This window comes from Leiobunum rupestre, chromosome 11 (genome assembly GCF_980474605.1).
Source record: "Leiobunum rupestre chromosome 11, qqLeiRupe1.1.hap1, whole genome shotgun sequence".
NCBI classification, from domain to species: domain Eukaryota; kingdom Metazoa; phylum Arthropoda; class Arachnida; order Opiliones; family Sclerosomatidae; genus Leiobunum; species Leiobunum rupestre.
In genome coordinates this window covers 24,751,165-24,823,253 of record NC_143394.1, presented here as the reverse complement: position 1 = coordinate 24,823,253, position 72,089 = coordinate 24,751,165, and the positions used below count along the sequence as shown (strand labels likewise).

The window sequence follows — 72,089 nt, the reverse complement described above, 5'->3', positions numbered from 1 at the left end:
ATTTCAAACTCAATTTAATCATTTCAATCTCGATTTAATCATTTCAATCTCGATTAAATCATTTCAATCTTGATTTAATCATTTCAATCTCGATTTAATCATTTCAATCTCGATTTAATCATTTCAATCTCAATTAAATTAACTTATTAATCTCGATTAAATTAACATTTCAATCTCAATTTAATCATTTCAATCTCAATTTAATCATTTCAAAATCAATTTAATCATTTCAATCTCAATTAAATCATTTCAATCTCGATTAAATCACTCATTTCAAGATCGATTTAATCATTTCAATCTCGATTAAATCACTCATTTCAAGATCGATTTAATCATTTCAATCTCGATTTAATCATTTCAATCTCGATTTAATCATTTTAATCTCGATATAATCATTTCAATCTCGATTTAATCATTTCAATATCGATTTAATTATTTCAATCTTGATTTTATCATTTCAATCTCGGTTAAAATAACATTTCAATCTCAATTTAATCATTTCTATCTCGATTTAGTTATTTCAATCTTGATTTTATCATTTCAATTTCGGTTAAAATAACATTTCAATCTCAATTTAATCATTTCTATCTCGATTTAATTATTTCAATCTTGATTTTATCATTTCAATTTCGGTTAAAATAACATTTCAATCTCAATTTAATCATTTCAATCTCGATTAAATCACCCATTTCAATCTCAATTTAATCATTTCAATCTCGATTTAATCATTTTAATCTCGATTTAATCATTTCAATCTCGATTTTACCATTTTAATCTCAAATTAATAATTTTAATCTCGAATTAATCATTTCAATCTCGATTTAATCATTTCCACCTCAGTTAAAATAACATTTCAATCTCAATTTAATCATTTTAATCTCGATTTTACCATTTTAATCTCAAATTAATCATTTCAATCTCGAATTAATCATTTCAATCTCGATTTAATCATTTCAATCTCGATTTAATCAGTTCAATCTCTATTTAATCATTTCAATCTCGATTTAATCATTTCAATCTCGATTTAATCATTTCAATCTCGATTTAATCATTTCAATCTCGATTTAATCATTTCAATCTCGATTTAATCATTTCAATCTCGATTTTACCATTTTAATCTCAAATTAATCATTTTAATCTCGAATTAATCATTTCAATCTCGATTTAATCATTTCCACCTCAGTTAAAATAACATTTCAATCTCAATTTAATCATTTCAATCTCGATTTAATCATTTCAATATCGATTTAATCATTTCAACCTCGGTTAAAATAACATTTCAATCTCAATTTTATCATTTCAATCTAGATTTAATCATTTCAATCTTGATTTAACATTTCAATCTCGATTTAATCATTTCAATCTCGATTTAATCATTTCAATCTCGATTTAATCATTTCAATCTCGATTTAATCAGTTCAATCTCTATTTAATCATTTCAATCTCGATTTAATCATTTCAATCTCGATTTAATCATTTCAATCTCGATTTAATCATTTCAATCTCGATTTAATCATTTCAATCTCGATTTAATCATTTCAATCTCGATTTTACCATTTTAATCTCAAATTAATCATTTTAATCTCGAATTAATCATTTCAATCTCGATTTAATCATTTCCACCTCAGTTAAAATAACATTTCAATCTCAATTTAATCATTTTAATCTCGATTTTACCATTTTAATCTCAAATTAATCATTTCAATCTCGAATTAATCATTTCAATCTCGATTTAATCATTTCAATATCGATTTAATCATTTCAACCTCGGTTAAAATAACATTTCAATCTCAATTTTATCATTTCAATCTCGATTTAATCATTTCAATCTCGATTTAATCATTTCAATCTCGATTTAATCAGTTCAATCTCTATTTAATCATTTCAATCTCGATTTAATCATTTCAATCTCGATTTAATCATTTCAATCTCGATTTAATCATTTCAATCTCGATTTAATCATTTCAATCTCGATTTAATCATTTCAATCTCGATTTAATCATTTCAATCTCGATTTAATCATTTCAATCTCGATTTAATCATTTCAATCTCAATTAAATTAACATTTCAATCTTGATTTAATAATTTCCATCTCCATTTAATCATTTCAATCTCAATTTAATCATTTCAACCTCGATTAAATCACTCGTTTTAATCTTGATTTAATGATTTCAATCTCGATTTAATCATTTCAATCTCGATTAAATTAACATTTCAATCTCGATTAAATTATCATTTCAATCTCGATTAAATTAACATTTCAATCTCGATTAAATTAACATTTCAATCTCAATTTAATCACTTCAATCTCGATTTAATCATTTCAATCTCGATTTAACCATTTTAATCTCGAATTAATCATTTCAATCTCGAATTAATCATTTCAATCTCGATTTAATCATTTCAATATCGATTTAATCATTTCAATCTCGGTTAAAATAACATTTCAATCTCAATTTAATCATTTCAATCTCGGTTAAAATAACATTTCAATCTCAATTTAATCATTTCAATCTCGATTTAATCACTAATTTCAAATTCGATTTAATCATTTCAATCTCAATTTTATCATTTCAATCTCAATTTAATCATTTCAATCTCAATTTAATCATTTCAATCTCAATTTAATCATTTCAATCTCAATTTAATCATTTAAATCTCGATTTAGTCCCTCATTTCAATATTGATTTTATCATTTCTATCTCGATTTAATAATGTCAATCTCGATTTAACCATTTTAATCTTGATTTAATCATTTCAATCTCAATTTAATCATTTCAATTTCAATTTAATCATTTCAATCTCAATTTAATCATTTCAATCTCAATTTAATAATTTAAATATCGATTTAGTCACTCATTTCAATATTGATTTTATCATTTCTATCTCGATTTAATCATTTCAATCTCTTTTTAATCATTTCAATCTCGATTTAAACATTTCAATCTCGATGTAATTAACATTTCAATCTCGATTTAATCATTTCAATCTCCATTTAATCATTTCAATCTCAATTTAATCATTTCAATCTCAATTTAATCATTTCAATCTCGATTAAATCTTTCATTTCAAACTCAATTTAATCATTTCAATCTCGATTTAATCATTTCAATCTTGATTTTATCATTTCAATCTCGATTTAATCATTTCAATCTCGATTTAATCATTTCAATCTCGATTTAATCATTTCAATCTCGATTTAATCATTTCAATCTCGATTTAATCATTTCAATCTCGATTTAATCGTTTCAATCTGGATTTCATCATTTCAATCTCGATTTAATCATTTCAATCTTGATTTAATCATTTCAATCTCGATTCAATCATTTCAATATCGATTTAATCATTTCAACCTCGGTTAAAATAACATTTCAATCTCAATTTAATTACTTCAATCTCGATTAAATCACTCATTTCAATCTCGATTTAATCATTTCAATCTCAATTTAAACATTTCAATCTCGATTTAACCATTTCAATCACGATTTTATTATTTCAAGCTCGATTTAATCATTTCAAGCTCGATTTAATCATTTCAATCTCGATTTAATCATTTCAATCTCGATTTAATCATTTCAATCTCGATTTCATCATTTCAATCTCAATTTTATCATTTCAATCTGGATTTCATCATTTCAATCTCGATTTAATCATTTCAATCTTGATTTAATCATTTCAATCTCGATTCAATCATTTCAATATCGATTTAATCATTTCAACCTCGGTTAAAATAACATTTCAATCTCAATTTAATTACTTCAATCTCGATTAAATCACTCATTTCAATCTCGATTTAATCATTTCAATCTCAATTTAAACATTTCAATCTCGATTTAACCATTTCAATCACGATTTTATTATTTCAAGCTCGATTTAATCATTTCAAGCTCGATTTAATCATTTCAATCTCGATTTAATCATTTTAATCTCAATTTAATCATTTTAATCTCAATTTAATCATTTCAATCTTGATTTAATCATTTCAATCTCGATTAAATCATTTCAATCTCGATTTAATCATTTCCACCTCGGTTAAAATAACATTTCAATCTCAATTTAATCATTTTAATCTCGATTTTACCATTTTAATCTCAAATTAATCATTTCAATCTCGAATTAATCATTTCAATCTCGATTTAATCATTTCAATATCGATTTAATCATTTCAACCTCGTTTAAAATAACATTTCAATCTCAATTTTATCATTTCAATCTCGATTTAATCATTTCAATCTCGATTTAATCATTTCAATCTCGATTTAATCAGTTCAATCTCTATTTAATCATTTCAATCTCGATTTAATCATTTCAATCTCGATTTAATCATTTCAATCTCGATTTAATCATTTCAATCTCGATTTAATCATTTCAATCTCGATTTAATCATTTCAATCTCGATTTAATCATTTCAATCTCGATTTAATCATTTCAATCTCGATTTAATCATTTCAATCTCAATTAAATTAACATTTCAATCTTGATTTAATCATTTCCATCAACATTTAATCATTTCAATCTCGATTTAATCATTTCAATCTCGATTTAATCATTTCAATCTCGATTTAATCATTTCAATCTCGATTTAATCATTTCAATCTCGATTTAATCATTTCAATCTCGATTTAATCATTTCAATCTCGATTTAATCATTTCAATCTCGATTTAATCATTTCAATCTCGATTTAATCATTTCAATCTCAATTAAATTAACATTTCAATCTCGATTTAATCATTTCAATCTCGATTTAATCATTTCAATCTCGATTTAATCATTTCAATCTCGATTTAATCATTTCAATCTCGATTTAATCATTTCAATCTAGATTTAATCATTTCAATCTCAATTAAATTAACATTTCAATCTTGATTTAATCATTTCCATCTCCATTTAATCATTTCAATCTCAATTTAATCATTTCAACCTCGATTAAATCACTCGTTTTAATCTTGATTTAATGATTTCAATCTCGATTTAATCATTTCAATCTCGATTAAATTAACATTTCAATCTCGATTAAATTATCATTTCAATCTCGATTAAATTAACATTTCAATCTCGATTAAATTAACATTTCAATCTCAATTTAATCACTTCAATCTCGATTTAATCATTTCAATCTCGATTTAACCATTTTAATCTCGAATTAATCATTTCAATCTCGAATTAATCATTTCAATCTCGATTTAATCATTTCAATATCGATTTAATCATTTCAATCTCGGTTAAAATAACATTTCAATCTCAATTTAATCATTTCAATCTCGGTTAAAATAACATTTCAATCTCAATTTAATCATTTCAATCTCGATTTAATCATTAATTTCAAATTCGATTTAATCATTTCAATGGCAATTTTATCATTTCAATCTCAATTTAATCATTTCAATCTCAATTTAATCATTTCAATCTCAATTTAATCATTTCAATCTCAATTTAATCATTTAAATCTCGATTTAGTCACTCATTTCAATATTGATTTTATCATTTCTATCTCGATTTAATAATGTCAATCTCGATTTAACCATTTTAATCTTGATTTAATCATTTCAATCTCAATTTAATCATTTCAATTTCAATTTAATCATTTCAATCTCAATTTAATCATTTCAATCTCAATTTAATAATTTAAATATCGATTAAGTCACTCATTTCAATATTGATTTTATCATTTCTATCTCGATTTAATCATTTCAATCTCTTTTTAATCATTTCAATCTCGATTTAAACATTTCAATCTCGATGTAATTAACATTTCAATCTCGATTTAATCATTTCAATCTCCATTTAATCATTTCAATCTCAATTTAATCATTTCAATCTCGATTAAATCTTTCATTTCAAACTCAATTTAATCATTTCAATCTCGATTAAATCACTCATTTCAATCTCGATTTAATCATTTCAATCTCAATTTAAACATTTCAATCTCGATTTAACCATTTCAATCACGATTTTATCATTTCAAGCTCGATTTAATCATTTCAAGCTCGATTTAATCATTTCAATCTCGATTTAATCATTTCAATCTCGATTTCATCATTTCAATCTCAATTTAATCATTTCAATCTCGATTTAATCATTTTAATCTCAATTTAATCATTTTAATCTCAATTTAATCATTTCAATCTCGATTTAATCATTTCAATCTCGATTTAATCATTTCAATCTCGATTTAATCATTTCAATCTCGATTAAATCTTTCATTTCAAACTCAATTTAATCATTTCAATCTCGATTTAATCATTTCAATCTCGATTAAATCATTTCAATCTTGATTTAATCATTTCAATCTCGATTTAATCATTTCAATCTCGATTTAATCATTTCAATCTCAATTAAATTAACTTATTAATCTCGATTAAATTAACATTTCAAGCTCAATTTAATCATTTCAATCTCAATTTAATCATTTCAAAATCAATTTAATCATTTCAGTCTCAATTAAATCATTTCAATCTCGATTAAATCACTCATTTCAAGATCGATTTAATCATTTCAATCTCGATTAAATCACTCATTTCAAGATCGATTTAATCATTTCAATCTCGATTAAATCACTCATTTCAAGATCGATTTAATCATTTCAATCTCGATTTAATCATTTCAATCTCGATTTAATCATTTCAATCTCGATATAATCATTTCAATCTCGATTTAATCATTTCAATATCGATTTAATTATTTCAATCTTGATTTTATCATTTCAATCTCTTTTTAATCATTTCAATATCGATTTAATCATTTCAACCTCGGTTTAAATAACATTTCAATCTCAATTTTATCATTTCAATCTAGATTTAATCATTTCAATCTTGATTTAACATTTCAATCTCGATTTAATCATTTCAATCTCGATTTAATCATTTCAATCTCGATTTAATCAGTTCAATCTCTATTTAATCATTTCAATCTCGATTTAATCATTTCAATCTCGATTTAATCTTTTCAATCTCGATTTAATCATTTCAATCTCGATTTAATCATTTCAATCTCGATTTAATCATTTCAATCTCGATTTAATCATTTCAATCTCGATTTAATCATTTCAATCTCAATTAAATTAACATTTCAATCTTGATTTAATCATTTCCATCTCCATTTAATCATTTCAATCTCAATTTAATCATTTCAACCTCGATTAAATCACTCGTTTTAATCTTGATTTAATGATTTCAATCTCGATTTAATCATTTCAATCTCGATTAAATTAACATTTCAATCTCGATTAAATTATCATTTCAATCTCGATTAAATTAACATTTCAATCTCGATTAAATTAACATTTCAATCTCAATTTAATCACTTCAATATCGATTTAATCATTTCAATCTCGATTTAACCATTTTAATCTCGAATTAATCATTTCAATCTCGAATTAATCATTTCAATCTCGATTTAATCATTTCAATATCGATTTAATCATTTCAATCTCGGTTAAAATAACATTTCAATCTCAATTTAATCATTTCAATCTCGGTTAAAATAACATTTCAATCTCAATTTAATCATTTCAATCTCGATTTAATCACTAATTTCAAATTCGATTTAATCATTTCAATCTCAATTTTATCATTTCAATCTCAATTTAATCATTTCAATCTCAATTTAATCATTTCAATCTCAATTTAATCATTTCAATCTCAATTTAATCATTTAAATCTCGATTTAGTCCCTCATTTCAATATTGATTTTATCATTTCTATCTCGATTTAATAATGTCAATCTCGATTTAACCATTTTAATCTTGATTTAATCATTTCAATCTCAATTTAATCATTTCAATTTCAATTTAATCATTTCAATCTCAATTTAATCATTTCAATCTCAATTTAATAATTTAAATATCGATTTAGTCACTCATTTCAATATTGATTTTATCATTTCTATCTCGATTTAATCATTTCAATCTCTTTTTAATCATTTCAATCTCGATTTAAACATTTCAATCTCGATGTAATTAACATTTCAATCTCGATTTAATCATTTCAATCTCCATTTAATCATTTCAATCTCAATTTAATCATTTCAATCTCAATTTAATCATTTCAATCTCGATTAAATCTTTCATTTCAAACTCAATTTAATCATTTCAATCTCGATTTAATCATTTCAATCTTGATTTTATCATTTCAATCTCGATTTAATCATTTCAATCTCGATTTAATCATTTCAATCTCGATTTAATCATTTCAATCTCGATTTAATCATTTCAATCTCGATTTAATCATTTCAATCTCGATTTAATCGTTTCAATCTGGATTTCATCATTTCAATCTCGATTTAATCATTTCAATCTTGATTTAATCATTTCAATCTCGATTCAATCATTTCAATATCGATTTAATCATTTCAACCTCGGTTAAAATAACATTTCAATCTCAATTTAATTACTTCAATCTCGATTAAATCACTCATTTCAATCTCGATTTAATCATTTCAATCTCAATTTAAACATTTCAATCTCGATTTAACCATTTCAATCACGATTTTATTATTTCAAGCTCGATTTAATCATTTCAAGCTCGATTTAATCATTTCAATCTCGATTTAATCATTTCAATCTCGATTTAATCATTTCAATCTCGATTTCATCATTTCAATCTCAATTTAATCATTTCAATCTCGATTTAATCATTTTAATCTCAATTTAATCATTTTAATCTCAATTTAATCATTTCAATCTTGATTTAATCATTTCAATCTCGATTAAATCATTTCAATCTCGATTTAATCATTTCCACCTCGGTTAAAATAACATTTCAATCTCAATTTAATCATTTTAATCTCGATTTTACCATTTTAATCTCAAATTAATCATTTCAATCTCGAATTAATCATTTCAATCTCGATTTAATCATTTCAATATCGATTTAATCATTTCAACCTCGTTTAAAATAACATTTCAATCTCAATTTTATCATTTCAATCTCGATTTAATCATTTCAATCTCGATTTAATCATTTCAATCTCGATTTAATCAGTTCAATCTCTATTTAATCATTTCAATCTCGATTTAATCATTTCAATCTCGATTTAATCATTTCAATCTCGATTTAATCATTTCAATCTCGATTTAATCATTTCAATCTCGATTTAATCATTTCAATCTCGATTTAATCATTTCAATCTCGATTTAATCATTTCAATCTCGATTTAATCATTTCAATCTCGATTTAATCATTTCAATCTCAATTAAATTAACATTTCAATCTTGATTTAATCATTTCCATCAACATTTAATCATTTCAATCTCGATTTAATCATTTCAATCTCGATTTAATCATTTCAATCTCGATTTAATCATTTCAATCTCGATTTAATCATTTCAATCTCGATTTAATCATTTCAATCTCGATTTAATCATTTCAATCTCGATTTAATCATTTCAATCTCGATTTAATCATTTCAATCTCAATTAAATTAACATTTCAATCTCGATTTAATCATTTCAATCTCGATTTAATCATTTCAATCTCGATTTAATCATTTCAATCTCGATTTAATCATTTCAATCTCGATTTAATCATTTCAATCTAGATTTAATCATTTCAATCTCAATTAAATTAACATTTCAATCTTGATTTAATCATTTCCATCTCCATTTAATCATTTCAATCTCAATTTAATCATTTCAACCTCGATTAAATCACTCGTTTTAATCTTGATTTAATGATTTCAATCTCGATTTAATCATTTCAATCTCGATTAAATTAACATTTCAATCTCGATTAAATTATCATTTCAATCTCGATTAAATTAACATTTCAATCTCGATTAAATTAACATTTCAATCTCAATTTAATCACTTCAATCTCGATTTAATCATTTCAATCTCGATTTAACCATTTTAATCTCGAATTAATCATTTCAATCTCGAATTAATCATTTCAATCTCGATTTAATCATTTCAATATCGATTTAATCATTTCAATCTCGGTTAAAATAACATTTCAATCTCAATTTAATCATTTCAATCTCGGTTAAAATAACATTTCAATCTCAATTTAATCATTTCAATCTCGATTTAATCATTAATTTCAAATTCGATTTAATCATTTCAATGGCAATTTTATCATTTCAATCTCAATTTAATCATTTCAATCTCAATTTAATCATTTCAATCTCAATTTAATCATTTCAATCTCAATTTAATCATTTAAATCTCGATTTAGTCACTCATTTCAATATTGATTTTATCATTTCTATCTCGATTTAATAATGTCAATCTCGATTTAACCATTTTAATCTTGATTTAATCATTTCAATCTCAATTTAATCATTTCAATTTCAATTTAATCATTTCAATCTCAATTTAATCATTTCAATCTCAATTTAATAATTTAAATATCGATTAAGTCACTCATTTCAATATTGATTTTATCATTTCTATCTCGATTTAATCATTTCAATCTCTTTTTAATCATTTCAATCTCGATTTAAACATTTCAATCTCGATGTAATTAACATTTCAATCTCGATTTAATCATTTCAATCTCCATTTAATCATTTCAATCTCAATTTAATCATTTCAATCTCGATTAAATCTTTCATTTCAAACTCAATTTAATCATTTCAATCTCGATTAAATCACTCATTTCAATCTCGATTTAATCATTTCAATCTCAATTTAAACATTTCAATCTCGATTTAACCATTTCAATCACGATTTTATCATTTCAAGCTCGATTTAATCATTTCAAGCTCGATTTAATCATTTCAATCTCGATTTAATCATTTCAATCTCGATTTCATCATTTCAATCTCAATTTAATCATTTCAATCTCGATTTAATCATTTTAATCTCAATTTAATCATTTTAATCTCAATTTAATCATTTCAATCTCGATTTAATCATTTCAATCTCGATTTAATCATTTCAATCTCGATTTAATCATTTCAATCTCGATTAAATCTTTCATTTCAAACTCAATTTAATCATTTCAATCTCGATTTAATCATTTCAATCTCGATTAAATCATTTCAATCTTGATTTAATCATTTCAATCTCGATTTAATCATTTCAATCTCGATTTAATCATTTCAATCTCAATTAAATTAACTTATTAATCTCGATTAAATTAACATTTCAAGCTCAATTTAATCATTTCAATCTCAATTTAATCATTTCAAAATCAATTTAATCATTTCAGTCTCAATTAAATCATTTCAATCTCGATTAAATCACTCATTTCAAGATCGATTTAATCATTTCAATCTCGATTAAATCACTCATTTCAAGATCGATTTAATCATTTCAATCTCGATTAAATCACTCATTTCAAGATCGATTTAATCATTTCAATCTCGATTTAATCATTTCAATCTCGATTTAATCATTTCAATCTCGATATAATCATTTCAATCTCGATTTAATCATTTCAATATCGATTTAATTATTTCAATCTTGATTTTATCATTTCAATCTCTTTTTAATCATTTCAATATCGATTTAATCATTTCAACCTCGGTTTAAATAACATTTCAATCTCAATTTTATCATTTCAATCTAGATTTAATCATTTCAATCTTGATTTAACATTTCAATCTCGATTTAATCATTTCAATCTCGATTTAATCATTTCAATCTCGATTTAATCAGTTCAATCTCTATTTAATCATTTCAATCTCGATTTAATCATTTCAATCTCGATTTAATCTTTTCAATCTCGATTTAATCATTTCAATCTCGATTTAATCATTTCAATCTCGATTTAATCATTTCAATCTCGATTTAATCATTTCAATCTCGATTTAATCATTTCAATCTCAATTAAATTAACATTTCAATCTTGATTTAATCATTTCCATCTCCATTTAATCATTTCAATCTCAATTTAATCATTTCAACCTCGATTAAATCACTCGTTTTAATCTTGATTTAATGATTTCAATCTCGATTTAATCATTTCAATCTCGATTAAATTAACATTTCAATCTCGATTAAATTATCATTTCAATCTCGATTAAATTAACATTTCAATCTCGATTAAATTAACATTTCAATCTCAATTTAATCACTTCAATATCGATTTAATCATTTCAATCTCGATTTAACCATTTTAATCTCGAATTAATCATTTCAATCTCGAATTAATCATTTCAATCTCGATTTAATCATTTCAATATCGATTTAATCATTTCAATCTCGGTTAAAATAACATTTCAATCTCAATTTAATCATTTCAATCTCGGTTAAAATAACATTTCAATCTCAATTTAATCATTTCAATCTCGATTTAATCACTAATTGCAAATTCGATTTAATCATTTCAATCTCAATTTTATCATTTCAATCTCAATTTAATCATTTCAATCTCAATTTAATCATTTCAATCTCAATTTAATCATTTCAATCTCAATTTAATCATTTAAATCTCTATTTAGTCACTCATTTCAATATTGATTTTATCATTTCTATCTCGATTTAATAATGTCAATCTCGATTTAACCATTTTAATCTTGATTTAATCATTTCAATCTCAATTTAATCATTTCAATTTCAATTTAATCATTTCAATCTCAATTTAATCATTTCAATCTCAATTTAATAATTTAAATATCGATTTAGTCACTCATTTCAATATTGATTTTATCATTTCTATCTCGATTTAATCATTTCAATCTCTTTTTAATCATTTCAATCTCGATTTAATCATTTCAATCTCGATTTAATCATTTCAATCTCGATTTAATCATTTCAATCTCGATTTAATCGTTTCAATCTGGATTTCATCATTTCAATCTCGATTTAATCATTTCAATCTTGATTTAATCATTTCAATCTCGATTCAATCATTTCAATATCGATTTAATCATTTCAATATCGATTTAATCATTTCAATCTCGGTTAAAATAACATTTCAATCTCAATTTAATCATTTCAATCTCGGTTAAAATAACATTTCAATCTCAATTTAATCATTTCAATCTCGATTTAATCACTAATTTCAAATTCGATTTAATCATTTTAATCTCAATTTAATCATTTCAATCTTGATTTAATCATTTCAATCTCGATTAAATCATTTCAATCTCGATTTAATCATTTCCACCTCGGTTAAAATAACATTTCAATCTCAATTTAATCATTTTAATCTCGATTTTACCATTTTAATCTCAAATTAATCATTTTAATCTCAATTTAATCATTTCAATCTCGATTTAATCATTTCAATCTCGATTTAATCATTTCAATCTCGATTTAATCATTTCAATCTCGATTAAATCTTTCATTTCAAACTCAATTTAATCATTTCAATCTCGATTTAATCATTTCAATCTCGATTAAATCATTTCAATCTTGATTTAATCATTTCAATCTCGATTTAATCATTTCAATCTCGATTTAATCATTTCAATCTCAATTAAATTAACTTATTAATCTCGATTAAATTAACATTTCAAGCTCAATTTAATCATTTCAATCTCAATTTAATCATTTCAAAATCAATTTAATCATTTCAGTCTCAATTAAATCATTTCAATCTCGATTAAATCACTCATTTCAAGATCGATTTAATCATTTCAATCTCGATTAAATCACTCATTTCAAGATCGATTTAATCATTTCAATCTCGATTTAATCATTTCAATCTCGATTTAATCATTTCAATCTCGATATAATCATTTCAATCTCGATTTAATCATTTCAATATCGATTTAATTATTTCAATCTTGATTTTATCATTTCAATCTCTTTTTAATCATTTCAATATCGATTTAATCATTTCAACCTCGGTTAAAATAACATTTCAATCTCAATTTTATCATTTCAATCTAGATTTAATCATTTCAATCTTGATTTAACATTTCAATCTCGATTTAATCATTTCAATCTCGATTTAATCATTTCAATCTCGATTTAATCAGTTCAATCTCTATTTAATCATTTCAATCTCGATTTAATCATTTCAATCTCGATTTAATCATTTCAATCTCGATTTAATCATTTCAATCTCGATTTAATCATTTCAATCTCGATTTAATCATTTCAATCTCGATTTAATCATTTCAATCTCGATTTAATCATTTCAATCTCAATTAAATTAACATTTCAATCTTGATTTAATCATTTCCATCTCCATTTAATCATTTCAATCTCAATTTAATCATTTCAACCTCGATTAAATCACTCGTTTTAATCTTGATTTAATGATTTCAATCTCGATTTAATCATTTCAATCTCGATTAAATTAACATTTCAATCTCGATTAAATTATCATTTCAATCTCGATTAAATTAACATTTCAATCTCGATTAAATTAACATTTCAATCTCAATTTAATCACTTCAATATCGATTTAATCATTTCAATCTCGATTTAACCATTTTAATCTCGAATTAATCATTTCAATCTCGAATTAATCATTTCAATCTCGATTTAATCATTTCAATATCGATTTAATCATTTCAATCTCGGTTAAAATAACATTTCAATCTCAATTTAATCATTTCAATCTCGGTTAAAATAACATTTCAATCTCAATTTAATCATTTCAATCTCGATTTAATCAATAATTGCAAATTCGATTTAATCATTTCAATCTCAATTTTATCATTTCAATCTCAATTTAATCATTTCAATCTCAATTTAATCATTTCAATCTCAATTTAATCATTTCAATCTCAATTTAATCATTTAAATCTCTATTTAGTTTCTCATTTCAATATTGATTTTATCATTTCTATCTCGATTTAATAATGTCAATCTCGATTTAACCATTTTAATCTTGATTTAATCATTTCAATCTCAATTTAATCATTTCAATTTCAATTTAATCATTTCAATCTCAATTTAATCATTTCAATCTCAATTTAATAATTTAAATATCGATTTAGTCACTCATTTCAATATTGATTTTATCATTTCTATCTCGATTTAATCATTTCAATCTCTTTTTAATCATTTCAATCTCGATTTAATCATTTCAATCTCGATTTAATCATTTCAATCTCGATTTAATCATTTCAATCTCGATTTAATCGTTTCAATCTGGATTTCATCATTTCAATCTCGATTTAATCATTTCAATCTTGATTTAATCATTTCAATCTCGATTCAATCATTTCAATATCGATTTAATCATTTCAATATCGATATAATCATTTCAATCTCGGTTAAAATAACATTTCAATCTCAATTTAATCATTTCAATCTCGGTTAAAATAACATTTCAATCTCAATTTAATCATTTCAATCTCGATTTAATCACTAATTTCAAATTCGATTTAATCATTTTAATCTCAATTTAATCATTTCAATCTTGATTTAATCATTTCAATCTCGATTAAATCATTTCAATCTCGATTTAATCATTTCCACCTCGGTTAAAATAACATTTCAATCTCAATTTAATCATTTTAATCTCGATTTTACCATTTTAATCTCAAATTAATCATTTCAATCTCGAATTAATCATTTCAATCTCGATTTAATCATTTCAATATCGATTTAATCATTTCAACCTCGTTTAAAATAACATTTCAATCTCAATTTTATCATTTCAATCTCGATTTAATCATTTCAATCTCGATTTAATCATTTCAATCTCGATTTAATCAGTTCAATCTCTATTTAATCATTTCAATCTCGATTTAATCATTTCAATCTCGATTTAATCATTTCAATCTCGATTTAATCAATTCAATCTCGATTTAATCATTTCAATCTCGATTTAATCATTTCAATCTCGATTTAATCATTTCAATTTCGATTTAATCATTTCAATCTCGATTTAATCATTTCAATCTCAATTAAATTAACATTTCAATCTTGATTTAATCATTTCCATCTCCATTTAATCATTTCAATCTCGATTTAATCATTTCAATCTCGATTTAATCATTTCAATCTCGATTTAATCATTTCAATCTCGATTTAATCATTTCAATCTCGATTTAATCATTTCAATCTCGATTTAGTCATTTCAATCTCGATTTAATCATTTCAATCTCAATTAAATTAACATTTCAATCTCGATTTAATCATTTCAATCTCGATTTAATCATTTCAATCTCGATTTAATCATTTCAATCTCGATTTAATCATTTCAATCTCGATTTAATCATTTCAATCTCGATTTAATCATTTCAATCTCGATTTAATCATTTCAATCTCGATTTAATCATTTCAATCTCAATTAAATTAACATTTCAATCTTGATTTAATCATTTCCATCTCCATTTAATCATTTCAATCTCAATTTAATCATTTCAACCTCGATTAAATCACTCGTTTTAATCTTGATTTAATGATTTCAATCTCGATTTAATCATTTCAATCTCGATTAAATTAACATTTCAATCTCGATTAAATTATCATTTCAATCTCGATTAAATTAACATTTCAATCTCGATTAAATTAACATTTCAATCTCAATTTAATCACTTCAATCTCGATTTAATCATTTCAATCTCGATTTAACCATTTTAATCTCGAATTAATCATTTCAATCTCGAATTAATCATTTCAATCTCGATTTAATCATTTCAATATCGATTTAATCATTTCAATCTCGGTTAAAATAACATTTCAATCTCAATTTAATCATTTCAATCTCGGTTAAAATAACATTTCAATCTCAATTTAATCATTTCAATCTCGATTTAATCACTAATTTCAAATTCGATTTAATCATTTCAATCTCAATTTTATCATTTCAATCTCAATTTAATCATTTCAATCTCAATTTAATCATTTCAATCTCAATTTAATCATTTCAATCTCAATTTAATCATTTAAATCTCGATTTAGTCACTCATTTCAATATTGATTTTATCATTTCTATCTCGATTTAATAATGTCAATCTCGATTTAACCATTTTAATCTTGATTTAATCATTTCAATCTCAATTTAATCATTTCAATTTCAATTTAATCATTTCAATCTCAATTTAATCATTTCAATCTCAATTTAATAATTTAAATATCGATTAAGTCACTCATTTCAATATTGATTTTATCATTTCTATCTCGATTTAATCATTTCAATCTCTTTTTAATCATTTCAATCTCGATTTAAACATTTCAATCTCGATGTAATTAACATTTCAATCTCGATTTAATCATTTCAATCTCCATTTAATCATTTCAATCTCAATTTAATCATTTCAATCTCGATTAAATCTTTCATTTCAAACTCAATTTAATCATTTCAATCTCGATTAAATCACTCATTTCAATCTCGATTTAATCATTTCAATCTCAATTTAAACATTTCAATCTCGATTTAACCATTTCAATCACGATTTTATCATTTCAAGCTCGATTTAATCATTTCAAGCTCGATTTAATCATTTCAATCTCGATTTAATCATTTCAATCTCGATTTCATCATTTCAATCTCAATTTAATCATTTCAATCTCGATTTAATCATTTTAATCTCAATTTAATCATTTTAATCTCAATTTAATCATTTCAATCTCGATTTAATCATTTCAATCTCGATTTAATCATTTCAATCTCGATTTAATCATTTCAATCTCGATTAAATCTTTCATTTCAAACTCAATTTAATCATTTCAATCTCGATTTAATCATTTCAATCTCGATTAAATCATTTCAATCTTGATTTAATCATTTCAATCTCGATTTAATCATTTCAATCTCGATTTAATCATTTCAATCTCAATTAAATTAACTTATTAATCTCGATTAAATTAACATTTCAAGCTCAATTTAATCATTTCAATCTCAATTTAATCATTTCAAAATCAATTTAATCATTTCAATCTCAATTAAATCATTTCAATCTCGATTAAATCACTCATTTCAAGATCGATTTAATCATTTCAATCTCGATTAAATCACTCATTTCAAGATCGATTTAATCATTTCAATCTCGATTTAATCATTTAAATCTCGATTTAATCATTTCAATCTCGATATAATCATTTCAATCTCGATATAATCATTTCAATCTCGATTTAATCATTTCAATATCGATTTAATTATTTCAATCTTGATTTTATCATTTCAATCTCTTTTTAATCATTTCAATATCGATTTAATCATTTCAACCTCGGTTAAAATAACATTTCAATCTCAATTTTATCATTTCAATCTAGATTTAATCATTTCAATCTTGATTTAACATTTCAATCTCGATTTAATCATTTCAATCTCGATTTAATCATTTCAATCTCGATTTAATCAGTTCAATCTCTATTTAATCATTTCAATCTCGATTTAATCATTTCAATCTCGATTTAATCATTTCAATCTCGATTTAATCATTTCAATCTCAATTTAATCATTTCAATCTCGATTTAATCATTTCAATCTCGATTTAATCATTTCAATCTCGATTTAATCATTTCAATCTCAATTAAATTAACATTTCAATCTTGATTTAATCATTTCCATCTCCATTTAATCATTTCAATCTCAATTTAATCATTTCAACCTCGATTAAATCACTCGTTTTAATCTTGATTTAATGATTTCAATCTCGATTTAATCATTTCAATCTCGATTAAATTAACATTTCAATCTCGATTAAATTATCATTTCAATCTCGATTAAATTAACATTTCAATCTCGATTAAATTAACATTTCAATCTCAATTTAATCACTTCAATCTCGATTTAATCATTTCAATCTCGATTTAACCATTTTAATCTCGAATTAATCATTTCAATCTCGATTTAATCATTTCAATCTCAATTAAATTAACATTTCAATCTTGATTTAATCATTTCCATCTCCATTTAATCATTTCAATCTCAATTTAATCATTTCAACCTCGATTAAATCACTCGTTTTAATCTTGATTTAATGATTTCAATCTCGATTTAATCATTTCAATCTCGATTAAATTAACATTTCAATCTCGATTAAATTATCATTTCAATCTCGATTAAATTAACATTTCAATCTCGATTAAATTAACATTTCAATCTCAATTTAATCACTTCAATATCGATTTAATCATTTCAATCTCGATTTAACCATTTTAATCTCGAATTAATCATTTCAATCTCGAATTAATCATTTCAATCTCGATTTAATCATTTCAATATCGATTTAATCATTTCAATCTCGGTTAAAATAACATTTCAATCTCAATTTAATCATTTCAATCTCGGTTAAAATAACATTTCAATCTCATTTTAATCATTTCAATCTCGATTTAATCACTAATTGCAAATTCGATTTAATCATTTCAATCTCAATTTTATCATTTCAATCTCAATTTAATCATTTCAATCTCAATTTAATCATTTCAATCTCAATTTAATCATTTCAATCTCAATTTAATCATTTAAATCTCTATTTAGTCACTCATTTCAATATTGATTTTATCATTTCTATCTCGATTTAATAATGTCAATCTCGATTTAACCATTTTAATCTTGATTTAATCATTTCAATCTCAATTTAATCATTTCAATTTCAATTTAATCATTTCAATCTCAATTTAATCATTTCAATCTCAATTTAATAATTTAAATATCGATTTAGTCACTCATTTCAATATTGATTTTATCATTTCTATCTCGATTTAATCATTTCAATCTCTTTTTAATCATTTCAATCTCGATTTAATCATTTCAATCTCGATTTAATCATTTCAATCTCGATTTAATCATTTCAATCTCGATTTAATCGTTTCAATCTGGATTTCATCATTTCAATCTCGATTTAATCATTTCAATCTTGATTTAATCATTTCAATCTCGATTCAATCATTTCAATATCGATTTAATCATTTCAATATCGATTTAATCATTTCAATCTCGGTTAAAATAACATTTCAATCTCAATTTAATCATTTCAATCTCGGTTAAAATAACATTTCAATCTCAATTTAATCATTTCAATCTCGATTTAATCACTAATTTCAAATTCGATTTAATCATTTTAATCTCAATTTAATCATTTCAATCTTGATTTAATCATTTCAATCTCGATTAAATCATTTCAATCTCGATTTAATCATTTCCACCTCGGTTAAAATAACATTTCAATCTCAATTTAATCATTTTAATCTCGATTTTACCATTTTAATCTCAAATTAATCATTTCAATCTCGAATTAATCATTTCAATCTCGATTTAATCATTTCAATATCGATTTAATCATTTCAACCTCGTTTAAAATAACATTTCAATCTCAATTTTATCATTTCAATCTCGATTTAATCATTTCAATCTCGATTTAATCATTTCAATCTCGATTTAATCAGTTCAATCTCTATTTAATCATTTCAATCTCGATTTAATCATTTCAATCTCGATTTAATCATTTCAATCTCGATTTAATCAATTCAATCTCGATTTAATCATTTCAATCTCGATTTAATCATTTCAATCTCGATTTAATCATTTCAATCTCGATTTAATCATTTCAATCTCGATTTAATCATTTCAATCTCAATTAAATTAACATTTCAATCTTGATTTAATCATTTCCATCTCCATTTAATCATTTCAATCTCGATTTAATCATTTCAATCTCGATTTAATCATTTCAATCTCGATTTAATCATTTCAATCTCGATTTAATCATTTCAATCTCGATTTAATCATTTCAATCTCGATTTAATCATTTCAATCTCGATTTAATCATTTCAATCTCGATTTAATCATTTCAATCTCAATTAAATAAACATTTCAATCTCGATTTAATCATTTAAATCTCGATTTAATCATTTCAATCTCGATTTAATCATTTCAATCTCGATTTAATCATTTCAATCTCGATTTAATCATTTCAATCTCGATTTAATCATTTCAATCTCGATTTAATCATTTCAATCTCAATTAAATTAACATTTCAATCTTGATTTAATCATTTCCATCTCCATTTAATCATTTCAATCTCAATTTAATCATTTCAACCTCGATTAAATCACTCGTTTTAATCTTGATTTAATGATTTCAATCTCGATTTAATCATTTCAATCTCGATTAAATTAACATTTCAATCTCGATTAAATTATCATTTCAATCTCGATTAAATTAACATTTCAATCTCGATTAAATTAACATTTCAATCTCAATTTAATCACTTCAATCTCGATTTAATCATTTCAATCTCGATTTAACCATTTTAATCTCGAATTAATCATTTCAATCTCGAATTAATCATTTCAATCTCGATTTAATCATTTCAATATCGATTTAATCATTTCAATCTCGGTTAAAATAACATTTCAATCTCAATTTAATCATTTCAATCTCGGTTAAAATAACATTTCAATCTCAATTTAATCATTTCAATCTCGATTTAATCACTAATTTCAAATTCGATTTAATCATTTCAATCTCAATTTAATCATTTCAATCTCGATTAAATCATTTCAATCTTGATTTAATCATTTCAATCTCGATTTAATCATTTCAATCTCGATTTAATCATTTCAATCTCAATTAAATTAACTTATTAATCTCGATTAAATTAACATTTCAAGCTCAATTTAATCATTTCAATCTCAATTTAATCATTTCAAAATCAATTTAATCATTTCAATCTCAATTAAATCATTTCAATCTCGATTAAATCACTCATTTCAAGATCGATTTAATCATTTCAATCTCGATTAAATCACTCATTTCAAGATCGATTTAATCATTTCAATCTCGATTTAATCATTTCAATCTCGATTTAATCATTTCAATCTCGATATAATCATTTCAATCTCGATTTAATCATTGCAATATCGATTTAATTATTTCAATCTTGATTTTATCATTTCAATCTCTTTTTAATCATTTCAATATCGATTTAATCATTTCAACCTCGGTTAAAATAACATTTCAATCTCAATTTTATCATTTCAATCTAGATTTAATCATTTCAATCTTGATTTAACATTTCAATCTCGATTTAATCATTTCAATCTCGATTTAATCATTTCAATCTCGATTTAATCATTTCAATCTCGATTTAATCATTTCAATCTCGATTTAATCATTTCAATCTCGATTTAATCATTTCAATCTCGATTTAATCATTTCAATCTCAATTAAATTAACATTTCAATCTTGATTTAATCATTTCCATCTCCATTTAATCATTTCAATCTCAATTTAATCATTTCAACCTCGATTAAATCACTCGTTTTAATCTTGATTTAATGATTTCAATCTCGATTTAATCATTTCAATCTCGATTAAATTAACATTTCAATCTCGATTAAATTATCATTTCAATCTCGATTAAATTAACATTTCAATCTCGATTAAATTAACATTTCAATCTCAATTTAATCACTTCAATATCGATTTAATCATTTCAATCTCGATTTAACCATTTTAATCTCGAATTAATCATTTCAATCTCGAATTAATCATTTCAATCTCGATTTAATCATGTCAATATCGATTTAATCATTTCAATCTCGGTTAAAATAACATTTCAATCTCAATTTAATCATTTCAATCTCGGTTAAAATAACATTTCAATCTCAATTTAATCATTTCAATCTCGATTTAATCACTAATTGCAAATTCGATTTAATCATTTCAATCTCAATTTTATCATTTCAATCTCAATTTAATCATTTCAATCTCAATTTAATCATTTCAATCTCAATTTAATCATTTCAATCTCAATTTAATCATTTAAATCTCTATTTAGTCACTCATTTCAATATTGATTTTATCATTTCTATCTCGATTTAATAATGTCAATCTCGATTTAACCATTTTAATCTTGATTTAATCATTTCAATCTCAATTTAATCATTTCAATTTCAATTTAATCATTTCAATCTCAATTTAATCATTTCAATCTCAATTTAATAATTTAAATATCGATTTAGTCACTCATTTCAATATTGATTTTGTCATTTCTATCTCGATTTAATCATTTCAATCTCTTTTTAATCATTTCAATCTCGATTTAATCATTTCAATCTCGATTTAATCATTTCAATCTCGATTTAATCATTTCAATCTCGATTTAATCGTTTCAATCTGGATTTCATCATTTCAATCTCGATTTAATCATTTCAATCTTGATTTAATCATTTCAATCTCGATTCAATTATTTCAATATCGATTTAATCATTTCAATATCGATTTAATCATTTCAATCTCGGTTAAAATAACATTTCAATCTCAATTTAATCATTTCAATCTCGGTTAAAATAACATTTCAATCTCAATTTAATCATTTCAATCTCGATTTAATCACTAATTTCAAATTCGATTTAATCATTTTAATCTCAATTTAATCATTTCAATCTTGATTTAATCATTTCAATCTCGATTAAATCATTTCAATCTCGATTTAATCATTTCCACCTCGGTTAAAATAACATTTCAATCTCAATTTAATCATTTTAATCTCGATTTTACCATTTTAATCTCAAATTAATCATTTCAATCTCGAATTAATCATTTCAATCTCGATTTAATCATTTCAATATCGATTTAATCATTTCAACCTCGTTTAAAATAACATTTCAATCTCAATTTTATCATTTCAATCTCGATTTAATCATTTCAATCTCGATTTAATCATTTCAATCTCGATTTAATCAGTTCAATCTCTATTTAATCATTTCAATCTCGATTTAATCATTTCAATCTCGATTTAATCATTTCAATCTCGATTTAATCAATTCAATCTCGATTTAATCATTTCAATCTCGATTTAATCATTTCAATCTCGATTTAATCATTTCAATCTCGATTTAATCATTTCAATCTCGATTTAATCATTTCAATCTCAATTAAATTAACATTTCAATCTTGATTTAATCATTTCCATCTCCATTTAATCATTTCAATCTCGATTTAATCATTTCAATCTCGATTTAATCATTTCAATCTCGATTTAATCATTTCAATCTCGATTTAATCATTTCAATCTCGATTTAATCATTTCAATCTCGATTTAATCATTTCAATCTCGATTTAATCATTTCAATCTCGATTTAATCATTTCAATCTCGATTTAATCATTTCAATCTCAATTAAATTAACATTTCAATCTCGATTTAATCATTTCAATCTCGATTTAATCATTTCAATCTCAATTAAATTAACATTTCAATCTTGATTTAATCATTTCCATCTCCATTTAATCATTTCAATCTCAATTTAATCATTTTAACCTCGATTAAATCACTCGTTTTAATCTTGATTTAATGATTTCAATCTCGATTTAATCATTTCAATCTCGATTAAATTAACATTTCAATCTCGATTAAATTATCATTTCAATCTCGATTAAATTAACATTTCAATCTCGATTTAATCACTTCAATCTCGATTTAATCATTTCAATCTCGATTTAACCATTTTAATCTCGAATTAATCATTTCAATCTCGAATTAATCATTTCAATCTCGATTTAATCATTTCAATATCGATTTAATCATTTCAATCTCGGTTAAAATAACATTTCAATCTCAATTTAATCATTTCAATCTCGGTTAAAATAACATTTCAATCTCAATTTAATCATTTCAATCTCGATTTAATCACTAATTTCAAATTCGATTTAATCATTTCAATCTCAATTTTATCATTTCAATCTCAATTTAATCATTTCAATCTCAATTTAATCATTTCAATCTCAATTTAATCATTTCAATCTCAATTTAATCATTTAAATCTCGATTTAGTCACTCATTTCAATATTGATTTTATCATTTCTATCTCGATTTAATAATGTCAATCTCGATTTAACCATTTTAATCTTGATTTAATCATTTCAATCTCAATTTAATCATTTCAATTTCAATTTAATCATTTCAATCTCAATTTAATCATTTCAATCTCAATTTAATAATTTAAATATCGATTAAGTCACTCATTTCAATATTGATTTTATCATTTCTATCTCGATTTAATCATTTCAATCTCTTTTTAATCATTTCAATCTCGATTTAAACATTTCAATCTCGATGTAATTAACATTTCAATCTCGATTTAATCATTTCAATCTCCATTTAATCATTTCAATCTCAATTTAATCATTTCAATCTCGATTAAATCTTTCATTTCAAACTCAATTTAATCATTTCAATCTCGATTAAATCACTCATTTCAATCTCGATTTAATCATTTCAATCTCAATTTAAACATTTCAATCTCGATTTAACCATTTCAATCACGATTTTATCATTTCAAGCTCGATTTAATCATTTCAAGCTCGATTTAATCATTTCAATCTCGATTTAATCATTTCAATCTCGATTTCATCATTTCAATCTCAATTTAATCATTTCAATCTCGATTTAATCATTTTAATCTCAATTTAATCATTTTAATCTCAATTTAATCATTTCAATCTCGATTTAATCATTTCAATCTCGATTTAATCATTTCAATCTCGATTTAATCATTTCAATCTCGATTAAATCTTTCATTTCAAACTCAATTTAATCATTTCAATCTCGATTTAATCATTTCAATCTCGATTAAATCATTTCAATCTTGATTTAATCATTTCAATCTCGATTTAATCATTTCAATCTCGATTTAATCATTTCAATCTCAATTAAATTAACTTATTAATCTCGATTAAATTAACATTTCAAGCTCAATTTAATCATTTCAATCTCAATTTAATCATTTCAAAATCAATTTAATCATTTCAATCTCAATTAAATCATTTCAATCTCGATTAAATCACTCATTTCAAGATCGATTTAATCATTTCAATCTCGATTAAATCACTCATTTCAAGATCGATTTAATCATTTCAATCTCGATTTAATCATTTCAATCTCGATTTAATCATTTCAATCTCGATATAATCATTTCAATCTCGATTTAATCATTTCAATATCGATTTAATTATTTCAATCTTGATTTTATCATTTCAATCTCTTTTTAATCATTTCAATATCGATTTAATCATTTCAACCTCGGTTAAAATAACATTTCAATCTCAATTTTATCATTTCAATCTAGATTTAATCATTTCAATCTTGATTTAACATTTCAATCTCGATTTAATCATTTCAATCTCGATTTAATCATTTCAATCTCGATTTAATCAGTTCAATCTCTATTTAATCATTTCAATCTCGATTTAATCATTTCAATCTCGATTTAATCATTTCAATCTCGATTTAATCATTTCAATCTCAATTTAATCATTTCAATCTCGATTTAATCATTTCAATCTCGATTTAATCATTTCAATCTCGATTTAATCATTTCAATCTCAATTAAATTAACATTTCAATCTTGATTTAATCATTTCCATCTCCATTTAATCATTTCAATCTCAATTTAATCATTTCAACCTCGATTAAATCACTCGTTTTAATCTTGATTTAATGATTTCAATCTCGATTTAATCATTTCAATCTCGATTAAATTAACATTTCAATCTCGATTAAATTATCATTTCAATCTCGATTAAATTAACATTTCAATCTCGATTAAATTAACATTTCAATCTTAATTTAATCACTTCAATCTCGATTTAATCATTTCAATCTCGATTTAACCATTTTAATCTCGAATTAATCATTTCAATCTCGATTTAATCATTTCAATCTCAATTAAATTAACATTTCAATCTTGATTTAATCATTTCCATCTCCATTTAATCATTTCAATCTCAATTTAATCATTTCAACCTCGATTAAATCACTCGTTTTAATCTTGATTTAATGATTTCAATCTCGATTTAATCATTTCAATCTCGATTAAATTAACATTTCAATCTCGATTAAATTATCATTTCAATCTCGATTAAATTAACATTTCAATCTCGATTAAATTAACATTTCAATCTCAATTTAATCACTTCAATATCGATTTAATCATTTCAATCTCGATTTAACCATTTTAATCTCGAATTAATCATTTCAATCTCGAATTAATCATTTCAATCTCGATTTAATCATTTCAATATCGATTTAATCATTTCAATCTCGGTTAAAATAACATTTCAATCTCAATTTAATCATTTCAATCTCGGTTAAAATAACATTTCAATCTCAATTTAATCATTTCAATCTCGATTTAATCACTAATTGCAAATTCGATTTAATCATTTCAATCTCAATTTTATCATTTCAATCTCAATTTAATCATTTCAATCTCAATTTAATCATTTCAATCTCAATTTAATCATTTCAATCTCAATTTAATCATTTAAATCTCTATTTAGTCACTCATTTCAATATTGATTTTATCATTTCTATCTCGATTTAATAATGTCAATCTCGATTTAACCATTTTAATCTTGATTTAATCATTTCAATCTCAATTTAATCATTTCAATTTCAATTTAATCATTTCAATCTCAATTTAATCATTTCAATCTCAATTTAATAATTTAAATATCGATTTAGTCACTCATTTCAATATTGATTTTATCATTTCTATCTCGATTTAATCATTTCAATCTCTTTTTAATCATTTCAATCTCGATTTAATCATTTCAATCTCGATTTAATCATTTCAATCTCGATTTAATCATTTCAATCTCGATTTAATCGTTTCAATCTGGATTTCATCATTTCTATCTCGATTTAATCATTTCAATCTTGATTTAATCATTTCAATCTCGATTCAATCATTTCAATATCGATTTAATCATTTCAATATCGATTTAATCATTTCAATCTCGGTTAAAATAACATTTCAATCTCAATTTAATCATTTCAATCTCGGTTAAAATAACATTTCAATCTCAATTTAATCATTTCAATCTCGATTTAATCACTAATTTCAAATTCGATTTAATCATTTTAATCTCAATTTAATCATTTCAATCTTGATTTAATCATTTCAATCTCGATTAAATCATTTCAATCTCGATTTAATCATTTCCACCTCGGTTAAAATAACATTTCAATCTCAATTTAATCATTTTAATCTCGATTTTACCATTTTAATCTCAAATTAATCATTTCAATCTCGAATTAATCATTTCAATCTCGATTTAATCATTTCAATATCGATTTAATCATTTCAACCTCGTTTAAAATAACATTTCAATCTCAATTTTATCATTTCAATCTCGATTTAATCATTTCAATCTCGATTTAATCATTTCAATCTCGATTTAAGCAGTTCAATCTCTATTTAATCATTTCAATCTCGATTTAATCATTTCAATCTCGATTTAATCATTTCAATCTCGATTTAATCAATTCAATCTCGATTTAATCATTTCAATCTCGATTTAATCATTTCAATCTCGATTTAATCATTTCAATCTCGATTTAATCATTTCAATCTCGATTTAATCATTTCAATCTCAATTAAATTAACATTTCAATCTTGATTTAATCATTTCCATCTCCATTTAATCATTTCAATCTCGATTTAATCATTTCAATCTCGATTTAATCATTTCAATCTCGATTTAATCATTTCAATCTCGATTTAATCATTTCAATCTCGATTTAATCATTTCAATCTCGATTTAATCATTTCAATCTCGATTTAATCATTTCAATCTCAATTAAATTAACATTTCAATCTCGATTTAATCATTTCAATCTCGATTTAATCATTTCAATCTCGATTTAATCATTTCAATCTCGATTTAATCATTTCAATCTCGATTTAATCATTTCAATCTCGATTTAATCATTTCAATCTCAATTAAATTAACATTTCAATCTTGATTTAATCATTTCCATCTCCATTTAATCATTTCAATCTCAATTTAATCATTTCAACCTCGATTAAATCACTCGTTTTAATCTTGATTTAATGATTTCAATCTCGATTTAATCATTTCAATCTCGATTAAATTAACATTTCAATCTCGATTAAATTATCATTTCAATCTCGATTAAATTAACATTTCAATCTCGATTAAATTAACATTTCAATCTCAATTTAATCACTTCAATCTCGATTTAATCATTTCAATCTCGATTTAACCATTTTAATCTCGAATTAATCATTTCAATCTCGAATTAATCATTTCAATCTCGATTTAATCATTTCAATATCGATTTAATCATTTCAATCTCGGTTAAAATAACATTTCAATCTCAATTTAATCATTTCAATCTCGGTTAAAATAACATTTCAATCTCAATTTAATCATTTCAATCTCGATTTAATCACTAATTTCAAATTCGATTTAATCATTTCAATCTCAATTTTATCATTTCAATCTCAATTTAATCATTTCAATCTCAATTTAATCATTTCAATCTCAATTTAATCATTTCAATCTCAATTTAATCATTTAAATCTCGATTTAGTCACTCATTTCAATATTGATTTTATCATTTCTATCTCGATTTAATAATGTCAATCTCGATTTAACCATTTTAATCTTGATTTAATCATTTCAATCTCAATTTAATCATTTCAATTTCAATTTAATCATTTCAATCTCAATTTAATCATTTCAATCTCAATTTAATAATTTAAATATCGATTAAGTCACTCATTTCAATATTGATTTTATCATTTCTATCTCGATTTAATCATTTCAATCTCTTTTTAATCATTTCAATCTCGATTTAAACATTTCAATCTCGATGTAATTAACATTTCAATCTCGATTTAATCGTTTCAATCTCCATTTAATCATTTCAATCTCAATTTAATCATTTCAATCTCGATTAAATCTTTCATTTCAAACTCAATTTAATCATTTCAATCTCGATTAAATCACTCATTTCAATCTCGATTTAATCATTTCAATCTCAATTTAAACATTTCAATCTCGATTTAACCATTTCAATCACGATTTTATCATTTCAAGCTCGATTTAATCATTTCAATCTCAATTAAATTAACATTTCAATCTTGATTTAATCATTTCCATCTCCATTTAATCATTTCAATCTCAATTTAATCATTTCAACCTCGATTAAATCACTCGTTTTAATCTTGATTTAATGATTTCAATCTCGATTTAATCATTTCAATCTCGATTAAATTAACATTTCAATCTCGATTAAATTATCATTTCAATCTCGATTAAATTATCATTTCAATCTCGATTAAATTAACATTTCAATCATGATTAAATTAACATTTCAATCTCAATTTAATCACTTCAATCTCGATTTAATCATTTCAATCTCGATTTAACCATTTTAATCTCGAATTAATCATTTCAATCTCGAATTAATCATTTCAATCTCGATTTAATCATTTCAATATCGATTTAATCATTTCAATCTCGGTTAAAATAACATTTCAATCTCAATTTAATCATTTCAATCTCGGTTAAAATAACATTTCAATCTCAATTTAATCATTTCAATCTCGATTTAATCACTAATTTCAAATTCGATTTAATCATTTCAATCTCAATTTTATCATTTCAATCTCAATTTAATCATTTCAATCTCAATTTAATCATTTCAATCTCAATTTAATCATTTCAATCTCAATTTAATCATTTAAATCTCGATTTAGTCACTCATTTCAATATTGATTTTATCATTTCTATCTCGATTTAATAATGTCAATCTCGATTTAACCATTTTAATCTTGATTTAATCATTTCAATCTCAATTTAATCATTTCAATTTCAATTTAATCATTTCAATCTCAATTTAATCATTTCAATCTCAATTTAATAATTTAAATATCGATTAAGTCACTCATTTCGATATTGATTTTATCATTTCTATCTCGATTTAATCATTTCAATCTCTTTTTAATCATTTCAATCTCGATTTAAACATTTCAATCTCGATGTAATTAACATTTCAATCTCGATTTAATCATTTCAATCTCCATTTAATCATTTCAATCTCAATTTAATCATTTCAATCTCAATTTAATCATTTCAATCTCGATTAAATCTTTCATTTCAAACTCAATTTAATCATTTCAATCTCGATTAAATCACTCATTTCAATCTCGATTTAATCATTTCAATCTCAATTTAAACATTTCAATCTCGATTTAACCATTTCAATCACGATTTTATCATTTCAAGCTCGATTTAATCATTTCAAGCTCGATTTAATCATTTCAATCTCGATTTAATCATTTCAATCTCAATTTAATCGTTTCAATCTCGATTTAATCATTTTAATCTCAATTTAATCATTTTAATCTCAATTTAATCATTTCAATCTCGATTTAATCATTTCAATCTCGATTTAATCATTTCAATCTCGATTTAATCATTTCAATCTCGATTAAATCTTTCATTTCAAACTCAATTTAATCATTTCAATCTCGATTTAATCATTTCAATCTCGATTAAATCATTTCAATCTCAATTTAATCATTTCAATCTCAATTTAATCATTTAAATCTCGATTTAGTCACTCATTTCAATATTGATTTTATCATTTCTATCTCGATTTAATAATGTCAATCTCGATTTAACCATTTTAATCTTGATTTAATCATTTCAATCTCAATTTAATCATTTCAATTTCAATTTAATCATTTCAATCTCAATTTAATCATTTCAATCTCAATTTAATAATTTAAATATCGATTAAGTCACTCATTTCAATATTGATTTTATCATTTCTATCTCGATTTAATCATTTCAATCTCTTTTTAATCATTTCAATCTCGATTTAAACATTTCAATCTCGATGTAATTAACATTTCAATCTCGATTTAATCGTTTCAATCTCCATTTAATCATTTCAATCTCAATTTAATCATTTCAATCTCGATTAAATCTTTCATTTCAAACTCAATTTAATCATTTCAATCTCGATTAAATCACTCATTTCAATCTCGATTTAATCATTTCAATCTCAATTTAAACATTTCAATCTCGATTTAACCATTTCAATCACGATTTTATCATTTCAAGCTCGATTTAATCATTTCAATCTCAATTAAATTAACATTTCAATCTTGATTTAATCATTTCCATCTCCATTTAATCATTTCAATCTCAATTTAATCATTTCAACCTCGATTAAATCACTCGTTTTAATCTTGATTTAATGATTTCAATCTCGATTTAATCATTTCAATCTCGATTAAATTAACATTTCAATCTCGATTAAATTATCATTTCAATCTCGATTAAATTAACATTTCAATCATGATTAAATTAACATTTCAATCTCAATTTAATCACTTCAATCTCGATTTAATCATTTCAATCTCGATTTAACCATTTTAATCTCGAATTAATCATTTCAATCTCGAATTAATCATTTCAATCTCGATTTAATCATTTCAATATCGATTTAATCATTTCAATCTCGGTTAAAATAACATTTCAATCTCAATTTAATCATTTCAATCTCGGTTAAAATAACATTTCAATCTCAATTTAATCATTTCAATCTCGATTTAATCCCTAATTTCAAATTCGATTTAATCATTTCAATCTCAATTTTATCATTTCAATCTCAATTTAATCATTTCAATCTCAATTTAATCATTTCAATCTCAATTTAATCATTTCAATCTCAATTTAATCATTTAAATCTCGATTTAGTCACTCATTTCAATATTGATTTTATCATTTCTATCTCGATTTAATAATGTCAATCTCGATTTAACCATTTTAATCTTGATTTAATCATTTCAATCTCAATTTAATCATTTCAATTTCAATTTAATCATTTCAATCTCAATTTAATCATTTCAATCTCAATTTAATAATTTAAATATCGATTAAGTCACTCATTTCAATATTGATTTTATCATTTCTATCTCGATTTAATCATTTCAATCTCTTTTTAATCATTTCAATCTCGATTTAAACATTTCAATCTCGATGTAATTAACATTTCAATCTCGATTTAATCATTTCAATCTCCATTTAATCATTTCAATCTCAATTTAATCATTTCAATCTCAATTTAATCATTTCAATCTCGATTAAATCTTTCATTTCAAACTCAATTTAATCATTTCAATCTCGATTAAATCACTCATTTCAATCTCGATTTAATCATTTCAATCTCAATTTAAACATTTCAATCTCGATTTAACCATTTCAATCACGATTTTATCATTTCAAGCTCGATTTAATCATTTCAAGCTCGATTTAATCATTTCAATCTCGATTTAATCATTTCAATCTCAATTTAATCGTTTCAATCTCGATTTAATCATTTTAATCTCAATTTAATCATTTTAATCTCAATTTAATCATTTCAATCTCGATTTAATCATTTCAATCTCGATTTAATCATTTCAATCTCGATTTAATCATTTCAATCTCGATTAAATCTTTCATTTCAAACTCAATTTAATCATTTCAATCTCGATTTAATCATTTCAATCTCGATTAAATCATTTCAATCTTGATTTAATCATTTCAATCTCGATTTAATCATTTCAATCTCGATTTAATCATTTCAATCTCGATTTAATCATTTCAATCTCAATTAAATTAACTTATTAATCTCGATTAAATTAACATTTCAAGCTCAATTTAATCATTTCAATCTCAATTTAATCATTTCAAAATCAATTTAATCATTTCAATCTCAATTAAATCATTTCAATCTCGATTAAATCACTCATTTCAAGATCGATTTAATCATTTCAATCTCGATTAAATCACTCATTTCAAGATCGATTTAATCATTTCAATCTCGATTTAATCATTTCAATCTCGATTTAATCATTTCAATCTCGATATAATCATTTCAATCTCGATTTAATCATTTCAATATCGATTTAATTATTTCAATCTTGATTTTATCATTTCAATCTCTTTTTAATCATTTCAATATCGATTTAATCATTTCAACCTCGGTTAAAATAACATTTCAATCTCAATTTTATCATTTCAATCTCGATTTAATCATTTCAATCTCGATTTAATCAGTTCAATCTCTATTTAATCATTTCAATCTCGATTTAATCATTTCAATCTCGATTTAATCATTTCAATCTCGATTTAATCATTTCAATCTCGATTTAATCATTTCAATCTCGATTTAATCATTTCAATCTCGATTTAATCATTTCAATCTCGATTTAATCATTTCAATCTCAATTAAATTAACATTTCAATCTTGATTTAATCATTTCCATCTCCATTTAATCATTTCAATCTCAATTTAATCATTTCAACCTCGATTAAATCACTCGTTTTAATCTTGATTTAATGATTTCAATCTCGATTTAATCATTTCAATCTCGATTAAATTAACATTTCAATCTCGATTAAATTAACATTTCAATCTCGATTAAATTAACATTTCAATCTCAATTTAATCACTTCAATCTCGATTTAATCATTTCAATCTCGATTTAACCATTTTAATCTCGAATTAATCATTTCAATCTCGAATTAATCATTTCAATCTCGATTTAATCATTTCAATATCGATTTAATCATTTCAATCTCGGTTAAAATAACATTTCAATCTCAATTTAATCATTTCAATCTCGGTTAAAATAACATTTCAATCTCAATTTAATCATTTCAATCTCGATTTAATCACTAATTTCAAATTCGATTTAATCATTTCAATCTCAATTTTATCATTTCAATCTCAATTTAATCATTTCAATCTCAATTTAATCATTTCAATCTCAATTTAATCATTTCAATCTCAATTTAATCATTTAAGTCTCGATTTAGTCACTCATTTCAATATTGATTTTATCATTTCTATCTCGATTTAATAATGTCAATCTCGATTTAACCATTTTAATCTTGATTTAATCATTTCAATCTCAATTTAATCATTTCAATTTCAATTTAATCATTTCAATCTCAATTTAATCATTTCAATCTCAATTTAATAATTTAAATATCGATTTAGTCACTCATTTCAATATTGATTTTATCATTTCTATCTCGATTTAATAATTTCAATCTCTTTTTAATCATTTCAATCTCGATTTAAACATTTCAATCTCGATGTAATTAACATTTCAATCTCGATTTAATCATTTCAATCTCCATTTAATCATTTCAATCTCAATTTAATCATTTCAATCTCAATTTAATCATTTCAATCTCGATTAAATCTTTCATTTCAAACTCAATTTAATCATTTCAATCTCGATTTAATCATTTCAATCTTGATTTTATCATTTCAATCTCGATTTAATCATTTCAATCTCGATTTAATCATTTCAATCTCGATTTAATCATTTCAATCTCGATTTAATCATTTCAATCTCGATTTAATCATTTCAATCTCGATTTAATCGTTTCAATCTGGATTTCATCATTTCAATCTCGATTTAATCATTTCAATCTTGATTTAATCATTTCAATCTCGATTCAATCATTTCAATATCGATTTAATCATTTCAACCTTGGTTAAAATAACATTTCAATCTCAATTTATTTACTTCAATCTCGATTAAATCACTCATTTCAATCTCGATTTAATCATTTCAATCTCAATTTAAACATTTCAATCTCGATTTAACCATTTCAATCACGATTTTATTATTTCAAGCTCGATTTAATCATTTCAAGCTCGATTTAATCATTTCAATATCGATTTAATCATTTCAATCTCGATTTCATCATTTCAATCTCAATTTAATCATTTCAATCTCGATTTAATCATTTTAATCTCAATTTAATCATTTTAATCTCAATTTAATCATTTCAATCTCGATTTAATCATTTCAATCTCGATTTAATCATTTCAATTTCGATTTCATCATTTCAATCTCAATTTAATCATTTCAATCTCGATTTAATCATTTTAATCTCAATTTAATCATTTTAATCTCAATTTAATCATTTCAATCTTGATTTAATCATTTCAATCTCGATTAAATCATTTCAATCTCGATTTAATCATTTCCACCTCGGTTAAAATAACATTTCAATCTCAATTTAATCATTTTAATCTCGATTTTACCATTTTAATCTCAAATTAATCATTTCAATCTCGAATTAATCATTTCAATCTCGATTTAATCATTTCAATATCGATTTAATCATTTCAACCTCGTTTAAAATAACATTTCAATCTCAATTTTATCATTTCAATCTCGATTTAATCATTTCAATCTCGATTTAATCATTTCAATCTCGATTTAATCAGTTCAATCTCTATTTAATCATTTCAATCTCGATTTAATCATTTCAATCTCGATTTAATCATTTCAATCTCGATTTAATCATTTCAATCTCGATTTAATCATTTCAATCTCGATTTAATCATTTCAATCTCGATTTAATCATTTCAATCTCAATTTAATCATTTCAATCTCGATTTAATCATTTCAATCTCAATTAAATTAACATTTCAATCTTGATTTAATCATTTCCATCTCCATTTAATCATTTCAATCTCAATTTAATCATTTCAACCTCGATTAAATCACTCGTTTTAATCTTGATTTAATGATTTCAATCTCGATTTAATCATTTCAATCTCGATTAAATTAACATTTCAATCTCGATTAAATTATCATTTCAATCTCGATTAAATTAACATTTCAATCATGATTAAATTAACATTTCAATCTCAATTTAATCACTTCAATCTCGATTTAATCATTTCAATCTCGATTTAACCATTTTAATCTCGAATTAATCATTTCAATCTCGAATTAATCATTTCAATCTCGATTTAATCATTTCAATATCGATTTAATCATTTCAATCTCGGTTAAAATAACATTTCAATCTCAATTTAATCATTTCAATCTCGGTTAAAATAACATTTCAATCTCAATTTAATCATTTCAATCTCGATTTAATCACTAATTTCAAATTCGATTTAATCATTTCAATCTCAATTTTATCATTTCAATCTCAATTTAATCATTTCAATCTCAATTTAATCATTTCAATCTCAATTTAATCATTTCAATCTCAATTTAATCATTTAAATCTCGATTTAGTCACTCATTTCAATATTGATTTTATCATTTCTATCTCGATTTAATAATGTCAATCTCGATTTAACCATTTTAATCTTGATTTAATCATTTCAATCTCAATTTAATCATTTCAATTTCAATTTAATCATTTCAATCTCAATTTAATCATTTCAATCTCAATTTAATAATTTAAATATCGATTAAGTCACTCATTTCAATATTGATTTTATCATTTCTATCTCGATTTAATCATTTCAATCTCTTTTTAATCATTTCAATCTCGATTTAAACATTTCAATCTCGATGTAATTAACATTTCAATCTCGATTTAATCATTTCAATCTCCATTTAATCATTTCAATCTCAATTTAATCATTTCAATCTCAATTTAATCATTTCAATCTCGATTAAATCTTTCATTTCAAACTCAATTTAATCATTTCAATCTCGATTAAATCACTCATTTCAATCTCGATTTAATCATTTCAATCTCAATTTAAACATTTCAATCTCGATTTAACCATTTCAATCACGATTTTATCATTTCAAGCTCGATTTAATCATTTCAAGCTCGATTTAATCATTTCAATCTCGATTTAATCATTTCAATCTCAATTTAATCATTTCAATCTCGATTTAATCATTTTAATCTCAATTTAATCATTTTAATCTCAATTTAATCATTTCAATCTCGATTTAATCATTTCAATCTCGATTTAATCATTTCAATCTCGATTTAATCATTTCAATCTCGATTAAATCTTTCATTTCAAACTCAATTTAATCATTTCAATCTCGATTTAATCATTTCAATCTCGATTAAATCATTTCAATCTTGATTTAATCATTTCAATCTCGATTTAATCATTTCAATCTCGATTTAATCATTTCAATCTCGATTTAATCATTTCAATCTCAATTAAATTAACTTATTAATCTCGATTAAATTAACATTTCAAGCTCAATTTAATCATTTCAATCTCAATTTAATCATTTCAAAATCAATTTAATCATTTCAATCTCAATTAAATCATTTCAATCTCGATTAAATCACTCATTTCAAGATCGATTTAATCATTTCAATCTCGATTAAATCACTCATTTCAAGATCGATTTAATCATTTCAATCTCGATTTAATCATTTCAATCTCGATTTAATCATTTCAATCTCGATATAATCATTTCAATCTCGATTTAATCATTTCAATATCGATTTAATTATTTCAATCTTGATTTTATCATTTCAATCTCTTTTTAATCATTTCAATATCGATTTAATCATTTCAACCTCGGTTAAAATAACATTTCAATCTCAATTTTATCATTTCAATCTCGATTTAATCATTTCAATCTCGATTTAATCAGTTCAATCTCTATTTAATCATTTCAATCTCGATTTAATCATTTCAATCTCGATTTAATCATTTCAATCTCGATTTAATCATTTCAATCTCGATTTAATCATTTCAATCTCGATTTAATCATTTCAATCTCGATTTAATCATTTCAATCTCGATTTAATCATTTCAATCTCAATTAAATTAACATTTCAATCTTGATTTAATCATTTCCATCTCCATTTAATCATTTCAATCTCAATTTAATCATTTCAACCTCGATTAAATCACTCGTTTTAATCTTGATTTAATGATTTCAATCTCGATTTAATCATTTCAATCTCGATTAAATTAACATTTCAATCTCGATTAAATTATCATTTCAATCTCGATTAAATTAACATTTCAATCTCGATTAAATTAACATTTCAATCTCAATTTAATCACTTCAATCTCGATTTAATCATTTCAATCTCGATTTAACCATTTTAATCTCGAATTAATCATTTCAATCTCGAATTAATCATTTCAATCTCGATTTAATCATTTCAATATCGATTTAATCATTTCAATCTCGGTTAAAATAACATTTCAATCTCAATTAAATCATTTCAATCTCGGTTAAAATAACATTTCAATCTCAATTTAATCATTTCAATCTCGATTTAATCACTAATTGCAAATTCGATTTAATCATTTCAATCTCAATTTTATCATTTCAATCTCAATTTAATCATTTCAATCTCAATTTAATCATTTCAATCTCAATTTAATCATTTCAATCTCAATTTAATCATTTCAATCTCAATTTAATCATTTAAATCTCGATTTAGTCACTCATTTCAATATTGATTTTATCATTTCTATCTCGATTTAATAATGTCAATCTCGATTTAACCATTTTAATCTTGATTTAATCATTTCAATCTCAATTTAATCATTTCAATTTCAATTTAATCATTTCAATCTCAATTTAATCATTTGAATCTCAATTTAATAATTTAAATATCGATTTAGTCACTCATTTCAATATTGATTTTATCATTTCTATCTCGATTTAATCATTTCAATCTCTTTTAAATCATTTCAATCTCGATTTAATCATTTCAATCTCGATTTAATCATTTCAATCTCGATTTAATCATTTCAATCTCGATTTAATCGTTTCAATCTGGATTTCATCATTTCAATCTCGATTTAATCATTTCAATCTTGATTTAATCATTTCAATCTCGATCCAATCATTTCAATATCGATTTAATCATTTCAACCTCGGTTAAAATAACATTTCAATCTCAATTTAATTACTTCAATCTCGATTAAATCACTCATTTCAATCTCGATTTAATCATTTCAATCTCAATTTAAACATTTCAATCTCGATTTAACCATTTCAATCTCGATTTTATCATTTCAAGCTCGATTTAATCATTTCAAGCTCGATTTAATCATTTCAATCTCGATTTAACCATTTCAATCTCGATTTCATCATTTCAATCTCAATTTAATCATTTCAATCTCGATTTAATCATTTTAATCTCAATTTAATCATTGTAATCTCAATTTAATCATTTCAATCTCGATTTAATCATTTCAATCTCAATTTAATCGTTTCAATCTCGATTAAATCTTTCATTTCAAACTCAATTTAATCATTTCAATCTCGATTTAATCATTTCAATCTCGATTAAATCATTTCAATCTTGATTTAATCATTTCAATCTCGATTTAATCATTTCAATCTCGATTTAATCATTTCAATCTCAATTAAATTAACTTATTAATCTCGATTAAATTAACATTTCAATCTCAATTTAATCATTTCAATCTCAATTTAATCATTTCAAAATCAATTTAATCATTTCAATCTCGATTTAATCATTTCAATCTCAATTAAATTAACATTTCAATCTTGATTTAATCATTTCCATCTCCATTTAATCATTTCAATCTCAATTTAATCATTTCAACCTCGATTAAATCACTCGTTTTAATCTTGATTTAATGATTTCAATCTCGATTTAATCATTTCAATCTCGATTAAATTAACATTTCAATCTCGATTAAATTATCATTTCAATCTCGATTAAATTAACATTTCAATCTCGATTAAATTAACATTTCAATCTCAATTTAATCACTTCAATCTCGATTTAATCATTTCAATCTCGATTTAACCATTTTAATCTCGAATTAATCATTTCAATCTCGAATTAATCATTTCAATCTCGATTTAATCATTTCAATATCGATTTAATCATTTCAATCTCGGTTAAAATAACATTTCAATCTCAATTTAATCATTTCAATCTCGGTTAAAATAACATTTCAATCTCAATTTAATCATTTCAATCTCGATTTAATCACTAATTGCAAATTCGATTTAATCATTTCAATCTCAATTTTATCATTTCAATCTCAATTTAATCATTTCAATCTCAATTTAATCATTTCAATCTCAATTTAATCATTTCAATCTCAATTTAATCATTTAAATCTCGATTTAGTCACTCATTTCAATATTGATTTTATCATTTCTATCTCGATTTAATAATGTCAATCTCGATTTAACCATTTTAATCTTGATTTAATCATTTCAATCTCAATTTAATCATTTCAATTTCAATTTAATCATTTCAATCTCAATTTAATCATTTGAATCTCAATTTAATAATTTAAATATCGATTTAGTCACTCATTTCAATATTGATTTTATCATTTCTATCTCGATTTAATCATTTCAATCTCTTTTTAATCATTTCAATCTCGATTTAATCATTTCAATCTCGATTTAATCATTTCAATCTCGATTTAATCATTTCAATCTCGATTTAATCGTTTCAATCTGGATTTCATCATTTCAATCTCGATTTAATCATTTCAATCTTGATTTAATCATTTCAATCTCGATTCAATCATTTCAATATCGATTTAATCATTTGAACCTCGGTTAAAATAACATTTCAATCTCAATTTAATTACTTCAATCTCGATTAAATCACTCATTTCAATCTCGATTTAATCATTTCAATCTCAATTTAAACATTTCAATCTCGATTTAACCATTTCAATCTCGATTTTATCATTTCAAGCTCGATTTAATCATTTCAAGCTCGATTTAATCATTTCAATCTCGATTTAACCATTTCAATCTCGATTTCATCATTTCAATCTCAATTTAATCATTTCAATCTCGATTTAATCATTTTAATCTCAATTTAATCATTGTAATCTCAATTTAATCATTTCAATCTCGATTTAATCATTTCAATCTCAATTTAATCGTTTCAATCTCGATTAAATCTTTCATTTCAAACTCAATTTAATCATTTCAATCTCGATTTAATCATTTCAATCTCGATTAAATCATTTCAATCTTGATTTAATCATTTCAATCTCGATTTAATCATTTCAATCTCGATTTAATCATTTCAATCTCAATTAAATTAACTTATTAATCTCGATTAAATTAACATTTCAATCTCAATTTAATCATTTCAATCTCAATTTAATCATTTCAAAATCAATTTAATCATTTCAATCTCAATTAAATCATTTCAATCTCGATTAAATCACTCATTTCAAGATCGATTTAATCATTTCAATCTCGATTAAATCACTCATTTCAAGATCGATTTAATCATTTCAATCTCGATTTAATCATTTCAATCTCGATTTAATCATTTCAATCTCGATATAATCATTTCAATCTCGATTTAATCATTTCAATATCGATTTAATTATTTCAATCTTGATTTTATCATTTCAATCTCGGTTAAAATAACATTTCAATCTCAATTTAATCATTTCTATCTCGATTTAGTTATTTCAATCTTGATTTTATCATTTCAATTTCGGTTAAAATAACATTTCAATCTCAATTTAATCATTTCTATCTCGATTTAATTATTTCAATCTTGATTTTATCATTTCAATTTCGGTTAAAATAACATTTCAATCTCAATTTAATCATTTCAATCTCGATTAAATCACCCATTTCAATCTCAATTTAATCATTTCAATCTCGATTTAATCATTTTAATCTCGATTTAATCATTTCAATCTCGATTTTACCATTTTAATCTCAAATTAATCATTTTAATCTCGAATTAATCATTTCAATCTCGATTTAATCATTTCCACCTCAGTTAAAATAACATTTCAATCTCACATTAATCATTTTAATCTCGATTTTACCATTTTAATCTCAAATTAATCATTTCAATCTCGAATTAATCATTTCAATCTCGATTTAATCATTTCAATATCGATTTAATCATTTCAACCTCGGTTAAAATAACATTTCAATCTCAATTTTATCATTTCAATCTAGATTTAATCATTTCAATCTTGATTTAACATTTCAATCTCGATTTAATCATTTCAATCTCGATTTAATCATTTCAATCTCGATTTAATCAGTTCAATCTCTATTTAATCATTTCAATCTCGATTTAATCATTTCAATCTCGATTTAATCATTTCAATCTCGATTTAATCATTTCAATCTCGATTTAATCATTTCAATCTCGATTTAATCATTTCAATCTCGATTTAATCATTTCAATCTCGATTTAATCATTTCAATCTCAATTAAATTAACATTTCAATCTTGATTTAATCTTTTCCATCTCCATTTAATCATTTCAATCTCAATTTAATCATTTCAACCTCGATTAAATCACTCGTTTTAATCTTGATTTAATGATTTCAATCTCGATTTAATCATTTCAATCTCGATTAAATCAACATTTCAATCTCAATTTAATCACTTCAATCTCGATTTAATCATTTCAATCTCGATTTAACCATTTTAATCTCGAATTAATCATATCAATCTCGAATTAATCATTTCAATCTCGATTTAATCATTTCAATATCGATTTAATCATTTCAATCTCGGTTAAAATAACATTTCAATCTCAATTTAATCATTTCAATCTCGGTTAAAATAACATTTCAATCTCAATTTAATCATTTCAATCTCGATTTAATCACTAATTTCAAATTCGATTTAATCATTTCAATCTCAATTTTATCATTTCAATCTCAATTTAATCATTTCAATCTCAATTTAATCATTTCAATCTAAATTTAATCATTTCAATCTCAATTTAATCATTTAAATCTCGATTTAGTCACTCATTTCAATATTGATTTTATCATTTCTATCTCGATTTAATAATGTCAATCTCGATTTAACCATTTTAATCTTGATTTAATCATTTCAATCTCAATTTAATCATTTCAATTTCAATTTAATCATTTCAATCTCAATTTAATCATTTCAATCTCAATTTAATAATTTAAATATCGATTTAGTCACTCATTTCAATATTGATTTTATCATTTCTATATCGATTTAATCATTTCAATCTATTTTAATCATTTCAATCTCGATTTAAACATTTCAATCTCGGTGTAATTAACATTTCAATCTCGATTTAATCATTTCAATCTCCATTTAATCATTTCAATCTCAATTTAATCATTTCAATCTCGATTTAATCATTTCAATCTTGATTTTATCATTTCAATTTCGATTAAATCATTTCAATCTCGATTTAATCATTTCAATCTCGATTTAATCATTTCAATCTCGATTTAATCATTTCAATCTCGATTTAATCGTTTCAATCTGGATTTCATCATTTCAATCTCGATTTAATCATTTCAATCTTGATTTAATCATTTCAATCTCGATTCAATCATTTCAATATCGATTTAATCATTTTAACCTCGGTTAAAATAACATTTCAATCTCAATTTAATTACTTCAATCTCGATTAAATCACTCATTTCAATCTCGATTTAATCATTTCAATCTCAATTTCAACATTTCAATCTCGATTTAACCATTTCAATCACGATTTTATCATTTCAAGCTCGATTTAATCATTTCAAGCTCGATTTAATCATTTCAATCTCGATTTAATCATTTCAATCTCGATTTCATCATTTCAATCTCAATTTAATAATTTCAATCTCGATTTAATCATTTTAATCTCAATTTAATCATTTCAATCTCGATTTAATCATTCAAATCTCAATTTAATCATTTCAATCTCGATTAAATCTTTCATTTCAAACTCAATTTAATCATTTCAATCTCGATTTAATCATTTCAATCTTGATTTTGTCATTTCAATCTCGATTAAATCATTTCAATCTCGATTAAATCATTTCAATCTCGATTTAATCATTTCAATCTCGATTTAATCAGTTCAATCTCGATTTAATCATTTCAATCTCGATTTAATCATTTCAATCTCGATTTAATCATTTCAATCTCGATTTAATCATTTCAATCTCGATTTAATCATTTCAATCTCGATTTAATCATTTCAATCTCGATTTAATCATTTCAATCTCGATTTAATCATTTCAATCTCGATTTAATCATTTCAATCTCAATTTAATCATTTCAACCTCGATTAAATCACTCGTTTTAATCTTGGTTTAATGATTTCAATCTCGATTTAATCATTTCAATCTCGATTAAATTAACATTTCAATCTCGATTAAATTAACATTTCAATCTCGATTAAATTAACATTTCAATCTCGATTAAATTAACATTTCAATCTCAATTTAATCACTTCAATCTCAATTAAATCACTCATTTCAATCTCGATTAAATCATTTCAATCTCGATTTAATTATTTCAATCTCGATTTAATCATTTCAATCTGGATTTCATCATTTCAATCTCGATTTAATCATTTCAATATCGATTTAATCATTTCAATCTCGGTTAAAATAACATTTCAATCTCAATTTAATCATTTCAATCTCGATTTAATCACTAATTTCAAATTCGATTTAATCAATTCAATCTCAATTTTATCATTTCAATCTAAATTTAATCATTTCAATCTCAATTTAATCATTTCAATCTCATTTTAATCATTTCAATCTATTTTAATCATTTCAATCTCGATTTAAACATTTCAATCTCGATGTAATTAACATTTCAACCTCGATTTAATCATTTCAATCTCCATTTAATCATTTCAATCTCAATTTAATCATTTCAATCTCGATTTAATCATTTCAATCTTGATTTTATCATTTCAATTTCGATTAAATCATTTCAATCTCGATTTAATCATTTCAATCTCGATTTAATCATTTCAATCTCGATTTAATCATTTCAATCTCGATTTAATCGTTTCAATCTGGATTTCATCATTTCAATCTCGATTTAATCATTTCAATCTTGATTTAATCATTTCAATCTCGATTTAATCATTTCAATCTCAATTAAATTAACTTATTAATCTCGATTAAATTAACATTTCAAGCTCAATTTAATCATTTCAATCTCAATTTAATCATTTCAAAATCAATTTAATCATTTCAATCTCAATTAAATCATTTCAATCTCGATTAAATCACTCATTTCAAGATCGATTTAATCATTTCAATCTCGATTAAATCACTCATTTCAAGATCGATTTAATCATTTCAATCTCGATTTAATCATTTCAATCTCGATTTAATCATTTCAATCTCGATATAATCATTTCAATCTCGATTTAATCATTTCAATATCGATTTAATTATTTCAATCTTGATTTTATCATTTCAATCTCTTTTTAATCATTTCAATATCGATTTAATCATTTCAACCTCGGTTAAAATAACATTTCAATCTCAATTTTATCATTTCAATCTAGATTTAATCATTTCAATCTTGATTTAACATTTCAATCTCGATTTAATCATTTCAATCTCGATTTAATCATTTCAATCTCGATTTAATCAGTTCAATCTCTATTTAATCATTTCAATCTCGATTTAATCATTTCAATCTCGATTTAATCATTTCAATCTCGATTTAATCATTTCAATCTCGATTTAATCATTTCAATCTCGATTTAATCATTTCAATCTCGATTTAATCATTTCAATCTCGATTTAATCATTTCAATCTCGATTTAATCATTTCAATCTCAATTAAATTAACATTTCAATCTTGATTTAATCATTTCCATCTCCATTTAATCATTTCAATCTCAATTTAATCATTTCAACCTCGATTAAATCACTCGTTTTAATCTTGATTTAATGATTTCAATCTCGATTTAATCATTTCAATCTCGATTAAATTAACATTTCAATCTCGATTAAATTATCATTTCAATCTCGATTAAATTAACATTTCAATCTCGATTAAATTAACATTTCAATCTCAATTTAATCACTTCAATCTCGATTTAATCATTTCAATCTCGATTTAACCATTTTAATCTCGAATTAATCATTTCAATCTCGAATTAATCATTTCAATCTCGATTTAATCATTTCAATATCGATTTAATCATTTCAATCTCGGTTAAAATAACATTTCAATCTCAATTTAATCATATCAATCTCGGTTAAAATAACATTTCAATCTCAATTTAATCATTTCAATCTCGATTTAATCACTAATTGCAAATTCGATTTAATCATTTCAATCTCAATTTTATCATTTCAATCTCAATTTAATCATTTCAATCTCAATTTAATCATTTCAATCTCAATTTAATCATTTAAATCTCGATTTAGTCACTCATTTCAATATTGATTTTATCATTTCTATCTCGATTTAATAATGTCAATCTCGATTTAACCATTTTAATCTTGATTTAATCATTTCAATCTCAATTTAATCATTTCAATTTCAATTTAATCATTTCAATCTCAATTTAATCATTTCAATCTCAATTTAATAATTTAAATATCGATTTAGTCACTCATTTCAATATTGATTTTATCATTTCTATCTCGATTTAATCATTTCAATCTCTTTTTAATCATTTCAATCTCGATTTAATCATTTCAATCTCGATTTAATCATTTCAATCTCGATTTAATCATTTCAATCTCGATTTAATCGTTTCAATCTGGATTTCATCATTTCAATCTCGATTTAATCATTTCAATCTTGATTTAATCATTTCAATCTCGATTCAATCATTTCAATATCGATTTAATCATTTCAACCTCGGTTAAAATAACATTTCAATCTCAATTTAATTACTTCAATCTCGATTAAATCACTCATTTCAATCTCGATTTAATCATTTCAATCTCAATTTAAACATTTCAATCTCGATTTAACCATTTCAATCTCGATTTTATCATTTCAAGCTCGATTTAATCATTTCAAGCTCGATTTAATCATTTCAATCTCGATTTAACCATTTCAATCTCGATTTCATCATTTCAATCTCAATTTAATCATTTCAATCTCGATTTAATCATTTTAATCTCAATTTAATCATTGTAATCTCAATTTAATCATTTCAATCTCGATTTAATCATTTCAATCTCAATTTAATCATTTCAATCTCGATTAAATCTTTCATTTCAAACTCAATTTAATCATTTCAATCTCGATTTAATCATTTCAATATCCATTAAATCATTTCAATCTTGATTTAATCATTTCAATCTCGATTTAATCAGTTCAATCTCTATTTAATCATTTCAATCTCGATTTAATCATTTCAATCTCGATTTAATCATTTCAATCTCGATTTAATCATTTCAATCTCGATTTAATCATTTCAATCTCGATTTAATCATTTCAATCTCAATTAAATTAACATTTCAATCTTGATTTAATCTTTTCCATCTCCATTTAATCATTTCAATCTCAATTTAATCATTTCAACCTCGATTAAATCACTCGTTTTAATCTTGATTTAATGATTTCAATCTCGATTTAATCATTTCAATCTCGATTAAATCAACATTTCAATCTCGATTAAATTATCATTTCAATCTCGATTAAATTAACATTTCAATCTCGATTAAATTAACATTTCAATCTCAATTGAATCACTTCAATCTCGATTTAATCATTTCAATCTCGATTTAACCATTTTAATCTCGAATTAAGCATTTCAATCTCGAATTAATCATTTCAATCTCGATTTAATCATTTCAATATCGATTTAGTCATTTCAATCTCGGTTAAAATAACATTTCAATCTCAATTTAATCATTTCAATCTCGGTTAAAATAACATTTCAATCTCAATTTAATCATTTCAATCTCGATTTAATCACTAATTTCAAATTCGATTTAATCATTTCAATCTCAATTTTATCATTTCAATCTCAATTTAATCATTTCAATCTCAATTTAATCATTTCAATCTCAATTTAATCATTTCAATCTCAATTTAATCATTTCAATCTCGATTTAGTCACTCATTTCAATATTGATTTTATCATTTCTATCTCGATTTAATAATGTCAATCTCGATTTAACCATTTTAATCTTGATTTAATCATTTCAATCTCAATTTAATCATTTCAATTTCAATTTAATCATTTCAATCTCAATTTAATCATTTCAATCTCAATTTAATAATTTAAATATCGATTTAGTCACTCATTTCAATATTGATTTTATCATTTCTATCTCGATTTAATCATTTCAATCTATTTTAATCATTTCAATCTCGATTTAAACATTTCAATCTCGATGTAATTAACATTTCAATCTCGATTTATTCATTTCAATCTCCATTTAATCATTTCAATCTCAATTTAATCATTTCAATCTTGATTTAATCATTTCAATCTTGATTTTATCATTTCAATTTCGATTAAATCATTTCAATCTCGATTTAATCATTTCAATCTCGATTTAATCATTTCAATCTCGATTTAATCATTTCAATCTCGATTTAATCGTTTCAATCTGGATTTCATCATTTCAATCTCGATTTAATCATTTCAATCTTGATTTAATCATTTCAATCTCGATTCAATCATTTCAATATCGATTTAATCATTTTAACCTCGGTTAAAATAACATTTCAATCTCAATTTAATTACTTCAATCTCGATTAAATCACTCATTTCAATCTCGATTTAATCATTTCAATCTCAATTTCAACATTTCAATCTCGATTTAACCATTTCAATCACGATTTTATCATTTCAAGCTCGATTTAATCATTTCAAGCTCGATTTAATCATTTCAATCTCGATTTAATCATTTCAATCTCGATTTCATCATTTCAATCTCAATTTAATAATTTCAATCTCGATTTAATCATTTTAATCTCAATTTCATCATTTCAATCTCGATTTAATCATTCAAATCTCAATTTAATCATTTCAATCTCGATTAAATCTTTCATTTCAAACTCAATTTAATCATTTCAATCTCGATTTAATCATTTCAATCTTGATTTTGTCATTTCAATCTCGATTAAATCATTTCAATCTCGATTAAATCATTTCAATCTCGATTTAATCATTTCAATCTCGATTTAATCAGTTCAATCTCGATTTAATCATTTCAATCTCGATTTAATCATTTCAATCTCGATTTAATCATTTCAATCTCGATTTAATCATTTCAATCTCGATTTAATCATTTCAATCTCGATTTAATCATTTCAATCTCGATTTAATCATTTCAATCTCAATTTAATCATTTCAACCTCGATTAAATCACTCGTTTTAATCTTGGTTTAATGATTTCAATCTCGATTTAATCATTTCAATCTCGATTAAATTAACATTTCAATCTCGATTAAATTAACATTTCAATCTCGATTAAATTAACATTTCAATCTCGATTAAATTAACATTTCAATCTCAATTTAATCACTTCAATCTCAATTAAATCACTCATTTCAATCTCGATTAAATCATTTCAATCTCGATTTAATTATTTCAATCTCGATTTAATCATTTCAATCTGGATTTCATCATTTCAATCTCGATTTAATCATTTCAATATCGATTTAATCATTTCAATCTCGGTTAAAATAACATTTCAATCTCAATTTAATCATTTCAATCTCGATTTAATCACTAATTTCAAATTCGATTTAATCAATTCAATCTCAATTTTATCATTTCAATCTCAATTTAATCATTTCAATCTCAATTTAATCATTTCAATCTCATTTTAATCATTTCAATCTATTTTAATCATTTCAATCTCGATTTAAACATTTCAATCTCGATGTAATTAACATTTCAATCTCGATTTAATCATTTCAATCTCCATTTAATCATTTCAATCTCAATTTAATCATTTCAATCTCGATTTAATCATTTCAATCTCAATTTTATCATTTCAATCTCAATTTTATCATTTCAATCTCAATTTAATCATTTTAATCTCAATTTAATCATTTCAATATTGATTTTATCATTTCAATATCAATTTAATCATTTAAATCTCGAATTAGTCACTCATTTCAATATTGATTTTATCATTTCTATCTCGATTTAATCATTTCAATCTCGATTTAACCATTTTAATCTCGATTTAATCATTTCAACCTCGATTTAATCATCAGAATCTCAATTCAATTCAATCAATTCAAAAAGCTTATTAAAAAGGAAGTTAAATTTATACATTAGAGGGCGAGCGGGGTACTGTCGAAATTTGGAAATTTGATATGACTTTTCGCTAAGTTAAACTAGAGATCGGCGTTTGAACAAGAAATTATCCAATTATATTTGTATTCATAACCGACAATTATCCATAAAATATTAGAAAAAAACATTATTTTTGCATGTTAAATCGTTTTATTCGTATAAAATGTTCATAAATAAACAGTTAGCCAACATTTTTATGATTAATCGAAAGTTTAATCGTTTAAATCAAGATTTAATTAATTAAATCATTATTAAATAAAATGTTATACTTTGATTGTGCTTTAATAATCATCGCTGAAATTGTGAATTTTATGTGAACTTGTTGATATTAGAAACTTAATGAGAGTCTGAACCGTAGTTCATATCCCTTCATTTTGGTTTAATAAATCATATTAAAAAAAATGCTTTTACCAAAGCAGTTTAAAGGCAGATATAAGGGATTGGCCTTAGTTGCACTACCAAAATTCTTCTTTAGTACTTGTTTGGTAAAGCGTACCAGCTTTTCCCACCATCCACCTTCCCAAGGAGACTTGGGGACAATGTACTTCCATTTAACGCCTTTAGAGCTGCAGAATTCCTTGACCCTCCTGTTTTGAGCGATGTGATAAAGCCTGCTTATTTCTCTGTCTGCCTTTTTAAAAGTCAGGGCATTAGCTGAATACATAATTTCGATCAATCCACTTATGGACATGAATCTTCTCAGAGCCAGTAAAAAACACTCTGTGGTCAAACATGACACCAGTTCTAAGTGAATGGCCCTTGTCACGGCACAGGTGGACAAGGCTATGTAGGACTTCGTTGTACTGGCTTTCTTCTTAGTCGAACCCTTCGATTGTTCCAAATCGGTTTTTCCGAAGTCCTTTATAATCAAAGGTCCAGCGAAGTCTATCCCCGAAATGGCGAATGGAGCTGATTTGCAAACCTATCCTTGGGTAAGGAAGCAGTTTTTTCTCTATATGGTTTTGACTTCCATTTTTTGATGCAACGGCTTATGACTTGCTTTGTCGCTTGTCGACCTTTTAAAATCCAAAAATTTTCTCGAAGAGTTGCTAATGTCGTAGACACTCCTGCGTGCATTAAATTCTCATGTTCTTTCAAATTTATCAGCTCCATCAAGTGGTTCTTGTTTGGAAGTAATATTGGGTGCTTTTCGGAATAGGTGAATTCCGTGTATTGTAATCTTCCTCCAACTCGCAAACTCGCAGTATCTGGTTTTCGTCGATAAAAGGATTCAATTGTTCTAATATAGAGCCCTTAGTGATGGGTTCCTTCTCTCTTATAGCTTTGATGTCCTTCTGAAAGGCAGAATTCTGAGTTTCCAAAACCCAATATTCTTTCGACGTATTTAATTCTTCAGTTGTTAATGTCTCCAATTTCCGTACATTATTTTTTCGACAGTTATTTATAAATCGGTTGAAGAAGTTAAAATCACTGTAGTCTTCTGGTTCCATGAAAAGTTCGATGGCCTTGATTGCGCAGGTATTTACTGACGTAGTCTTATAACATTTACGTAGCTCAACTTTTGTTTCTTCTACTTGATTTTTGAGGTCAAATTTCTTAATTGGCCAGAATTTTTCTTGTTGTGATAGCCAATTTGGTCCTCGCAACCATAAATCATTTTCGATTAATTTCTCTAATTCCAATCCACGGGTCAATAAATCTGCTGGATTCTCCTTCCCGCTTATATGGTTCCAAGATTGGGGAGAAACCTTTTCCTCTACTTCTGTTACTCGATTCGCCACGAAGGGCTTCCATCTTAGGGCACTTCCTTTAATCTAGTAAAGGGTTATGGTTGAGTCACTCAAAAAATAGATATTTTCTTCTTTAATCTTGAAATCGTCTTTAATCCTTATGGTAAGTCTCGTTCCTATCACTGTGGCCAATAATTCCAATCGAGGCAAGGTGACCTTTTTTATGGGAGCCACTCTGGCCTTGGAAGTGATCATAGCTACTCCAATTCGTCCGCTTTTTGTCACGTATCTCACGTAACAAACCGATCCATACGCGGATTCACTGGCGTCAGTGAAACAGTGGAGTTGCACTTCTTCAAGGTCACTTTCTGATTCGCCCAAAAAGTAGTGTCTTGGAATCTTCATTAAATTGATTGTACATAATTCGTTGGCCCAATTTTTCCACAAGTCTTCAAGATCAACTGGTACTTCTTCATCCCAGTCCAAGCCTTTTTCCCACAGTTTCTGTAAAATCATCTTGACTCGAATGGTGTAAGGTGACAATAATCCAATAGGGTCAAAAATCCTAGCCGATGCTTTCAGGATCGTTCTCTGGGTGGGTGAAGCCGATTTCAAATAAGTCAAAAGTCCTTTGACTACGAAATAAAAGTAGTCTTCTCGATAGTTCCAAGCCAGCCCTAGGACCTTTGACGTCGCGGGAATTCCAATTATTGGTTTCTCTTCGGGAATGTTTTCGATAAAACCTTCCTGATTCCAAACTTCCATTAGGTCCTTTGAGTTTGACAACATTTTCGTAGGGTCATTCCGGCGTCTTCTAATATTTCTTTGGCCTCCTTCGATCTTTCGTATGCTGATTCAACGTTTTGTTCTCCTGATGTTAGATCGTCGACATACAAGTCGTGTTCCAGTATTTTCGCTGCTTTTGGGAATTCCTCTTCATATTTTCTTGCATGATATCGAATGGTAATTGCAAGCAGAAATGGACTGCATGTTACTCCGAAAACCCCTCTTGTAAATCGAAGTATTTTTACTTTTATGCAGGTCCCGTTCGTTGGAGGTTCCTGAAACCACAAGAAGCGCAATACATCTCGAGCTTTGGGGGCGATTTCAATTTGCAAAAAGGCCTGTTGGACGTCACCCATAAATGCGACCTTGTGTTTTCTGAATCTTATAATAACGTCGTAATCCTCCGGATTTAAATTGTCTCCCTGCTGTAAACATTCGTTTACAGAATGTGTCTCTTCTTCTTTAGCAGAACCATCAAAAACTTTTCTGAGTTTTGTGGTTATTCTTTTCTTGTATATCACGGCTTGGTGTGGAAGGTAGTAAATAAGATCATTATTTGGTAAACTGTCTTCATTCACGTGTTCAATAATTCCCTTTTGTAGATAATCTTCTAGGACGGTTTTTTAGTCCTGGTAACTCGGGTTAACGCTGAAATCTTCACCCTAAACTTGCTAGTCTTCGGTATGAATTATTGTAGTTCAAGGACAGTTCGGATATCAACTCCTTTATCCACGGTAAATTTACTTGATATCGTTCTCCCGTGAATTTTACGGTTTCCTCAAAGTTTCTTGTGGCCTCTTTCCTCTGGGAATGGTCTTTTATCTTGTCAATAATTCCAATGGATTCCAGTTCCCATAACCTTTTAAGATCTCCCGTGTTTTTTTCGTCGTAAACTTGGACGTGATTGACTGTAACGCATCCTACTTTAGTACCGATGGACATCACAGCTGATGTGGTCGGACCTTGAATTAGCCATCTGAAAATACTCTCAGTAGCGCCAACCATTTCATCCAAATGCAGGAATTTTCCAGTAACTACACGGCAGTAGAAATCGGATCCTATGAGTACAGAAATGTTCATATCGTGTAAATCTTCTGGTGACGTGTCTTCTGCCAGTTTCAAGACTCGTAATTTCATATTCTTGCGAATTTCCTTTCCAGGGACACACATAATGCCTTCATTAATGTCAGGAACTTCTAAAGCTTCGCATTCAAAATATCTTCTTTCTTCCGTACGAAGTTTTAGATTAACCTTGACGCAAGTTCTTTTTGTTTTCTCTTTTTTCCCAAAAGGTGCTATCCAAATAGTATCTTGGCCAATGATTGGTAGTTCGAGCTTCCTTGAAACTTCGGTTTTTACGAACGTTCTTTGACTACCGTCGTCGATAAAAACTCGTACCGGAAATTCTTTCTTCCCTTTTGCCAAGGTTCTCGCGGTCTTTAGTAGGACCGTCTTTTCTTCTTCTTTATTTTCAGTAATTGGAGAACTTATCGTACCGCCTTGTGTAGAATCCTCTACTGTTTTTGAAGTTGTATCTTCATAATTCTTCGAAGCTTCGCAGATTGCAGAGTTATGTCGTTTTTTACAATACTTGCACGACACTTTCACCTTGCAATATCTCGCCAAATGTTTTCCTGTAACGCATGTGTAGCAGTTTCCCATTCGCTTTAAAATCTCCCTCTTTCCTTCTGTATCAAATTCTCGACATTCTTCCGAGTTGTGATTCCAGCCTTTGCAAAACAAACAATTGGCTTCCGTAGTATTGCTAAGGGTTAATATTGTGATCGGATTCGCTCGACTTTGATCTCTCTGATAGCCCGAACTAGGCTTCGCTCCGCTTCTACTATTATAGTTGGAAGACCTTGGCCTTTGTTTTGGTCGCCCTTCTGCTATTTACTTCGTATTATTTCTTGTAAAGGCTTTAGCTCTTTCCCTGCACTGAACCTCCTTTCTAATAAATTCTATGAGATCATCTACTCCCAATTCTTCTCTCTCATAGTCTGGTGAATTAAACTTTCAATTCCATGGGTAGGATGTTCAAAATTATATTAAATAGCGCAGTGCTGTACGTTTCTTGCGGAACACCTAGAGCATCTAAGCCTCTGACTTCAATCTCCATTTCATCATATAATTGGCGAAAAGCTACTATGTCATTGCTATCTTCTATGGGCGGTAAATTGAAAAGATTGTTCATATGGGCGGTTTTCATGACATCAACCCTTCCAAATCTTCTTTCTAAGATCATAATCACTACGCGATAATTCGTATCTTCTATACTTAGTGACGAAACGGCGTTGTAAGCAGGTCCCACTAAATACGATCTCAAATACACCAGTTTCTCAGTGTTACTTCTATCGCTCTTATCAATTCAGAGCTCAAACTGAGACCAAAAACTTTTCCATAGTTGGACCTCTCCGTTAAATTTGGGAATCTCAATTTTTGGAAGTCGCGCGGAAAATGAATTTTGTACTCGCCCAGTTGTTGAACGTTGTGCGGAATGTTCGGTATCCAATGATCCCCCGGAGTTGTTCCTTCTTCGTGTTGACATTAGAGAATTCTTAATCAACATGTCCGCTTCCGTTTCAATCACAATAATTTTATCCATTTGTTCTTCTGCTTCCTTGACCGTTGCCGCCATGTTTGTCAGGGGTACATCAGCATCGATCTCTTCATCAAGTGCTTTCAAAGCTTCTTCTTCCCTGACTAACTCAATCAAGATAACATTCGGCGGATCCTTCTCCAATTCTTCTTCTATTTTCGTAATTAACGCATCAGCTAAACTACGGAAGGTATCCCGTTTAGAAACCACCCTTTCCAACTCCATCGTGAAATTGTTCGTCACGTCACGTGTCTTCTAAAGTAATCAAGAGTCCTTCAAAATGAACCTTTCAAGTTAAACACGCCGCTTTCTTTTATACGCGTTCACTCCTATCTAAAGGTTCCCGGGTTTCGGCACCATGTTAAATTCTACTCTAAGATTAAAACCACCTGACAACTTCTCGAAATAAACAACAATTTCAAACTTTAATGATTTTCTAAACTTTACAAAAGAATCGAGGCGAGTGGCCGTTCTGAACCGTTAAAAAAACGCTTCTCTCGTCCTTCCGCTACATGTCTACCCAGCGCTTCTCTTTTTTATTTTAAGAGCAAAAATCGAGAACAAGGGGGCTATTCCCATTCTCTTCGGGAAGGGGAACCAAGCTTTGTTTATTTTCAAAGGGGCGGGGCAAATATGATACAATAATAACTAGAACCTTTAGACATGATTCGTCTTTTAACACTGTTTATGTTATTCGCTTGATACATGTACCTTCGCAAGCCCAATGTGATTGATCGATGATGTTATCGATGATTTTATCCATGACGTTTTTTGAAAAATAAATAGTACCAAGGGTGGACTATGTCATTAGGGACGTAAGTGGCATTCCCTTCGCGCCAAGCTTCCCTTCTGAAAAAATGAAAACACTGCAACCTCTCGGGATAATTCCGATAGCGTATCGTATCGGATTGGGATAACAACTTAACGAGAACGGTCTAGAACAGTGGTTCCCAAAAGAAGTTCCACGGAACCCTTGAAAACCATTTCCCTTATTTTGCTCTACACTGGAAATCAAGTATTAATTTTCGAATGATGAATTATACATATACCAATATGCCCAGGAAGGTTTTCGTATATTTAAATTTATTTAAAATTAGAAAACATTTCGTAGTTTTGAAATTTTAATTGTTTCGTTATACAAAAGGGTGTAGAAGAAACGAGAACAATTGCTTGTGTTTAGTATTTTTACATTAAATTTAGCGGTCTTGCTACTTATATTTTAGAAGCCGTGTGCTTTTTTCTTCTTCGGTTTTGGCGCGTTTGCATGGTAAAGAGTTCCAGTTTAGGAGTTTGAGGGATTCTTCTTGCGAACAACAATATTGGTTAAAGGTTTGCAAAAACCTTGCGCAAAAAATATATATTTTTGCAAACTATGATATCTGAGGTATATATAATTGAAAATACCAATAATAGGGAAAAGTTTGCAAAAACCTTGCGCAAAATAGTATATTTTTGCAAACTATGATATCTGGGGTATATATAATTGAAAATACCAATAATAGGGATACGTTTGCAAAAACCTTGCGCAAAATAATATATTTTTGCAAACTATGATATCTGAGGTATATATAATTGAAAACACCAATAATCGTGAAAAGATTGCAAAACCCTTTAGCAAAATAGTATATTTTTGCAAACTATGATAACTGAGGTAATTAGAATTGAAATTATCTATACCTGATAAAATTTTGCAAAAATCTTGCGCAAATTAGTATTTGATTTGCAAACTATTGGCTATTTCTGAAAATATGAAAACTTGCGCAAAGTTTGCAAAAAGAGTTTGCTTGCGAAAATTAGTATGTCCCTTCTTATCTGTCTATTTTTGGCTAATTATAATTAATAATTAATACCAGCAATTTGACAGAGTAAGTTATTAAAATTATATTGTAGTGATTTCTTAAATTTGGTAGTTCTGTAAAATATAATTACTTGTGAAATAAAATCGTAAATGTTTTAATTTCCAAAGTAAAATGATTGAATTCGGAAATATTCCCAACTCACTGAGTAAATTCATTTCCCTGGTAATCCATTTGTCAACTCACAAATTGTTTATGCTCTTCGGGGTGATTAATGTGATAATTGATTCATCAAATATGAGAAAGAACATGGCACACTTTCTTTGGGATTTGGATTTCTACGGATTTCCTTGAAATTGATATATATGGTTAAGCTTAATTAAAGGATCAAAATTGTCCATGGGCACTTTCCCTAGCTCCAACGGATTGTCCAGTATCAAAGACTAAAGTTGGGACACTCGTATTGGGTCTGGGATTTTCCATACCATTTTTTGGTCTTGAAACTAATTAATAATTAGCACGCTATCAGAAGTAACGCGCTAGCTTGTTACCTGCAGAGGCCCGGAACATTTGTATGGTTTTTCTTTGAGACAAGTCGGATAATAATAATAATAATAATAATAAAAATAATACGACATCTGTGAGTAGGTTTAACCAAAAACCAAATAATAATAATAATAATAATATTACACTAAACCTCGGTTCGCATATATAAGCGTGTTCATAAGAGAGCTATTTATTGGTTTTCCCATAAAACGCAAAAAATATTATTACCAGAAGCATAAGCATATCATAAGGTCCCCATAAGCAAAGGTCTAGGCCAAATTTTTGACGATAACATACCCGTTATTAAGAGGTAAGTATTCAAAATCTGCACCTCCTAGTGGCCACATCCTCAACTAGGCATTTCCCCAAATGAAGTTCACGCGTTGCATGATGAATTCACAGAAGCCGTGCTCGAACGTTTTTAAACTTAGAACATCGCGGGATAAAACTCCGCCTCCAGCCCTTAGCACCATTGCCAAGGCTTATTCACAATTTTATTGCTTTCAAACTTAAAAATAACACTTATCTTTGCAAAATGATTCATCAGAAACTAAAACTGGCTTTTAGAAATAAGAGAACTTGTTATAATCATTAATTTTAAATATTTTAAAAGCCATGGCGTTATAATTAAAAATGAAGCAAACTTTTATAATGAAGAGTCGAGATACTTCATGGCCATGAAGTATCTCGACTCTTCATTATAAAAGTTTGCATCATTTTTAAGAGAACTTGTTTCTGAAGGTATTTATTTTTAAAATTTGAGATTTAGACGCGTTTTGTGGCATTTATCAACCCAAGCGTGTCTGCTCTACCAAGAAAGATAATATTTTAGAAGTAGAAATTTTGAAAACGAAGATGGCGCTACTACCCTATCGTCGTACGTTAATTTTCTTATCTCCAGGACAACGCAGTTAACATTGTTGACCTTTGCTTATGGGGACCTTATAATAGGCTTATGCCAGAAGGTATTCTTCTGTTATTATTATTATTATTATTATTATTATTATTATTATTATTTATTAAACGGGATTATACGATAAGGCCACTGCTCCGTGATCGTCTCGATTTTCCGAATCGAGTACTGACCTTAAAAAGTTGTCTGGTGGGTAATGCACGTCAACTTGGTGACGAGCATACCCAAGGTACCATAAAACACTCGCAACGTGTGCACATACCCCAAGGGTTCGTGCACCATCTTAGCAAGTGCTGTTGAAACTTTCGCGAGAAGTCGCCATTTTTTATTTGTTTCAATTAAATTTGATTAAAGTGTTAAATGTTTAGAGTAATAAATCTTGTATAACGTAGTCAGTAATTTAGTTAATCCACAAAATGTATTTAAAAGTTAGTTTAAAATTTGGGTGTATATTTCGCGGTTCCCTAAATAAAATAAAAATATTGGCTTGTTTCCGGTCCGTTCGAGGGGACTAGTAAAATTGTAACTCGCGTGGAGAAGTGGTTTGGGAGGACGGCCGGAGCTTGTTTCCGGCCAATATCCTGCCAGGCCTCTTCTAGAAAATTCATTTCTTTTGTATGATTGTGAGCGAGCCTATAAAAACTCCAGGCTCCAACATTATTCATGTTCTTTTTCGTTCATCGCGGGGTCTCGTAAATGACCAAATTTTTAGGCGTCTCCAAAAGAGATTTTAGTTAAGCTCCAAACGAGCAAATCTTGTAAATTTGTAATTGTAAATAAAAGTTGTTGTTCAGTTTTTAACTTCAGCATTTTATTCTCAACAATAAGTAAATTCAGTTCGTTCGCGAATAATTTTAGTCGGTCCTGAGTAGATAGATATTTTAGAACTCTAACGCTTTTTCAGTCGGGTGTTAGGGTTAGTATTCGCCGAAAATAAGCTCTCCCAATTAGGGTTAATGTTAATTTTAATTTTAACCCGAGCTACATCCCGCAACATGGTGCCGAAACCCGGGACGCAAGGATAATTTGGACGGTGAACGTGATAATCTACAGGACTGTGGGCTACAACGCGAACGGACATTATTTCGAATAGCGGTAGACATAAAAACGGAAAATGTCTAAAACGGCAAACGGCGACCAATCGGGGTCGAGTGACAATCAATCAGCGGATCCGGCCGCGAAACCAGTGAACAAACATTTAACGGCGAAGCAGCTCAACGAGCTCAACAGGGCGACAGTTCTGCGAGACACTCTTCGTGCCGGCGTCTCTCGTATCATCACACAGTTGGATACGTTATTAGCGGACAGCAATTCCGACAACCAAGAAATCGAAGTCAAATTAGGGCTTCTATCGCAAAAGGAGGCGGCTCTTCAACCACTAGACAACAAAGTTCTGGATCTAGTGGACATCACGGAACTCGACAAGGAGTCAACGGACGCCCAAATGGTACAAGAAAGTATCACGAGCGTCGACATCAAGGCCAACCGGCGCTTGAGAAAGGCGAAGGAGGAAAGCACTTCCAACGCGGACACCATCATCGTCCCCAGCAGGACGGCGAAATCCAAACTACCCGTTCTAAACATCGCAAAGTACAGCGGCAACTACTCGGAGTTCAGCGGATTCTGGAGCCGGTTCGAGTCAGCGATCGGCAGAGATCCGGATCTACTGGACGTCGAAAAATTCTACTACCTGGAATCGTACCTGGAAGGTGAGGCTAAAAGCGTTTTAAATGGTATGAAAGCTTCGGACGCGAATTATAAAGAAGCAGTTAAAATCTTAAAGAACCGATTCGATAAAAAGCATCTGGTAATCCACGACCATATGAATCAGCTTAGCACTTTAAGGCCCGTCGAAGACGCGAAAAATGTTAAAGCACTGCGTAGGTTATTCGATATGATTGAGGCAAATGTACGTAGTTTAAGGGCTTTGGGGGTAGACACGAGTAGAGGGGGGTATTCAGTCTGTCCGACAATCATAAGGTGTTTGCCGGACGAAATTAGAATTAATTACAATTTAACCCGCCAATCCGGCTCGGAATGGGATGTGGATGCCTTAATTGAATTTTTTAGAGTACAATTAGAAGCTAGGGAAACGTCACTTTTTCTGGGCAACCCTCTTGATACCGATAAATCGCACGGGTCTCGCGACCAACATAGGGAAAGAAATGGGAATTACAATAAAGATTACCATAAGCCAAAATTTGATCAGACTAAAGCCAAGGGTAGTCCGGTAGCGTCCGCGTCTGCGTTGGTAGCTGGAGTTCATGAGAGGGAAGGAGCTTACTGCATATTTTGTCAAAATGACAGGCATACCTCGAACGCGTGTAAAAATCATTCTTTAGAAGATAAGAAAAGAATAATAACGGGTCAAAATAGGTGCTTTATTTGTATCAGGGTGGGACACAATGCTAGATATTGTAATTCGAGATTTAAAAATTGTAAATTATGCAAGGGTAGACACCACCAATCAATCTGCTATAAGAATGAGGCAAACATCGCGAAAACGAACCCGACGTCAGAAGGGTTCACGGTAGAAAAAGAAGGTGGGTCGGGGGGAAAAACCGAACCCATATCCGCGCATTCCTTAGTGGTGCCAGTCTCTAGCGGAACAACGGTCCTCCTACAGACCGCCAAAGCTAACGCTAGAAATCCAGATAGTCTAGGAAAGGGGCTAGAGATTCGTTGTCTTTTAGACGGAGGTAGTCAGGCTAGCTTTATCGAAGAGGGTGTTGCTAAGAGGTTAAATTTACCAATTGTCGGAGAACAGGCTATAACTATTCACAATTTCGGAAACCAAAATCCAATTAATATGAAGAGGAGAAAAGTCAAAGTTAGGCTTCAAAACGTAAAAGACCCCTGTAGGTTCGTTGAGATTATCGCTATAGAAGTTCCGTACTTGTGCCAGGCGGTAACTACGGTGAATTGCGAGGGGATAGAAAAAATTCTCAATCATAAGGGACTAGAAATGGCTGATCCAGCGGGGAAGGCCTCCCTGTCAGATGCAAATATTAGCGTTTTAGTGGGTGGGGATCATTACTGGGAATTGGTAACCGGTAAAATTGAAAGGTTTAGTCCCCTCTTAGTAGCCTTAGAGACAACTTTGGGCTGGGCGATACAGGGACCGACAACGGGGTCCCAAGGAGGCATAAATAGTCAGGTTATAACTGTGGCCAAGGTCAGTATCGACAAACAAATTTCTGACACTTTAAGGGGATTCTGGGAACTAGAGTCCCTCGGAATAAACAGCTCGGAGCTTGAAAGCCAAGAGCAGGGCGCGATTTTAGACCAATTTAGAAAAGAAATTAAGTTTGTAGATGGGCGGTACTCGGTGACCTTCCCGTGGAAAATAGAAAAGGGGGTTTTGCCAGACAATTTGTCGTTAGCTGAGAAGAGAATGAAAAGTCTGATTAGGCGTTTTAGACTCGAACCCGAATTGTACGCCGACTACAAGAAAATTATCGAGGAACAATTAGAACACGGGATTGTAGAAAGAGTTCCAGAAGGGGATGGGGGAAAGCCAGGGACATTCTATATGCCCCACCAACCAGTTAGGCGCGCGAGTAGTTCAACTACAAAACTACGCGTTGTTTATGATGGTTCAGCTCACCTTAGGGGGGCACCCTCCCTTAACGAATGTATTTCTAGAGGTCCCAAAACCACCCCGGATATCCTATTGCTTGTCTTAAATTTTAGAACTCACAAGGTGGCTATGATAGCCGACATAGAGAAGGCTTTCTTACAAATTAGTTTAGCGAAAAGCGAGAGGGATTCGGTTCGGTTTTTGTGGGCCAAAGAGGAAAATGGGAAATTAGTGGACGGCAATTTTGAAGTGATGCGTTTAGCTAGGGTTCCCTTTGGCGTAACAGCCTCCCCATTTTTGTTAGCGGCCACGGTAAAATATCACATTGACCAATATAGGAAAACCCATAGAGAGGCCGTAGAGGTGTTAGATAACGAGTTGTACGTAGATGACCTACTAACGGGGGAAGAGAGTGCGGAGAAAGCCTACACGCTATCAAAAGAGGTAACGGACATAATGGGTCAAGCCAATATGAAATTACGAAAGTGGCAAACTAATTCCGATGAACTTAGAGCCCTGTGGGGAGAAGAAGCGGCAAAACCTGGAGCCCGAACGGTATTTGAAAGCGAAGGGGGGCTCGACAGCCAAAAGGTTCTTGGGTTATTATGGGACCCCCAGACGGATAAATTTTCATTCAATTTAGAAGGCTTGATAGGGATCCTACAAAATATTAGATCAACAAAACGTAACGTACTGAGCTCGGTCGCTCAAATCTTCGACCCCCTAGGGATACTAGCCCCATTTACAATTAAAGCGAAATTTATCTTTCAAAAACTGTGGGAGTTGAAAAGTGGGTGGGATGAACAACTACCCCTAGAATTAGATAACGAATTTTCAAAGTGGTGTGAGGACATACCGAAGGTTAGAAGTATCGCTCTCGATAGACATTTTTTTGATGGGTTAGTGGACATTAGCAACGTGCAATTGCATTGTTTTTGTGACAGTAGCACTAAAGCCTACGCCGCTGTTGTCTATGTTAGATATCAAACGAAACATTTTGAAGTAAAAACGTCTTTAGTAACGACAAAAGCTAAAGTTGCCCCCTTAAATCTCAAGACTCTAACGCTTCCCCGTCTAGAGCTTATGGGGTGTGTTTTGGGAGCTAGATTAGTCAAATACGTCAAGGATGTGTTCAAAAGGCACGAAATACAGACCTACATGTGGACGGACTCCACAATAGCGAGGTACTGGGTAAAGGGATCGTCCGGCGAATGGAAACCATTCGTTTCCAACAGGGTAGCCGAAATACAGGGGTTAACTGATCCGGGAGACTGGGCGCATTGTCCGGGAAAATCAAATCCCGCCGATTTACCGACTAGGGGCATGGGCTTAGGTGAACTCAAAGATAGCGAGTTATGGTTCGAAGGTCCCCTATGGCTTAAAAAAGAAAAATCAGAATGGCCCTCAGATCGGGATCTATTAGCTAACACCCATATCGAAAACGATTTAGTGGAAGAAAAACGGAAAACAGTGTTGGCTACCGAATGCGCGGAAAACCCCGGCCCGACTAGCTTAATCGATTTGGAAAAATATAGTTCTTTGAATAAGGCACTTCGCGTATTAGTATATGTTCAGAGGTTTATAGATATGAAAACGAAAGTTAATCACGCCGTAGGACCTATCACGACTGAAGAATTGGCACGAGCAGAAATCAGCTTAGTTAAAAGGGCGCAAAATGACGCATTTTCTAACGAAATAGAAATTTTAAAGGCTAACAAAAGGTTTGGCAAGAACGCGAAATTTGTAGCTTTAAGACCCTTCTTAAATAAAGAGGGCCTCTTGGTGGTAGGGGGAAGACTAGAGCAGTCAGAGTTAAATGAAGAACAAAAGCACCCTATCATATTAGACAAAAATCAAACTATTTCAAAACTAATCGTTAAACGCAGTCACGATGAGGTCTTGCACTCTGGGGTCCAGCACACCTTAACGCAGGTGAGGGAACGCTATTGGATTATTTCGGGGCGTCAACTGGCTAGAACCGTCGTAAATGGTTGCGTAACTTGTAAGAGGTTTAAAGCAAAACCTGGGGACGCCCATACAGCTCCCTTACCTAAAGATCGCGTAACGGAATCGGAACCGTTTCAAACTGTAGGCATTGATTTTGCAGGCCCTATGTACGTTAAAAACAAGGGGGACAATTCCAAGGTTTATATTTGCCTTTTTACATGCGCAGTTACGAGAGCCATACATTTAGAATTAGTGGGATCTCTAACGACCTACGAATTTTTACTAGCTTTTAGGAGAATGATTTCTCGAAGAGGCATACCACACACAATTTATTCCGACAATGGGAAAACCTTCATTAGGGCTAACAAGGATTTAAAAACCATTTGGGAAAATATTAGAAGCGACGAAGTGCGGAATTTCTTCGGTAACAAGGGGATCACCTGGAAATTTATAACTGAAAGAGCAGCTTGGCACGGTGGATTCTATGAACGATTAGTTCGTTCAACGAAAACCACTTTGAGAAAAATTTTAGGGAGATCATCCTTGACCTTCTCCGAGCTGGAAACAGTTTTGGCAGAGACCGAAGCGGTCATAAATTCTAGACCCCTGACATTTGTATTTAATGACGTGGGAGAACCCACACCTTTGTCGCCGGCGCATCTCTTGATTGGCAAAAGGGTTACGTGTCTGCCACCCCAGATAGTTTCAAATAGAAATATACCCAATACACGGGCAAATTTAGTTAGATGGAATAATTATAGAGAAAGGTTAATCGAACGCGTGTGGAAACGTTGGAGGTCCGAGTATCTCTTAGAACTAAGATCGGCGCATCACAGTGCTTTAGCAAAACGAGAAACGGAATTTAAAGTAGGTGACATAATGCTAATACATGAAGACACAATTCCTAAACAAATGTGGAAACTCGGTATAATAACGGAGCTCATAATTGGTCGTGACGGGAAAGTGCGGTCTTGCGTTGTAAGAACTTCAAATGGACACCATATTCGGCGACCGATTCAACTATTGTACGCGCTCGAAATCAAAAATGACTGATGTTGCGAAAGTGTAATAATTATTTGAAAAATACTTTGTATTTTTGGGGGGAGTGTTGAAACTTTCGCGAGAAGTCGCCATTTTTTATTAGTTTCAATTAAATTTGATTAAAGTGTTAAATGTTTAGAGTAATAAATCTTGTATAACGTAGTCAGTAATTTAGTTAATCCACAAAATGTATTTAAAAGTTAGTTTAAAATTTGGGTGTATATTTCGCGGTTCCCTAAATAAAATAAAAATATTGGCTTGTTTCCGGTCCGTTCGAGGGGACTAGTAAAATTGTAACTCGCGTGGAGAAGGGGTTTGGGAGGACGGCCGGAGCTTGTTTCCGGCCAATATCCTGCCAGGCCTCTTCTAGAAAATTCATTTCTTTTGTATGATTGTGAGCGAGCCTATAAAAACTCCAGGCTCCAACATTATTCATGTTCTTTTTCGTTCATCGCGGGGTCTCGTAAATGACCAAATTTTTAGGCGTCTCCAAAAGAGATTTTAGTTAAGCTCCAAACGAGCAAATCTTGTAAATTTGTAATTGTAAATAAAAGTTGTTGTTCAGTTTTTAACTTCAGCATTTTATTCTCAACAATAAGTAAATTCAGTTCGTTCGCGAATAATTTTAGTCGGTCCTGAGTAGATAGATATTTTAGAACTCTAACGCTTTTTCAGTCGGGTGTTAGGGTTAGTATTCGCCGAAAATAAGCTCTCCCAATTAGGGTTAATGTTAATTTTAATTTTAACCCGAGCTACATCCCGCAACAAGTGCAATAGGTACCCAGGATCGGCTCTAGTTGCGTTACATCTTCTCCAAGGCGAGGTTGAATCAGCCTGCTTTCTGAGAGTGCCTCTAGTACCGCACACCTCTTGGCAAACAAAGCATAATCTAGTGGAACGCTGAAGTAAAACATTAAGTATTATGGCTGACAAGTCATTTTCATCAGCTATAACGCCATTAATTCTTGGATCGCAATTGATACAAATACGATCTTCATCACCCGGGTTTTGCACATTATTTTGGGCGTTTTCCATATGCTCTCTAGCTATCGCCGTTCTACAACGTTTCTTTCCGGGTTGACCTCATTTCGAACATTGCAAACAAAACAGTTCACCATTTAGTTATTTGTTATATCCCAATTATATAACCGTTATATACCTTCATCCCAGTATTATGGTATTAAAAACTTCAAAGTTATTTCAACTTCAAAGGAATTTCAACTTCAAAGGTATTTCAACTTCAAAACTTAAAGTTAATTAAAACTTAAAAGTTATTAGCTATACCTAAGTTTTATTATTAATGGAATATGGAAATATCGATAATTTTCTAGAAGAGCTCTGTATAAAATCGCAAGAGTAATAATTGCCTCTATTAGCGCTTATAAGTAATAATGAATGCCTAATGACACGCTTAAGCAGGCAGCGAAATTCGTGCAACTTAGTCTGGAAAGGCAGGAAAAGGGGTACACTTTTCAACTGAAAAACGTACAGAACAGTGATCTTTCCTGACTCAGCTGCAACACGCTTTTTACTTCCGTCCCCCTTTCTGGCCGGACCAATATATAAACTCCATGTATATCACTAGTGACTATATACTATATTATCCATGGGCAGGTGACGAAATGACTTCATTATACGCAACAATAAATCTGAATCTTATATAAGTATTCAAAGAACTGCACTTGAATAACATTTTTTCCAAGACTATGAAAATTAAAATTCAGAATCAGGCTGCCTAATAGCACTGTCTATTTCTCCTTTTCATTAACAGCGAGGGGGATTTCAGCTTCATTAGAGCAAAGATTTAAAAATGTTTATAAGAAACTGAGTTCACAGCTTCAACGATTTAGTGAAACGGACCCGTTTTAGCATTTATTACTTAAAACTAGAGGAAAACCACGATTTAACTGAAGCCTTCAAATAAAAAGAGGAGGAACCTATCTATATATTTTTTAATTCTTAGGAGAAAGCTTTTACACATATTCGCTATATATGTAAAATTTACTTTGTATTATCTTTATGCATGCAAATATTCTTTCAAACGTTAAAATATGAAACCATAAAAACGTTTTTCAAAATTCATATCGGGCCTCTGCAGGTACAAAGCTAGCGCGTTACCAACTTAGCAACTTCTGATAGCGTGCTAATTATTATTTAGTTTCAAGACCAAAAAATGGTATTAAAAATCCCAGATCCAACTACGAGTGTCCAAACTTTAATCTTTGATACTGATCAATCCGTTGGAGCTAGGGAAAAGTGTTTAACTAAGCTTAACCATATATTTCAATTACAAGCAAGTCTATAGAAAGTCAAATCCCATAGAAAGTGTCCTTCTAAGTTTATTAAAATTAAATTTCTAACTTAAGGCTAAACACTTATCATTTTTTATAGAAGGGCATTTTTAGTTATGGACCCTTAACTGGAACTAGTCATTTTTAAATACAAAACTAGAACATTAATACATACATTAATACCATAGATAGGGCTGCTGCTTTCACAATCAAAACTTGCGTATCATTCTATTCATTAAATATTTCCGTTCTTTTAAATATTCTGATTTAACTTCATTTAAGTTTACAAATTTAAAACGAAAGATTTTTCAGCTTACATCTAAGAAATTGTGTTATTAATTTAGCATATTTAAGTAAACTAAAAAATAATTTTGAAAGATTAAAATCTTAATTTATACTTCTACCGCAAATTTAAATATTAAAGTTACCTAAAATTGTCAAAGTGAAAATTTCATCCCTTAAAATACCAGTTCAAATTTTGGTTTAAAAGACTGCATGTATGATTTGATCATATTTGATAGAAGTGCATTTTTAATTATGGAACTAGTCATTTTTAAATACAAAACTAGAACTTGTCGAATTGGGAAATGTTTAGCCTTAGGTTACAACCAAACTGTTTGGTTAAAAATTTAATTTTAATAAACTTAGAAGGGAATTTTTAATTATAAAATTTCAATGAAAGAACAAGAAGAGAGATATACACGTGATTTTGAAAAAGCTCAACTGCAAAATTTTGAGTTTTTTCTGTATAATTGCCCTTTTTGGTCAGTAATGGATGTTTTAATTTTAGCATTTGGAAAGACAAGCAACCCATGGAGTGCCATAACGTACCGTATTGCTCAGGCTTTGGCATGTAGTAGTAAAGCCGCTTACTTGGCTCTACAGAATTTTAAAATCCTTAAATTGCCTAGATGTAGAAGCATGCCGGATAAAATGGCTCATAACTTAGAAGAATTTGGTGTAAATTTGGAAAGAATGAAACGTCAGAAACAATACTATGATGCTTATGTAAAAAAAAACCGGTCGCTAAAGGTTATAAAGAGGCCAAAACTCTGAGGGAGAGTGTAAAGAGTAAACGAATGCGTCCCTCTTTCCCTCTACCTCTCGCATATACCACTCTCTGCGAAGAGGGGATTTTTCCCCTCTTTCGACGCTCTCCCCACTCTCCCTCTTTCGAAAGAGTGGCACTCTCGGAACTCTGAATATTCCACTCTTATTGCTCTTCTGGCGCGTTAAAAAAGGCGCGAAATTCGAATTTCAATATTTTTCCAATCTTTGAAGGGCGGGAATTTGGAATTTCAATATTTTTATACATCTTTAATAAGCCCGGAAATTTCGATCTTCGCTTTATTCTTAATTTTAGAGTACTTGAAATAGTTTAGTGATTTTAAATTCCATAATTAAATAAGTATAAAATGACAATGCCAAAGACAGTTAAATTTATACCTAGTGCACTCATTACACTGACCACAGAAAATTAAATACGCTAAGCATTTCTGGAAATACGTTTTTACATAAATAACCTAATAACCATAAGTATAACACTATTTAGCATTTTCAGCAAATTTTCTTACCGAACCTTCCAATTCAAATGAATTGTAAATAATAGGCCATTCTATAAAACATCGTAAAGGAAATCGCCAAGAAGTAATATTTCCGAAAGCCAGGAACTGCCTGTTACTGTTTTGTTTTTGTGCTTTTTGAAATAATGGAAACTTCTCACCTGTAAACAGAACGTCGTGTTTTTGATGTCAAAAAAACCTACCCGATTAAAAGGAAAACGTTGTTGCATACCGTACAGGTTTTCATTATTGCAAGCTAAATGGTACGTTAACGTCGAAATTTCGAATTGGCAAGGGTATAAGGCTGGTATCCCTTGTCCTCCTACTTTTTCAATTAGTCAGTAGAACCCTTTTTGTGTCATGGAAGGATTGTAGAAGCTGGTGGGTACAAGAACGTCCCTGACGGAATCCTAATTGCGAGGCAGGTATAACGGAATTAACAACTAGGAACGTATTAAAAGCTTCTTGGAAACTATGGATTCCGGTAACTTGCCACTGATAGACGTCGAAAGATCAATACGCTTTCCAGACCCTTTAGAGACTGGAATGACATTAGTAAGCTTCCAACTCGAGAAAGCGAAGACGACGAGAGCGACAAGATAAAAAGCTTCACAAGGGGTCAATAATAGCTGAAGCCATCATCTTGAGAAGTCCATGAGTTATACCATCTAGTCCACAGGCTGAGCCGTTCTTTAATCGCTGTTAGACCAAAGGTACATCTGTTGCGTCAACTGAGGAAAACGAGAAACCATTCTCCGAAGGTCTAAGGAAAGGTAGAGTTAAGTCAGGCTCCAACTTGTGAAACTACGGTAAAAGAAATCTCCAAAGGACATGACAATTGACAATTCTGTACTTCAAATGACGAAGCCGATGGTATCTTGGATTTTGAGCGGATATGGTCACCAATAATCCAGGGGGGACGCTTTGTCCAGCCAAAATTCCCAAATCTCATCGACATTACTTGAAGTAAAAACCATATCCCACGGAGCATAGGACACACTCTCAACAACATCTCCCTCAGACAGATCCTTGTAGTTGAGTATAGTACGACGAATCCGCTGAACTGTTGTATTTATGTTGTGGTATGATGAGTGACAATCATTTACAAGTTAAAATACACTTTATTATTCTGAGTATTAAAAAGTTAAAATTTAGGTACTAAATTCCATTACTTGCCCGGTCAGGGACTGAACCAAAAACGCCCTTTTGCACTTTCAGTATTTCTAAATCCCCTGACGCGTCCTCTAGTGGTAGTGAGTGTAACTAACATTAAGCCGTAGCAGTTAACCCTGGTCTCGTAGTCATAATGGAGAACATCCAGAAAAATGGCACGGATGTTAACTCTCTTTACTTTATATCTTTAAAGGCCGCTTTGTTGCTTATGCTTCAAGTTACTATGGTAACGCGCGCTTATGAGAAAAATCTCTTAGATTCAGTTTTCAACATTACAACGTATAAGATTGTTCTAGTATTTTATCGTCATTAAACTCTTTGATCTAAAGTTAATTGTTAAATTCGTTCATCGCCAAGTCCTTCTAACGAAGCTAACCAACGAAGAGGTCACTCTAAAATTTCAGAAGTGGAATATTTATCCAAAATAGCAATGGGTTTATGAGAAGAAAAGCAACCAGGCTTAATAGATGGCAAAAAAAGACCTATTCGAGGCAACGATTCTTTAACTCTTCACACGGATAAACAGCACGAATAAAAACGCGCGCAATTTAAAAAGTAAGTGACGAAAAATAAGTACTTTAACTCTAAAAAAGAAAACAACGGCGACTAGACGAAAAGAATCGCCCTTCACTGCCGGATTCCAACTATACAAAACCCGAAAACCAAACTATCAGCTTAAAAAACCATTCTACTGAAAACACACTATCAATATGTAACTGCCTACGCACTCATCATGCACCACGATATTTTTAAAAAGGATTTTTCAATAATCCGCTACAACAACGAAGGTATACGATAACGCAGAATATTTTCACGAAGCGGTTGACAGTCCAACGAATTTTGACGACAAAATGCCAAATTCAGACGACTGTCAGGCTGATGACAACGATTCCGTCTCTAATCAGAGCTCAACCATCGAACGCAACCTGGAAGATCTGCTATAGGCCTAGTTGTTAAACGTAAAAAGCATTTACACATTTTCGAAGAGCGTCCTAATGAAAAAGAATATGACTTCTTAATTTCGACTTACCGCCATTACCGGAACCAAAAATAAACCTGTGGGCTAAAGAAGCTACGGTTATTCCACCGAATTATATTCGTAGACCTGATATCACGCGAGCCGGGATTTCATAACCATGAGCTGTACATTGAAACAAACGTTAGAAAGAAACCTGGAAGCGAATATTGCATACCAGTACGAATCTATCTGCTCTATTGATAGCGAAAAAGAAAAGTATCTGATCACGAAATAAAGATTAAGGCTGATCAGAAGATAGCGCGCCGACAAATTTACGTCCAGGAATCTGAGATGAACATGGAGATTGTACACGATTGCCGCTTCCCTCGGAAGTAATCATTACAGGACCTGATGTTTCCAACGATACAGGCGCGTAGGAACGTTTTGGATTTAGGGTGGTACAGTTGGAATATGGAATTTGGCGCCCCTTTTAAACGTGATAAAAATACCCTTTTAGCGCCCCTTTCCAATTTTAAAGGGGGGTACATGGTTCCCCTGTAACCCTCTGTGCTACGCCACTGCAACATAAGTTACGACACCCGTACACTCTTAAAAAGGTTGGGTCAAATGGTACCCAAAATGGGTAAAATTAACCCATAACTATTTGTCCACTATTGCACCTATCCAAGAAGTTGAACAAACCTTAAAATACCCAAATTGGGCAAAAAGTATTACCCAAATGTCGGTCAATCTAAAATTACCCAAAATTTTGGGTAATAAAATACTTGATAAAATATTAACCCAAAAAATGAGT

The 72,089-nt window shown here is 27.9% G+C and overlaps 3 protein-coding genes across 3 annotated transcripts; 1 reads left to right on the top strand and 2 right to left on the bottom strand.

Annotated features, from left to right (window-relative positions):
- Window positions 1-51,504: 51,504 nt before the first annotated feature.
- Window positions 51,505-52,599, bottom strand: LOC149922034 (uncharacterized). The gene is made up of 2 exons (XM_090162225.1): window positions 52,267-52,599; window positions 51,505-52,167 (listed from the first exon to the last, which is right to left on the bottom strand). Exons 1-2 carry the CDS (start codon window positions 52,597-52,599, stop codon window positions 51,505-51,507), a joined length of 996 nt encoding a protein of 331 aa, XP_090018351.1.
- Window positions 52,600-52,847: 248 nt separating this feature from the next.
- Window positions 52,848-55,693, bottom strand: LOC149922033 (uncharacterized). The gene is made up of 4 exons (XM_090162224.1): window positions 55,340-55,693; window positions 54,939-55,228; window positions 53,538-54,634; window positions 52,848-53,479 (listed from the first exon to the last, which is right to left on the bottom strand). Exons 1-4 carry the CDS (start codon window positions 55,691-55,693, stop codon window positions 52,848-52,850), a joined length of 2,373 nt encoding a protein of 790 aa, XP_090018350.1.
- A 4,144-nt stretch (window positions 55,694-59,837) lies between these two features.
- LOC149922032 (uncharacterized) lies at window positions 59,838-65,303 on the top strand. The gene has a single exon (XM_090162223.1). It carries the CDS (start codon window positions 59,838-59,840, stop codon window positions 65,301-65,303), a length of 5,466 nt encoding a protein of 1,821 aa, XP_090018349.1.
- The last annotated feature ends 6,786 nt before the right edge of the window (window positions 65,304-72,089 follow it).

What these genes read in the sequence shown, in the direction of transcription:
- LOC149922034 (XM_090162225.1), bottom strand. Translation starts at nt 52,599, where the DNA reads ATGATTTTACAGAAACTGTGGGAAAAAGGCTTGGACTGGGATGAAGAA. An exon ending in GATTGGAATTATTGGCCACA is followed by an intron (nt 52,168 to 52,266) that starts GTGATAGGAACG and finishes ACCCTTTACTAG; the next exon opens with ATTAAAGGAAGTGCCCTAAG.
- LOC149922033 (XM_090162224.1), bottom strand. Translation starts at nt 55,693, where the DNA reads ATGGAGTTGGAAAGGGTGGTTTCTAAACGGGATACCTTCCGTAGTTTA. An exon ending in AACGTTCAACAACTGGGCGA is followed by an intron (nt 55,229 to 55,339) that starts GTACAAAATTCA and finishes TGAATTGATAAG; the next exon opens with AGCGATAGAAGTAACACTGA. An exon ending in CTAGGTGTTCCGCAAGAAAC is followed by an intron (nt 54,635 to 54,938) that starts GTACAGCACTGC and finishes ATTAACCCTTAG; the next exon opens with CAATACTACGGAAGCCAATT.
- LOC149922032 (XM_090162223.1), top strand. Translation starts at nt 59,838, where the DNA reads ATGTCTAAAACGGCAAACGGCGACCAATCGGGGTCGAGTGACAATCAA.